The sequence below is a fragment of the Ixodes scapularis genome, unplaced genomic scaffold (assembly GCF_016920785.2).
Source record: "Ixodes scapularis isolate PalLabHiFi unplaced genomic scaffold, ASM1692078v2 PGA_scaffold2__306_contigs__length_199485367, whole genome shotgun sequence".
Lineage (NCBI taxonomy): Eukaryota > Metazoa > Arthropoda > Arachnida > Ixodida > Ixodidae > Ixodes > Ixodes scapularis.
In genome coordinates, this window is record NW_024609857.1 from 174,037,947 (window position 1) to 174,110,035 (window position 72,089).

The 72,089-nt window shown below is 44.7% G+C and overlaps 1 pseudogene; it reads right to left on the reverse strand.

Moving 5' to 3' along the window:
• Window positions 1-26,832: 26,832 nt before the first annotated feature.
• LOC120850232 lies at window positions 26,833-29,741 on the reverse strand (annotated as a pseudogene).
• Window positions 29,742-72,089: the final 42,348 nt, after the last annotated feature.

Consider the following 72,089-nt stretch of genomic DNA (forward strand, 5'->3'; position numbering starts at 1 on the left):
CGACGGCTTGACTCTGTTGCCAGCATTTTTGCTGCAGTACTTTATGGTGTGCTCATTGTTATTGAATATATTTTAGGCAACAATATCAGGAAAGCTATTTTGTTCTTGGACTCCCAGTGTGCTATCGTTTCTCTGTGTTCCCTCAATCATTCTAAGAATCGGCTCTTGCAACAAGTACGGGTAGAGTTAAATCTGGCCTTCCAAATGGGATACATTATCAGGCTGTGCTGGGTACCAAGCCATGTGGGAATTTCAGGTAATGAGAAGGCGGATAGTCTAACAGCCTCTGTTAAGGACGCTCTGGAAACCCCGGTTCGGCTGCACCAAGAAGATTTTAAACGAGCTCTCGAACAATCAATCTATTATTCCTGGCAGCTAGACTGGGACAAATAAATAAATAATAAGCTACATGTCGTCAAACCACGTTAGCAACTATGGGAGAGTTCGCACCATAGAGACCGTCGCCATGAAGTTTTAATGTGTCGTTCGAGAATTGGACATTCACGTGTGAGCCATCGACATCTTCTTTGTGGTGATGACACCCCAGTCTCTCAGCATTGCGGTGAATTGCTAACTATACTGCATATTCTATGGCACTGCAAATTCTTTTAGCAAGAACATCAAAAAAGTTTCCCTTCACTTTCCAGATATCTTCCATTTGATCCAGCCTTCTCGGTGGGAGATGAACCTTTAGTTCCTTTTGGTCAGATTTTGGGTTTTCTTTAAAAAAAAACTGGCTCTCTGCACCAGGTATAGATCTTCTGCATAGTAATTCCTACATTTTACTATAGATTCTTTATTTATTTTTTTGTCGCAGCATGGTCTATGTTGCTTTTTGCGCCATTAAACATCTAATAATCAATCAATTATGCTCCGCGATATGCTACAGCCCTCTAATACTTCAACTACGTGATAGTGCAACCCGTTGACGCCTCCAAGCGGCAAACTCATAACTAAGGCACCCTTGGCCCTGCATGACATGATGACATGAAGGCCACGCAGCCTCTCCTGATATGCATCACACTCTTCAATGGTTAGTTTTGAAGCGCTTTCAAAACTTCATAACTGTCGACAATTAGAATGAGGCGTATAGCCATCCGCTTAAAATACAAGCATGGAATTATCAATAACATGTTTACCTGATAATATTAAATTTGTTTGTTTCCTTATATTTTAGATTTTGATTCGGCGTCTCTTTAAAGCTTTCGGCGATCGGCCGCTGATTGTAACTGAGTGTTTAAATAATCGTCTTTGATTGTATACTGCCCTTCGATTTTCTCTTTATTTGGCTTGCGTTTAGTTTGATGCTTCGACATGGTATGTTAGACGTAATATCGGAGACAACGTTACTAGGCCGGCAAGCTGTTTGTGATTTGACGTTTCTTACAAAATTGTTACATCGACTTATATAAAAAATAAAGGTATGATTATATAAAGAATTGGGCAGGTCTGGTCACATAATTATATGCGATTCATATCCGGCCCTTATATCTATATCTGGCCATATATGCTTATATGTGCAAATTCCTTATATGCTGATATCTGGATTACTTTAAATAATACCATATCTGGACCTGCCGAAGATGTATGCATCAATTCCAATATATGGCAATCCTAAATGGAATGCTACCTGCAGTTTTCTAGCTATCTCCAAAACATAACCTTTACCGATCTAAAAATTGCAGTATGATGTATATTTTGTAAAGAATGGTGTATAAAACTATCTACCCAGATAACACATTTCACTAAGTAGGCAATCTTTCATCTGGTTACTCGAACCAAAAACCTAACAGAATACACCAAAACTTCGTTCGTGTTTCTATACACTGTTTTATGTGAAGTCCAGACGCAGCCTAGGCTACGAGCTGGGGCTCGTCACGCCATTACATGTGCTCTATCATTGCATAGCCAATCATAAAAAAAAGCTTGGAGTCGTGCTTTTGAGGCTGCTTGATTGGTTCCTTTACCTGGTAGAGTTGGCTGCATGTGAACTCAACTTGAAACAAAGTATAGGCGCCAAGTCGTGAATTATCGCACTCATTCCACAAACTTTCCAATTCTCTTTTGTCTTTTGAACACGCTTAAAGCTCCACTAACGAGGAGTAACGTGAGTTACTTTTTATCGGTAATGGTAGCGTCCTTTATTTCGCAAGTAACGAGTAACGCATCTTGTGACTTGTTTGGGGGGTCAACGCCTACAACACTGGTGTTGAGTCCCCTCTCTGGTAGATCCAGGCCGTTTTGTCACGGGCTTCCTTGCCAGACTCGTCGTTGAAGTTCTTTGCATTTCCAAAGATTCCCCTTGTGCCGTTCTTTGTTCAAAGTTCCCCAGTTGCTTCTCGCCGACCTCCTATTTCTCTGTAGAGGCTCTATCGTTGGCTTTTTTCGAACAACTCCCTTTTCTTTTGTGGATCGATTTATCGTATCACTGTCCCTCCCAAGTTGGGATCTCCGGTCTCCGTAAGTTGTCGTTCAAGCTCCCCAACACATTATTTTGGCCCGTGCGTCACGCACAAGCACTCACAAACAGGCACAACTGTTCGTCAGAAAGAATGTAAAACTACGAGCTCACCACTGTTCCCCCGACTCGATGAAATTACCACATAAAATCAAAAGCAAAAAAATTAACGCATAGTTCAAAAAAAAAAAGAAATTACAAGCAAGTTCACTCTTTGGAGGTGGATGACAAACGAAGTTGTTTAGCAGACGACACAGGCGGTGGTGCTTGCTGCCCACCGCCATCGCTGACATTCTCTTTGCCGTTCCAGCCTTTGCTCTTCGTGGGCGCGTTGCTCTTCGGGAGTCCGGACTATACACGGCCTCCCATTACGACGAGATTATTTAAGTAAAAATGGTGAACGGCAACCTCTCTTTCTGTTTTGTTATATACATTCGCGTGGACGATTATCGCCGCTCCGAGGAGCCGGAGGAAACCAGACACGCGCGCCGGAACCGCCACCCTACGGAAAGTAGACGCGCGTGACGAGACCACCACGCCGGAAGAGAGGAAGGAAGAACTAGGCACGCCAGCGCTTGAAACGACGAGAAAGAGTGGGCTGTGCGATTTTTCTTTGACGTACACGAAAACTATGACTTCCGATCGATTTCAGCATTGTTTTAGCAGCAATTCCCTATGGCTAGTAGCATCAAACGAAGTGTCCAGCGTTGATGCGTCTGGATTGAAGCACCGTTCACTCACGCTCACGGAAAGCCTTCTCTGAGACGTCTCCACCTCTTGCGCCTCTCTGCTCTTGTTAACACAGGCAGTGTTGGTTCCTGCTTTGATAATCTAAAAAATCCACGAAACCCTATAGCCATAGACTGCGCGACGGGACCGCCACCCCGGGAGAGCAGAAGGAACTAGGCACACAAGCGCTTGGAACAACGACAACTACTGGCGTACACGAAAAATCCATGGAACCCTAGCCATAAACAACTTCGCTGTAAAAGTTCAGTCAGGAGCAGAAAGGCAACAGTAAACACGTTATTTAACATGTTACAGGGCGCGCGTTGTTTTTAACTGCAATTTCTTTTCTATTCTAAAGTTTTCTAATGCTTAACTTTTTATTGAAGGGAGCCTAAATCCAGACTCAACGAGTTCTACGAGATGACATCGGCGCTCCTGGAGAAGTCAACACATATTCAATACCTTGCGGCAACGTTTCATACTATAAAAAATATTTAATTACTTATGATTGAAATACCTACACCGTCTCAACAGGCATACAAGGACATACACACAAAAAGACACTCTATATAACAATAAGATGACAAAATAATAATAGATAATATTCAATGACTTTAATGTACAAATACTTCAGCAATGCAGATAAAAATCAGCGCCTATGTATAGACTTGAAAAAAAAATAGCTCTCGCAATTATAATTTTACTATTTCACTGGGCATTCTATTTAACTCTTTATTAGACCGCAAAGAAGAGGAACCCTTGAACAAATCAATAATTTATTTGAACGGATGATTCTTTTATATCTGCTTTGTAATACATATGTAGGCTAAAGACAAAACCGGGAAATACCGGCTTAAGGATGGCCGGTGTTCCACCGATCATCGACTGTCCGGAAACATGAAGGTGACGAGGAACTTTAGTTCCTCGTCACCTTCATGAACTTTAGTTCCTCGTCACCTTTGTGAAAGAAGAGGTTGTTTTGGCCGATTCGAATGGGGAAGCCAAAAAACACCGAAGGCCGCGTTAATATCAGACCCCCCGTCTGATAATAACGCGGCCTTCGGTGTTTTTTGGCTGCGTTTTTCAGCAACATCTTGCGGGCAGCCCAGCCGCTGCGCCTACCATATGCCAACGCATTAGATGGGGGATGGTAGTACGTTGAATGGGATAACGATTTTTCTAAGATTATAACATCTCTTTTGCACCACCTTCGTCATTTATTATTACAAGCTCGGAGATCGTGAGTTTTTTGTAAACACGCTTCTGGGAATTATACTTGAGGTTAGCCTTTGTTTTCGCTTTATACATGAAAATTAAAACACTCGAAGAAGTTTAAAAATATTTAAACAAAAATAAGGTAATAGCAAGTAGTGCGACAGTGAACTTTTGAAACGCGTATATGATAACGAATGAAGCTGACGAGAGGACGAGCAGTGAACTGAAAATAAAGGTTTAAACGGCGAACTCGTGCCATACGAAATGAAGAACGGGCGTCGAGGCAGCAGAAAAGCGGGCGGCGATTTATGGACGTAACAGCAAGCGAGAGCGAGACTTACCCGAAAAGGACGCGGGCCGCTCCTATCTGGAATGTGTTGGCATCTGGAATGTTCGGCAAAGAAGCTTCGAGCGTTGCGGGCTCGGGGCAAGAATGAACAGGCACTTTTGAGATGAAGAAACAAAGTCGAAATGACGAAAGTTACGCCCCGAGTAAGAATAAACGGGAACATTCAAGAATTTCGTGACCGAGCGTTCTTTGCTCGGTCCTGAGCACGGCAATATGTCGAATTCAGAAACTTAAGATAACAAATTAATTGAGTGCCCTTCAGTTTATATGAGCATTAGGATGTGAATAAACAGTAGTTCATAATGAATGTTATAAAAAAGTTTTAGATATATTGATCTACGTGCTTAACGCAGCACGTTGTTTTATAAGGCGCGTAGGGTGATTTCAGATGAGATCGACAAAAGGGTGACTGGTCGACATTTCTAAATGAACTGGTGATTTTATATGCCATTGTGTGTCTGGTACAAACGAAAACAAACTTAGTTCTCACCAGAACAAAATTTGGGGACAAAAAAATTGTAAGGCATGAAAAGGTGGACAGTTGCAATAACGCACACTGATGGAGGGGGCACGTTTAAAAATGAATAACAAAAAGGATAAACTTAAAAAGAATTTTAATACTTTTCAAAAACAAACTATGGATAAAGCTGACTTGTAATATAAAGTAATAATATTTATTAATATTTTTTTCTAAAATTTGCCAAACATGTTTCCTCGAACGAGAAATAGCAAAATTTTGAGGCTTGTATCTCATAAAATGAGTTAATCATTGTCATACAATTTGCAGGTGGTATTCTACCTATATATTTCTATTTCATAAAAAAAAAAATAAGGTGTCGGAGTGATAAGATTTTCGGGATATATTTAGGAAAACATGGGAAGAAATCACACAATTAAAAAGTCCGATGCAAATGAAAGAAAATACCTTCGATTTTTTTTTTAAATTTGTGGACCTTGTGATATTCTATTTTAGCATTCATTTCTATTAAAACATGTTGCATTGTGTTACTGAGAAAGAAGAAACAACTTTCCAAAGTAGGGTCCTTATTCAAAGCATACACCTAGTAGCGCCCTATACGACAAGGGACTTTGAGTTCCAGTTTCAGGAAACTGACAGACATCTTTCATAAATTTTTATTCATTGACAACTAGAACTAGAGCAATCGGTCATACAGTAAATGTGATGAGAAACTATATACAAAATTTTACATACAGCGCACAAAGAGGCATCATATTAGAGGCTAGTGATTCGATAAAAGATTATGCAGTGTGAAGTTTTACTTTCCGGTATAATTTATATTTCAAATAAAAGAAACAATTTTACTTACGCACACACAACTAAAAATAGAACACTAAAGTTCTTTAGGTTAGCTATGTATTCCCGGGGACAAACCATTCCAGGTGAGGGGTGCCACCACGCCGGGGTGTAAGAGCTTCGATACTGCCGGTGAACGAATGGATCGTGGCAAGGCGAGATATTTTATCTTGCGGGAATATAACGTTTTGTGATTCTCATATGGTGATTAGATAAAGATTATAAGCTATCGCCAGAAAAAATAGTAGGTTAAATACCCCGCGAAGAAAACTGTTATAAATAAGAGGTCCCTGCATCTACAATGAGCAGTCCTTGGGGCATCAAATTTGGCACTTTACACTAAGGCTTTGCTCGATGTACCCGTTTAATAAAGTTTCTTCTAACCAGATCCGACTGCCCGTGGTACATCCATGTCACAGGTTCCTTCTGTTGATGACTTTCACAGCCGCCATGCGCGCCAAGACTGAATGCCAGGAAAGACGCGCACCGTCAGCCACTCTTCTTTTTTTTTGTATACGGTGCTGAACAAGCTCAGTTTCGTCCAGATACGCAGGATGCACCCAGTTTCTCAAATGGAAAGCTCATCAGTGTCCTGGCCGTCTGAATGGCGTTTATTGAGCGCTCTCTCAGGTTGTTCAGCGCGGCCTGGTGCTTCACGAGTCCGCCAACTTCATCGCATGCATTTTCCCATGTCCAGATGCAGAAAATAACCACTGGGTTTGTGGGCAATCATTCTGTGCAAACTGGTGAAGCTGGTAGTGATTCTTAAAATGACTAGCGGCCCAGTCACTGAGGTACGTCACGTGCGAGTATACCCCAACGTTGTCTTCAACCCACTCTTTCACCTGTTCTAGAACGGGAACTCAGAGTCACTTCTTGTATAAGGCACTGCTAAGTGTAGGCTCTGAAAAAGGACCCTACTTTGGGGAGTTGTTTCTTCTTTCTCAATAAAATAATGCAACATGTTTTAATAGAAATTAATGCCGAAATAGAATATAACAGGGTACCCGAATTAAAAAAAAAATCGAAGGTGGTGTTTTTTTATTCGCATTGGAATTTATCGTTGTTTGATTGTTTCCTTTGTTTGCCTAAATGTATCGCGACTATCGTATCACTCAGATAACTTATTGTTTTTAAATAATAGCCGTATATAATTAGAATACTTTCTACAAATTATATCATAATATTTAAATTATTTTATTAGATACAGGCCTCCTAAATTTTCCATTTGTCGCTCGAGCAGGCATGTTTTGGCAATTTAAAAAAAAAATAAATAAAATTTAAATAAATATGATTACGTTACATTAGAAGCAGGCTGTACCAATAATTTGCGTTTAAGAAGTATTAAATATTTCCTAATGTTTTCGTTTTAGTTATTTACTCTCAAAGTGCCCTCTCCATGAGTGCGTGTTAATGCAACTGTCCACCTCTTCATGCATTACGATTTTTTCTGTCCCCAAATATTTTTTTCTGTTTAAAAAATATTTAGGACTAGTTTATACTAGACACTCGGCAATAGCATATAAAAGCGCCAGTTAATTTAAAAATGTCGACCAGCCACCCTTTGGTTGATCTTATCTGATAGCATCCTCGATCATCCGCACCGGTGCGCACCGGTGCACTGAGGTGCGCCCCGTCGTCTTCGAACAAGTGCACCGGTGCGCACCGGACGTCCTCGAGCAACGAAGCGCACCTTTTCGGTGCAGCTTTCCGTTGCCCCAACGCGCACCGAGAAAATCGACGGTGCGCCGGGGTGCAGTCCCATCAGGCACTGCGGCCAGGAGCGGGAATCGAGGAGATGGCGGGAATAGCAGACGAGCAGTCTATCGAGGTAGCGAATTTGTGAAAATGAACACGCCTCGCATCTGCATTCGATGAATTCCTCAATTTTTTTGAGAGCGAGACGACGAGCTTCTTATCATCGCCGCGGTTACCGGCGATTGCTGCGGTGGCAACGAGCGCCCGAAAGGTGTGAACTTCGTGTTAAGCGTTGCGAGGTGTTTCGATGACACCGAGGTACGGCCATTCTGTGGTGGTTCTCTTTCTCGAACCGACAATGATGGGCAGCATTTACCTGTGGAATTGTCACCTGCTTCGTGACCCCATCGACAATCACGTCCACGATGTTCATTCGTGTGGGACCGCCAAATCCGCGAGTAAAAAAAACAAGAAATTGACAGCAGACGAGCACCGCGCGCGGACCTACGCAAGAAAAAACGAACAAAATGCGAGGTGACACATGGTGGAGCTCGCCGCGGTGCACCGCCGCGGCGCAGTTTGTCTTCGATCTTGCACCGACTTCGTGCTGCACGACCGAGGAGCGCTGTGCACTGTCCAGGTTTCAGGGCGATTTCGGTGCAAGTTGATCGAAGATGCTATGAAAGAACCCAATACGGTTGTTCCTATAAAATACATAAATTAGCCCAATAAACCCGTTGTTTGCCACGCAAATCTCCCACTAACCAAATAGTAATTTTCTTGGTAGCTCTTACGTTTTCCTGATGTACTGATGAAACTTGTACTCTTAAGCCTAATAGGCATGCAATTACGTGGATCAACTGCATTCACCAGGATAAGAAATTCTCCTTCCACGTTGAAGTACCCCCCAGTGTATGCTCATAGAGAGTCTTACGTGGCCTTAACAAAGCGCACCCGCTGGAATGTCCGTGCGTTTCTGAGCAGTAATACTACTCTTAAAGGGGCACTGACACCCCAAAGGTTGTATTCTTTTTTATTGTGTAAAACGATGCAGGTTGTAGTCATAGACACGCAAAAAAAAACCGCATCGCGAAAAAAAATTTCCCTGCGCGCGCGCGCGCCTTTTTATTTTTGGCGTTTATATTTCCCGCGCTAACCTCCTTGCTTCTTTTGATCGGTGACGTCAAAAATCAGGAAATTTAGAAGCTTTGTAGGCGACATTTCTATAACATTTAATAACGGCAATCGTAAAACATGTTTTTTAACGCAATGACGAACGCACTACGGCCTTTCTTTTTGAAATACCAAAAATCAGATTTCGGTGTGATGTCGCTTCCTGAATTTTTGTTCTCCCTCGGAAACCTTGGCGGCGCTCGAGCAGAGGCTTATCGCCGAGTCGGGGAAGACCGGTTTTTCCCCGCGTCGGCTCCCTTGTATCCCGCCTGCTCATCTCCTCCTCTCTTCGGGTCGCGGTAGCAACGGCGCTTCGCTTCACAGCGTGGTGCGGAGGTCCGAAAGAAAGTCGAGTCGCAGGAGACCGCAAAATTTGACTCACTGCGCTGGCGCGGATCGCGCGGGAACTTCAAATTCGGCATTTGGAAATTGTTTTTTTTAATTCACAAATACTGAATTCCCAAGTTTCGAATTTTGAGGGTAATGTCCCGGCATCATTTTCAATCGTTTCGGATAATAAAATAAATTACGATTTTGATGTGTCAGTGCCCCTTTAAGTCAAGTGCAGTTTTAAAAGTTAATTACGTTTCTTCCAGGGGAGGTTACTATGTTGCCAGGCCTGCGGAAGGACTCCGGTTGATTTCCCTGAACACTAACTTCTGCTACCAATTCAATTTGTAAGCACTACTTTATATTCTAGTTTAAGACCTAGTCTCAAATCCTCACCTATAAATAAAGCGACCGCGCGAGAACAAACACGTAGATGTCAAGTTTCTAACACCAGTTTTACCTGAAGGAGTGAAGCCGAAGCTACAAGTGCAGGCTTCCTGCTACGTTTTCTAGTAATGCGTGCATGCATGTGCGTGCCTGGCAGGCAAGTTAAAATCCTGGTTGTAGCTTTAGATACGTTGACGAGCGCTACGGAAGAAAAGAAAACACAAGAAAAATCCGAGACAGAGTAAACAAGCAGTTCGACAAATCTTAACAGAATTGTATCAAATATGTGCATTGGCCACATATTCAATAAATAAACCGTAAATGCGCATCGCGGCGCAAAACAATGTTAATATGTGGCGAGCGATTGTCAACGTGACCTTCGTTTGCTTCAAAATGTAGGATACATGTACGCGGCAAAGAAGCGCTATCAAGTTTGTTCGCCTAACGTTTTTAGTAAGTACATATATCAGTGTGGTATAATATTTCGTATTACGTCTATGCAACCTTTCATATGAGGATGGATGATAGTGCTATCTTAATTATTCTTAGAGGGAGCACGAAAGCGCGTGGCATCAAGTACTACCTTAGCACTCATACTGCGCATGCGTCGAAAGTATGCCCTAATCGCGCACATAGCGTCATCAGAGAGCTTGCGCGTCGTCTGCTACGCGCAATCGTCTCTTTCACACGTTGCCTGCTTCACGCAAAATCTCGCGCGGAACTTGTGGTATGAAACTGCGTGTAGATTAAGTTATGAGCACAACGTGAAACAATGAGGATCTTATTGTTTTTGATAGCGCTCAACAGTAGTGAATAAATTTAACTAGCTCTTATAGTTAATTGAAATGATGCAAGATCTGTAAGTGTTTTTGTAGAATCTGGTGTGCTTCAGAAAGGCACACATTTCCTCGAACTTGCACTGTTGTCAGAACGATTGCAGCACGTCGTCATGGCCAGAGTTCCGAAGCGGGCAGATCGAAAACCATTGAGCTTGCCCAGACATTTCACTGGCAGCGGGTCATGGGAGCTTCCGCAAATAGCCCCGTGAAGACGGTTAACCGCTTCTCTCGTGCTTTTCTGTATGAAGGTCGGGTTCACGATGCGCCTCGAGGGTGTCCACCAAGAGCGACGACCTAGGACGAAGATCGTTTCAGTGACGTAACTGCCGTCGAGGACCCCTTCTTTTCGGCCAGAGAAACTTGAGAGCACCTTGGATTGAGCCTCTCAGACACGACAGTTCGACGCAAGTTGACTGCCGTTCTGCATAGGGCTATGCCAGCGCAGAATACCTCACTCACAGCTTGAAACAAAAAGGCGAGGCTTCCTTTCGCGATAAGGCACGCGTCATGGACAGCATACGACTGGGGCAGGGTTGCCCTTCTCGAATGAGTTCACGTTTTCCAAGAGGTACGATCACTCCTTGTGTTTGCAGAGAGTTCGCGTTGTACGGTAAGTCTAGCTTTAATACACTGGTCTTCTAAATATTCTAAATAATTTAAATTGTGAAATGTTTCGCCATTTGTTGGCGATCTCGCTACACACTGGGAATTTTGTGTGCTTCAATTTCGTTCAATAACAGGCAATTTTCTTAGCGGTATGTTTGGTTTTATGTTTGTTTCGTATTTTTTCTTAATGCACGCTAATTACATTGCTGTTTCTTTTATACTCCTGGCTCACCTGTATGGTAGAGATCTTCAACCTTTGATTCCAAATTTCTTAGTTTTGTGCTCTGCTGGATGTCTATTGAGGCAGTGCACATGCACAGCTATAGTCGATATGCTCCTGCAAGAACAATCCTGCTTACATGCAGCGCTTCTCCGGGAGCGAAAGACATCCGTCACTGTTTGGGGGGGCCACCTTCAGGCACGGCCTTGAGCCTCTGCACCGCATCGCCAAGAGGCTGACTTCGACCCGATACTGCGACGTGGTGGACACTGTGCTCTTACCCCATTTGCATAGTGGTCGTTTCCTGAAAAGAGAGGTCCTCTTTCAGCAAGACCTCGCTCTTATCCACACGATTATCGTCTTGAAGGACTACTTGCACCAGTCAAGCATAGAGGACTTGCCCTGGGTTTGCAAAGGTGCAGACCTCAGTATTGCTGAGAACCTGTTGGGCGGAACAAAAACGGCTATGGTGCGGATGCCAATTTATTCGGCAACAGCAAACCACATGTCTGTCGCAGTTCAAGCAGACTGGGAACGCCTCATAGCAGACAAATCTTTTGTGTCTGCTCTGTACGACTCTTGGCCGTCGAAGATGACAGCTTTCATTAACGTAAACGGAAAAATAACTCGTTATTGAGTCTGCTTGTAATGAATTGTTCGTTTATTTTTGAAACTGCGCAAACGGGACGTCCATCTGTTTTAATATAATTGTGCTTTATTAGTAATATTTTCAATAATTTTATTTGGCACTCGTTGTGGAACCTCTTCATCATCTCATTCGAGTGCATAAAGCTCTTACTTCGCCCTTGGGGCTTTTACGTCTGCTCCACACAACACACAACGCTCATTCAAGTTTGTGGCCATGCCAAAAGCGATGGCCACAAATTAAAGAAGTTAAGACAACATTATTGGTGAAGACGCGCCTGCCGACACTGCAGCTTGTCGCGGCTTGAGCTGGCACTAAGCTGCACGGGAGGCAGCATCGGCAAAGCTGGCGCTGATGGGGACTCAAAAATAAATCAAAACGCCACATTGCTTAGTTGTTTAAGCAAATAGAAAAACTAGACAAAGAGCAGCAGAGGTGCACACTGATGAAGCATTCATTTAACAGTTCACCGCCCCTTTGAAATGCCAAACAATTCGCTAGCTGCGTTATAGAGCCGGCAGCCCACGCCGCGCGTAGCGGACGACGCACGTAGCAGACGACGCGCTAGAGGAACGATGACTCGATTCGCGCAGTGAAAATATTTTATCTTCGCATGGGGGAAGCGCATGGGCTGCAGTTGCGTACCAGGCCGTTAGGGAGCTCCGATAGTGGTTGATGCAACGCCCTCCCGCGTTTCCTCTAAATGTGATCCTATAGTATAAAATAAAAGTGCTTGAACCTATAGAAATTACCAGGAAATTAATATTTGATTGGGATGAGTAATTCAGGATTACGTTTTACTGAGTGCATATTGTTTAGTTGGTCTAAAGAAGACTTGTGTACGACAGTAAAGAATCAAAAGTCCGCATTTAGGTACAACATTTTCGAATTTAAAGGATAATAGTATTATCGCATACTTACTCCCTAAATTACTCCCTAAAACCGCGTATATTATAGTTCTCGACTACTTTAACAAAATGTGAAATAAATCAATATTTTGTACACTCATATTATTTCTAAATTTAATTTAAATTGAACTTTTAATCCTTGCGCCAACAGATGGTTTTACTTTTATTAACTACAAAAATGTAAAATTCCTGTGTTTTCAATCAATTTCTCTATAAGTTTACTATTACTTTACAATTATAAATCTCTAGACCTTGATCTGTTCGAATGTCTTTTGGGTATTCTTATTGAAATAAATGGCTCGTTATGGCTTGAGCTATTTGTTTGCCTCACTTATTTTACCGGTGTGTGCATATTTAGCTAATATATCAGTACCGGTTAAAATAAATTTTGTCTTGAATATATATTACTTTCAACAAAATTAGTTTGCCATTGATCATCTATTCTATACACAATAATTCCACGTTTTATTAATTTGTTTCTAAACGGTATGAATTGCGTACATACGTCTTGTTTCTCGGTCAACTTTTTAATCTTTTGTACAGCCCTATTGACTGTCTTGAATATCCTTTATTCCTGAAGGTCCTCCATTAGGATCATATTAAAAATTTTCTAAGTATTTCCAAATTGGGCATTTATTGGTACCACATATTTGCCATTTACCTTGACCCATTGGTCAATCCACTTTCTGAATAGACGCATTAGATGAAGTTCTAAGCCCGTCTAAAGTATCATAATAATAATATAATCTTTTGAATATGTATACTTACTTTTCAAGTCATGATTTTGTCCTTTTATATAGTAAGAAAAAACTATCTAGATGATTTAATAATGATTTATTACCATTATGTTCTCAGTGTGATAAAAAAGACTTGTATAATATCAAATTGTGTTTTATTTTCAAGATTATTTTAAATATAGCGAATGTAACAATTAAGATATAAAATAGTTTTACTTTCAATATCTAATGACATAAGCAAATAAATGGAAAGCTGGGCTGGTTGGTACATTGTGCGGAAAGAAAAGCGCCAAAAAGTAGGACAGAGTAAAGAAGACAACAAAGGGTGCACTCGCGGTTTTTCATTTAGAAAAACACAGTTTTAAATACCCTTTGAAACACATCCGTCACCCTCTGAGACCTTTTCGGAGCAGGCTTGAGAGACCTAAAAAAAACTCCTCCCAAGTTGGTGGAGGTGCGGGGTAAATGGAGTAACGCGGTGGGGTTCGGATGATCATCACGGCAGCCAACGCCACACCGCCAACAGATCCCTCAGGACAGCATGCGGCTTTCGCTTCTCAGCCACCCACTGAAGGTCAGATAGGGCCCCTGTCTTCAACTCCTGGGCCCATCTGGCATCCCTCGTTGCGGCAACGGGACCCGCAAGTTTTTACCGGCCTTGGCGAGAAAGACATTGACGAATGGCTCGACATCTACAACGGAGTCAGCATTTACAATCGATGGGACAGTTCGATGGAGCTAGCCAACATAATTTTATATTTTACCAACGTAGCAAAAGCATGGTTCCTAAACCACGAACACGAGAGGCAATCGTGGGAGACTTTCACAGCTCGTGCAAGAAAACCAGCAAATCGGACGTGCTATTTGGGAGCGACGACTGAATAGGCGCATACAACCGGGCGAAACCTTCACGTCATACATAGAAGACATCCTGACTCCCTGCCGAAGAGTAAGCGACCAGATGACTGAAGGTGAACGAGTTCGTCATCTCCTTGAAGGCATCTCAGAAGAAGCCTTCGGGCTGTTTTTGACGCAGCCTCCTGTGGATATTATATATGTTATAGACGGCTGCAAAACCTTTAAGAAACTCGCCAACAGCGCGTTATCTACGCTGGGTATTCACCAATGCCTCGGGGGCAAATGCTTCAAGAACCGCTACTATGTGCTCGAACACAAGACAGCATGCGTTCTCTCATCCGCGAAATTTTCCATTACAAATTGAGGCGATTCCTTGCTAAGCCTCCGCCCTCCCTATCGAGACAAGCTCAGCTGCAAGACATGATCCGTGAAGAATTACGGCAGGCTGTCAGTCTTACTTCATTTCCACAACCTCTGCAACCGGAAGTGTCGCTTTCTTATGCACAAGTGCTACCAAGATTAGTTGAAGCGCGACCCTTCCGGCTGAGACTACAGTTCCTTTTTCAGTGGCATCACTCGTGGATTCTCACTTCCGCTATCCTTAACGAAGTTCTTGGAGAGGATATAACAGTCGACCAACATGTTTCTACTGTGGAGTAACAGGACATATTGCCCGCTTCTGCCGCAGGCGTCGGAGCGACGAAGGAAGAAAATGGTACCAGAGAACTCGCTACACGTACGATGACAAAAGATTGTCGCTGCTCACAGTATCATTCACATCCTTAATTGCTCTATAAACAATGCAGTCATCTGCAAACAATCTTGTATTTGATCGAGTTTCATGGACGATATTATTAATATATACCAAAAAGAGCAGAGGACGCAAGACGAAACCCGGGGGTACACCAGAAGTGATACGTACATATTCGGATTTTTCACCATTTAGTACCACACATTGCTTTCGATCACTCAGGCAGTCCTTGAGCTCAGCTAATATATTATTTTCAATTGATAGGGGCCAAGATTGTAAAATAAAAATTCGTGGTTCACAAGATAAAAGGCTTTTCTAAAGTAACGTTTGGAGGTGGGCTAGTCGGTGACGCATTGTAAACATAGAAATAAAACAGCGCAAACGAACACAAGGACAAGTAGAAGAAGGGACACAGACACAGCGCTGACTCACGACTTACTTTCTTTCTCATCTTTTTAAAACATATCAACATAAGAAAACAAGAAATGAAAAATAAAAGAAGAAGAATCCAGAATGTAGGACATCCTCTCTGTCATATGCCATCTGAGGAATTTTTACACAAACTATACATTATATACCATCAAAAAAAAAAAGCCAAAAACCTTAGCGCGAGCCCTAATGCTCTGTGCGTACCTGTCTTGCACGCGGACTCTTGGTATGTCGGAACCCTTTTCTGGCTGCATGTAGGCACGCGCCTGTGGTTATAGGATCGTTCCCATGGAAGCAGAAAGAAAGTATTAAAGAAACGTGCCCAAACTCCGAAGAAACTCGAACTCTTCACTGTATAACGTCACTGACTCTGAACTGACGCATAGATCGGGACCGTGTTGTCGAATGTAAAACGCTTCCTAAATTTCCCTTGCCATTTTTTTGTGAATGTTTAGCCAAAATTTCAATGTCACTTAACCGAGGGGAACAACCACACCTATAACAATAAATGCCTAGGTGACCCGAAGGTGAAGACCTCAAAGACAGGTAATGCTCCCGAGCTTGAACATTAATAAATCTGCCCGTCTGCCCAATATACACTTTACCACATGAAAAGGGTATTTTATAAACGACCCCCACAGCACAAGCTACATATTTGATGCGATGGTTTATTCCACACCCTACCCGCTGAAGTCCTGCTCTCTCAATGGACGAGCACAAACGGGATAGCTTGGAAGGTGCTGAAAAGACTATGCGAACTCCGTATTTAACAGCCACTTTTTTGATCCTGTGGGAAAAACTGTGCAAATATGGTATTACCACCGGTCGAGAGGCAGGCTTTTGTCTAACATTGTCAAGTATGTTAAGGGGATTCCTGAATAATTTTAAAAATGACTCCGCTACCCCCACTATGACAAGTTTCGGGAAACCCGCTTTTGTTAACCTATCTACTTGACACAGAAAGCTGTTGAAACTTCTGTGAACACAGGATTTCAATAAAGAAGCTCTCAAACATGATTTTGCAATAGCTCTTTTTACAACTTTTGAGTGCGTAGATTCATAGCTAAGGAGGGACTTTTTTGTTCTAGGCTCATAAGCTCAGCACAGGTTACTCGTTTCAAGACGAATGTTGAGGTACAAAAATTGCAAAGCTTTTTTAGTTGGAACCTCATTCGGAAACCGCAGACCTCCAGAGAACTCCCGAAAGGTGTCTAATAACTCTGAGACCAAGTCAGCACTTCGTGAGCCCTGCTTAGGTTTAAACACCACCAGGTAATCGTCAACATACCTGAAGACTTTCAAAAAACGATCGTCTAACCTTTCTGAAATAGCACAATCACAACCTGCTAGGTAGATGTCACTCAATATGGGAGCAACACTAGACCCAATGCTGATCCCGGATTTTTGCAGAAACGTGTTGCCCTCAAAAGCAATAAAAGTAGACTTTAAGTAAAAGCGGAGAAGATCCAAAAGTTTTTCCACAGCAATACCAGTCGAATTCTGGAAGGCAACAGAACCGTTTAAGTCTATGCAAAGTTGAACCGCTTCAATGAGACCTCCATGAGGAATAGAGTTGAAAAGGTCTTCCACGTATATTGAAACCAGATCACAAGTTCCAGGGTTGTCATTGCTTAGATAACCTACCAATTCTTCAGAGTTTCGAATTAAAAAAGGATCAGTTAACTTCAAAGAAGACAGGTGATTCTGGAGATACTTCGAGACATGCAGCTGCCATGACTCTCTCTGTGTAACAATCGCCCTGAACGGCATAGTGTCCTTATGGGTCTTCACAGAGAAGAAAACCTCCAGATTGAGACCACGAGCCGCCTGGACAGACTTCCTGAGCCTTTCTAAACCAAGCTGCTTACAAAGTTGCTCAGCACGCGTCTTCACCTTGCCCAGTACCACATCTGAAACAGGTTTGAAATTTTTTGACACGGCTTGTGTAGACTTTTCCTTAAATATATGTTCTGGCACAACTACAAATCCTCCCTCCTTATCTGAAACCAGCGGCTTTAACTTACAATGTTTGAAAAAAGAAACAACAGGGCCGAAATGAAATCGATGTACAGATTTCCTGGTGTCCCTACGTAAGCTTTCTACACAGTCTAGGATACACATGTCTTTTTTCTCAGCAACAGTCTTCTCAGCTATCCGTCTCACAAGGGAGAGCATTTCCGGGGGCTTCACGACGAGCTCAGTAGCATACTTTGGGCCCTTGTTCAATATGTTTGTGATAGAAGCAGGTGCAGTTGCATCACCTAAAAACACAACGCTATTCTCTGCACGAGGCGGGTCTTTGTGTTTCTTAGGGAACGTGGAACGTAGATGCAGCCATAAGAGCTCAGTGATACGTGAAGACTCCAATTGACACGCACGTAGTTTTCTCCTGGCGCTGTGTTCGTTAGTACATGTGTTTTAACACCACACTTTTAAGCAGTCATGCAGAAGTCTGACTTGCCTCCAATGTTCCGAGCGGAGAATCTCGCATATGCGCTTGGCATGTCCAGATGACGGAGACGTCAATCCAAAAAGGCTTAATGCCTCAGGGGGGTAATTCCCTTTCTTTGCAGCGTACCCATATTGCCTTGCTTTGCACGTAGAAACAGCGATGGCATTGATATAGAAGATGTCTTGATGTGGAAGATTGGAGGAACACATAAAAGGGCCCGATGTAAAAGTAAGGAACTGCAGCAATGTTTGGAGGTTGGCTAGTCGGTGATGCATTGTAAACATAGAAATAAAACAGCGCAAACGAACACAAGGACAAGTAGAAGAAGGGACACAGGCACAGCGCTAACTCACCACTTACTTTCTTTCTCATTTTTTTAAAACATATCAACATAAGAAAACAGAAATGAAAAATAAAAGAAGAATCCAGCATGTAGGACATCCTCTCTGTCATATTCCATCTGAGGAATTTTTTACACAAACTACCAGTACAAAAAGAACCAAATTAAAAAAAGCCGAAAACCACAGCGCGAGCCCTAATGCTCTGTGCGTATGTGGGGGTCGATTATAAAATACCCTTTTCATGTGGTAAACTGTATATTGGGCAGACGGGCAGATGTATTAATGTCAGAGCTCGGGAGCATTACCTGTCTTTGAGGTCTTCACCTTCGGGTCACCTAGCCATTCACGGTGATAGGTGTGGTTGTTCCCCTCGGTGAAGTGACATTGAAATCTTGGCTAAACATTCACAAAAAATGGCAAGGGAAATCCATGAAGCGTTTTACATTCGACAACACGGTCCCGATCTATGCGTCAGTTCAGAGTCAGTGACGTTATACAGTGAAGATTTCGAGTTTGTTCGGAGTTTGGGCACGTTTCTTTAATACTTTCTTTCTGCTTCCATGGGAGTGATCCTATAACCACAGGGGCGTGCCTACATGCAGCCAGAAAAGGGTTCCGACATACCAAGTGTCCGCGTGCAAGACAGGTACGCACAGAGCATTAGGGCTCGCGCTGTGGTTTTTGGCTTTTTTTAATTTTTTTTTGTAATGGTATATAATCTATAGTTTGTGTAAGAAATTCCTCAGATGGCATATGACAGAGAGGACGTCCTACATGCTGGATTCTTCTTCTTTTATTTTTCATTTCTTGTTTTCTTATGTTGATATGTTTTAAAAAGATGAGAAAGAAAGTAAGTCGTGAGTCAGCGCTGTGTCTGTGTCCCTTCTTCTACTTGTCCTTGTGTTCGTTTGCGCTGTTTTATTTCTATGTTTACAATGCATCACCGACTAGCCCACCTCCAAACATTACTGCAGTTCCTTTCTTTTACATCGGGCCCTTTTATGTGTTCCTTCAATCTTCCACATCAAGACATCTTCTATGTCAATGCCATCGCTGTTTCTATGTGCAAAGCAAGGCAATTTGGGTACACTGCAAAGAAAGGCAATTACCCCCCTGAGGTATTAAGCCTTTTTGGATTGACGTCTCCGTCATCTGGACATGCCAAGCGCGTATGCAAGATTCTCCGCTCGGAACATTGGAGGCAAGTCAGACTTCTGCATGACTGCTTAAAAGTGTGGTGTTATAACACGTGTACTAACGAACACAGCGCCAGGAGAAAACTACGTGCGTGTCAATTGGAGTCCTCACGTACCACTGAGTTCTTATGGCTGCATCTACGTTCCACGTTCCCTAAGAAACAAAAAGACCCGCCTCGTGCAGGGAATAGCGTTGGGTTTTTAGGTGATGCAACTGCACCTGCTTCTATCACAAACATATTGAACAAGGGCCCAAAGTATGCTACTGAGCTCGTCGTGAAGCCCCCGGAAATGCTCTCCCTTGTGAGACGGATAGCTGAGAAGACTGTTGCTGAGAAAAAAGACATGTGTATCCTAGACTGTGTAGAAAGCTTACGTAGGGACTTCAGGAAATCTGTACATCGATTTCATTTCGGCCCTGTTGTTTCTTTTTTCAAACACTGTAAGTTAAAGCTGCTGGTTTCAGATAAGGAGTGAGGATTTGTAGTTGTGCCAGAACATATATTTAAGGAAAAGTCTACACAAGCAGTGTCAAAAAATTTCAAACCTGTTCCAGATGTGGTACTGGGCAAGGTGAAGACGCGTGCTGAGCAACTTTGTAAGCAGCTTGGTTTAGAAAGGCTCAGGAAGTCTGTCCAGGCGGCTCGTGGCCTCAATCTGGAGGTTTTCTTCTCTGTGAAGACCCATAAGGACACTATGCCGTTCAGGGCGATTGTTGCACAGAGAGAGTCATGGCAGCTGCATGTCTCGAAGTATCTCCAGAATCACCTATCTTCTTTGAAGTTAACTGATCCTTTTTTAATTCGAAACTCTGAAGAATTGGTAGATTATCTAAGCAATGACAACCCTGAAACTTGTGATCTGGTTTCAATTGACGTGGAAGACCTTTTCTACTCTATTCCCCATGGAGGTCTCATTGAAGCGGTTCAACTTTGCATTGACTTAAACGGTTCTGTTGCCTTCCAGAATTCGACTGGTATTGCTGTGGAAAAGTTTTTGGATCTTCGCCGCTTTTACTTGAAGTCTACTTTTATTTCTTTTGAGGGCAACACGTTTCTGCGAAAATCCGGGATCTGCATTGGGTCTAGTGTTGCTCCCATATTGAGTGACATCTACCCAGCAGGTTGTGATTGTGCTATTTCAGAAAGGTTAGATGATCGTTTTTTGAAAGTCTTCAGGTATGTTGACGATTACCTGGTGGTGTTTAAACCTACGCAGGGCTCGCGAAGTGCTGACTTGGTCTCAGAGTTATTAGACACCTTTCGGGAGTGCTCTGGAGGCCTGCGGTTTACGAATGAGGTTCCAACTAAAAAAGCTTTGCAATTTTTGGACCTCAACATTCATCTTGAAACGAGTCACCTGTGCTGGGCTTATGAGCCTAGAACAAAAAAGTCCCTCCTTAGCTATGAATCTACGCACTCAAAAGTTGTAAAAAGAGCTATTGCAAAATCATGTTTGAGAGCTTCTTTATTGAAATCCTGTGTTCACAGAAGTTTCAACAGCTTTCTGTGTCAAGTAGATAGGTTTATAAAAGCGGGTTTCCCGAAACTTGTCATAGTGGGGGTAGCGGAGTTACTTTTTAAATTATTCAGGAATCCCCTTAACATACTTGACAATGTTAGACAAAAGCCTGCCTCTCGACCGGTGGTAATACAATATTTGCACAGTTTTTCCCACAGGATCAAAAAAGTGGCTGTTAAATACGGAGTTCCCATTGTCTTTTCAGCACCTTCCAAGCTATACCATTTGTGTGCGTCCATTGAGAGAGCAGGACTTCAGCGTGTAGGGTGTGGAATAAACCATCGCATCAAATATGTAGCTTGTGCTGGGGGGGTCGTTCATAAAATACCCTTTTCATGTGGTAAAGTGTATATTGGGCAGACGGGCAGATGTATTAATGTTCGAGCTCGGGAGCATTACCTGTCTTTGAGGTCTTCACCTTCGGGTCACCTAGCCATTCATTGTGATAGGTGTGGTTGTTCCCCTCGGTTAAGTGACATTGAAATTTTGGCTAAACATTCACAAAAAATGGCAAGGGAAATTCATGAAGCGTTTTACATTCGACAACACGGTCCCGATCTATGCGTCAGTTCAGAGTCAGTGACGTTATACAGTGAAGAGTTCGAGTTTCTTCGGAGTTTGGGAACGTTTCTTTAATACTTTCTTCCTGCTTCCATGGGAGTGATCCTATAACCACAGGCGCGTGCCTACATGCAGCCAGAAAAGGGCAGAGCTGGCCAAATTACTCATATTTTGTAATTAAATTACATTACTAATTACTTTGCTGAAAATTGCTGAAATGTAATTAAATTACATTACAAATTACCACAGCCAGAAAGTAATTAATTACCATTACAAATTACTTTTAAAAGTAATGACATTACTTTCGCATTACTTTTGTATACTTTTAAACATAAAGGAGCTATTGATAACTTACTTTTACAGATAACTTTATTTACATTATTTACACAGTTCATGGCACACAGCTAGAACTCTCTGTTGCATGTTTACCGATGGACAGATGAACGCACGCGACTGATCCGTTTCCCACCCCAACCCGGACAACTATTTTTGGAAGTGACTGAGGACCCTACGCGGATTACCTCTGGGTGGGGGGAGAACAATTGTCAATGTTCGCAAAATCGCGTCGAGGCCGTTCCACCAGGGGCCTTAGTTCGACCTCCTTCCCCTCCTTCGTTTCCCGAGAATGTCAAGCAGAAAAGCTCGAATGGCAGGCACTTACCAGCCCTATTTCTCACAGTGGAAGATAACACAGAGAGGGTACGCAGCATGCATCAGAAAAAGTAAGCGGAAACTTTCAAGAGGGGCCAGAAAACGTCGAATGCAAAACCGCAAAACATAGGTAGAGAATCGCGCTGAGCGGGTTTTCACAGTTCAAGAGAGTGACAGAAAATGTCTAGCTGATAGCGGGCGTGAGAGTCGCACCAGCCGCATTGGCACCAGCAACATAGTGGCGGCCGAAGAGCGTTTTTTTGGAAAGGTGTAGAGGAAAAAGAAAAAGTAAAATAAAAAGAAAAGCGCTCTTGTGTATTGTGGACATAAAAATATGCCTGGTGCGAAAAAGTAATTAGGTAATTTAATTACAATTACCGTCGCTCGAGTAATTCATTACATTACTAAATTACCTGCTACAAAAAGTAATGAATTACATTACTAATTACTGAACCAAGTAATTAAATTACTGTAATTTCATTACAGTAATTACATTACTGCCAGCTCTGGAAAAGGGTTCCGACATACCAAGAGTCCGCGTGCAACACAGGTACGCACAGAGCATTAGGGCTCGCGCTGTGGTTTTTGGCTTTTTTTTAAATTTTTTTTTTGTAATGGTATATAATGTATAGTTTGTGTAAAAAATTCCTCAGATGGCATATGACAGAGAGGATGTCCTACATGCTGGATTCTTCTTCTTTTATTTTTCATTTCTTGTTTTCTTATGTTGATATGTTTTAAAAAGATGAGAAAGAAAGTAAGTCGTGAGTCAGCGCTGTGTCTGTGTCCCTTCTGCTACTTGTCCTTGTGTTCGTTTGCGCTGTTTTATTTCTAGGCTTTTCTAAAATCTAGAAGCAAACAGTCAACATCGTTCCCATTATCAATAGCTCAAGCAAAAGCTGAAAAGCGTCAACGAGTACGGTGCAGCAGGATGCCCCAGAACGAAATCCGTGCTGGTCTTCTATAAGAAAATTGTTTGTTTAAGTGAGAAATAAAGTTACTAAAAATCACATATTCTATAATATTGCAGCATATGCGCGTTAAAAAGATCAGCCTGTGATTTTCCACGCCGTTTTTCGATCCTGATTTATGCACTGACACCACATTTGTTACCTTCCAATCAGATGGAATATTTTCTTTGTCTCTTAAGGATTTGTTAAAGAGCACACCAAAATAGTCTGCCAGTTCCGCAGAACAGTTCTTTAATATAAACGGTGAAATATTATCTGGCCCGGTTGACTTTTGTACATCAAGTTCTTATAATAATAAGGCCATCCCGTTATACGTAATCTCGATGGGTGACATTGCATGTTCCATGTCTGTTTGCACAGTGGGTAACAACTTGAGCTGGTAGTCTCAGAAAAAAAAACAGATTCAAAGTACTTATTTAGACGCATAGCATTGTCCGTTTGAGCTATGATAGTTTGTCCATCTATTAGTAACGGGGGGAAAGGACGTATCATCCTTCTTGTTAGGTTTGACGAATTTCCAGAATTATTTAGGGTCCTTATTTAGTTTTGAATCCAACTCTTCGTAATACCTGGCCTTGGCATCTTGTACTGTTGTTTTAAAAAGAGTACTGCTCTTTTCTAACTTCGCCTTGTTGGACGCTCTCCCGTGATTTCTATACTGAAGGTATGTTCTTCGTTTCCTTTTAATCATCCGCCTCGCCTCTTTTGTCACCCAAGGCATGTTTTGTTTTTCTTGAAAATTGAGCCCCAGATGGGACGTGTTTGTCGACGAGGGCGTGAACATTTGATTTGAAGATTTTCCAAAGGTAATCAATGCTTATATCATCTGCCAGCTCTAAGAAATCCGCAAAAGAAACACGCCAATTTATCTTTTATATTGTCATAATTTTCCTTATCATAATAGAACACCTTCCACCTTGGTATTTTGCTTTCGGTAACCATGAATGAACCGATGTCGCTGTCAATAATATGGTCCGAAATGCCAGGAATCACAAAAACAATATCAATGGCACCAGGCAGGTTACACAGTAATAAAATATGTTTGGAAATCACGTCCCCTCCGTAATGTACTGCTTTATTTCGAACATTTCTACAATAGCATTAAATTTTACATGAAGCGAGTTTCCCTAGCCGACGGCTTTGCCGTCCTTTCAAACCAAATCAGGGAGGTTAAAGGGACCATGAAATGATTTTAAAATCGAATTTCATCCACCGCACGTAGTAAAAGGTGTGAAAAGAAACACAAAAACACAAAAATAGGGAGCCAAAAAAAATTATTTGTTATAGACCTTTTAAAAGAAAACTGGACTCTTTTGCGCCTTATTTCCTTCGCCTTTTCACAACGATGCATCCGCGGAAACGGAGCACGTCAGCGGAATCCACGTCGCCTATTGGGTAAGAGCCTACCTCACCAGCACCGCGATCGTAAACAATAAATAGCCGGCGAATGTTTCCTAAAAGTTTTGTTAAATAATATTCAGATCCACATTTTGTAGCATAATTAGAGATGTGTGGCTAAAATTGCCAAATTTGATAATGCTGAGATTCAAGCGTCATCTATCGTCTGAGGAACGAAGCAACTACTGCGCGTGCGCAGTAGGGCAGGGCCGACTTCAGTTACTTAAGTCGCGGCGACCGACGAACATTTATTTCCTTTGATTTCCTTCCTCTCAAAACTCTGACTGACTGAACGCTTATTTTTCTACGTGTTCTTCTCGCGCGTGCCGACTTCAAGCAGCAAGAAAAAAAGTACTTAAAATAGACCACGACGAACAAGAACGCTGGATCCACAAACACCCGAGATAAGCGACAATGGCCACGAATCTACCGACTCCAAGCGAGCTGCTCAGAATATAGGCCTAGCAGGCACTCCGACTCTGCGCAGCTTTCCTTTGTCGCAAGACCGTCTGCCTACGACCGGCTGGCGTGCTGAATGGAATATGCCCGCGCTACCCTTGTGGACCCTTCCCGTATCATAGTTTGATCGCTGACCTCAATTCTAGATTAAGAGGTGAGGTCAATCTCTTCCCCTTGTTTTCCGAGGCAGTGTTGACGAACACTCGTCAATTCTATCTCCTTGTTTTGTGTGATATAGAGCTGAAATAAACGCCGTATGGATTACTTTCGTAACACGGTATGTACACTTTGTTATTGGTATGCCATTTTATTCTGACAGACTGCACGTCACTGTCGAGCTGTAACAGTTCATGGGAGGTATACGTGCAATGCCGGTCCAACCTCTCTTTGCCGAGTTTCGCGTCAGTATCGAGTTGCAATCATAAAAGATCGGTCCCGAAGCGCTTACCAACAGCGCGAATACAGCACTTCCATCAAACGCGCGCGTCCGCTCCGAATGTGAACAGGTATTTACGTGGCTCTTGCTGACACTCGTAGTTCAAACGTATCTTTCTTAACGTCGGCTCGCTCCTGCATCTCCGAGGCCGCTAAAAACGCCCCGGCAATTTGTTTCCATCTACGTCGCTTTGCAAACGACTGACACGGTCCGCCTTTTACCAACAATGACAGTTGGGTTGACTTCTGGAGTCTTCACCGGAAGACTCGCTGCACTTCCCAACAGGCATACCGGCGTATGGGACTAGTCCCATGTTGTCGCTGTAGCGCAACATATCTCATTGAATTTCGCTCAGCTGCGATGCGGCGATGAGAGGCGCCGATTCAGAAAATACGTCGGTGACATCAGCGCAGTAAAACCTACCGGCGCACCCCAACTCGTCGCCGCTGACGCTCCCATTCTCCTACTGCCGAGAGAACTTCCGGTTCCGGAAACAGCGTACGTCACGGCTTGTTTACGGTCAGTTGGAGAGAAAGAAAAAGTCGATAATTTATTAATTTTTTGTGTAGAAGTTAATAAAGCGAGTCGAAAACGGATGCCTGTTCGGCATTCAGTGAACATCGGCGGTTTAATGTAAAAGTTATCTGGAAAAAGTAAAAAGGTCATTTCATGATCCCTTTAAAATCCCCTCCTAAAAAAACATACTCCCGGGAGGTAGCGAGGATAATATCGGTTAGTTCTTTGAAAATTCGCTATCCCCACCTGGGGGACGATAAACGATACCCACTGAAATATGTTTTCTATTAAGACATATCTTACACTACACTGTGTTTATACTAACATTTTTTATTTGAACCGGTGTCCTTTGTTTATTTTTATCAACAAGAATAAAGAATCCTCCGCCATGTAGGTTTCTATCTTTTTTATATATTCTATAATTAATTGCAAACACTTCGTCCGAACGTATAGTACCATCCAACCAAGACTGGGTGCCTAATACAATCGCGGGCTTAACAGTTTAAAGTAGGCCCGTAAATTCCTCAACCTTATTTTTAATACTTCGGCAGTGGATGACCACAACTGTCCCCATGTGTAAATTTTTCGTGTTATTTATCTTGGTTTTAAGCCTTCCATGAGAACCGAGGTATCCAGATCGCATACGCGGTTTTAGGGAGTAATTCGGTGCATTAATCTTTTTTTAATCCAGATGCCAGATGAAATGCTAAGGGAAGTTCAGCAAGGTCCAGTGATTGTTACGTGTCGACCTCACGGACGCCTTCAGTCTCATGGTCATACATAAAACATGTCATTCATGTGCAGTCTGTCCATTTTCAGCTTGAAGCGACAGTTTTGGGTTTTCGCAAATTCGATTAGCTTTTTTTTTGCTAACTGGACACGTGTAAAAAAGATCTTCGCCTACAGCGATCCTAGTATCTTTAAGCTTGTAACCAGAAGACAGTATTAGATCTTTCGGCTTGAAAAAACAAAACTTGCCTACAATGGGTCTTCTCTTATTTTTCTTGTACTCTATCAATTTTAACCGGATCAAGAATGATGTTCATTTTTTTTCGGCGCAAAGCTTGGCGATAAGGGTTTCTTATTCCGTCCATCTTTCCTTATGTTTATCTGGTAGACCAAAAAATAACAAGTTCAATCTTCGAGAGTGGCGGCTTTTGGCATCATTGCACCGCGTTTTTAGAATAGTAAGCTCCACGTGCTCTACCTCCAATTTGTAATCGTTTTGTGCTGTTTGCGAATCCGACCACGCTGCAGCAAGTTCCTTTTCGAGCGTGCACACACGTTTTGTTGATTCCAACAAATTTTTCTTTATATCTGTTCGCTTTTCAAAAATTTCCCTTACTTTTTGTTTCGGTTCATTATGCGCGGTACGCAATTGCTCAGCAGTAGTATGAAGGGCGGTTTGTGACGCATTTTGTTTCATATTAGTCAGACCGGGATTCTCTTCGACATCACCACAAGGCATTAACAGGTCTATAAAACGCTTTAAGGCTGCTTTTGGGCACTGCAACACTACTAAAAATAATCTGTATAGCGATAAAAAAATCTATCGCGAAAAACATCGGCACATTAGGCGACGTCATGGTAGCAGTGCCACCGTGCCAACTGTCTCGGTGCAGCGGTGTCGCTCCTTTTGTAGGGCGCAGCAGGGTTGATGTTGATTCCCCTGGTACTTCGCTGCAACGTAGATTGTAGAAGGGCAGAGGGACCGACGCCGCGTCTTCTTTGCCGAAAGCTGCGTCAGCGAGCGCCGTTCCATTCTCCCCCTGGGGATCGTTAATTTTCCTGCATAACGCGGAGAGCGTATTAGGGGCTGAAAGGACGACCGGAACGACGTAACGTTACGTTACTTTTTTTCAAGTTATGACAGACCGCGTGAATGTAAGGGGTATCGGCAGGTCTTATCTTTAGGCGTTCATTAACATTTTTTAGTTCTTTTGAAGGCCCTCTGCAGCTTCAACAAATCGATTTCAACGAAAAACCTGCCCTCACGAGCCAATCGATTTGCGAAAGGAAGCTCCTTTCCATTTCATCAGGGAAGTATTTTTTTTTTCTTCCAAATCAGCTCCGAGGTACAAAGAGGCAATTCCTATTTTTTCTGTCTTCGAGTGAATGGAATTAAAAGGGAGCACACCTTTCTTGGAGCTGGGTTTAAAATCATAGCTTGCGTGGTCATCCAATAATTTTAGTTTTAAATCCAAAAACTGTAACAAGCCCCCCGAGGATTTCCCATGAATGCATTTTAAAAAAAAAACAAAAAAAAAAACAACATGAGAGCGGGGCGCAGACATACCGATCACTTCAGCCGCCTTTTTGTTTGAAAGCTCATTCCCTAGGTGGGGGATGACAAAGCAATATAGATGTGCCTGTATACTTTAAAAAACGCTTTCGCCCCCAAGCTTCTCAAGAATAGTTTGGTCTGAATGTGCTACAAAGATGTCGCACAGGACAGGGGCCACTCGCGAATAAATGAATATCCCCTGTTTTTGCAAAAAAACCTCTCCATCAAAGGAGACATACCTGTGGTCAAAATAAATATTTAAAAGTTCAATGAAACGCTCCACACTCATCACGCAAGAGCTAAAAAAGGCGAGTTCGCCGCTGCTATCAATACAATTTCTAACAGTGTTAAAAAGGACAAAATGCGGAATAGAATCAAATAGGTCTTCAACGTAAACTGAAAAGGCATTGCACTTCCTTCTACTCCCCTCTGTAAAAAATGCAATCACTTCCTTTGAATTCCGAACGAAAAAATTATCCTGCAGTTTCAGAATCGATAGCTGGGTTCGGAGAATGGAAGACATTTAGATCACCCACGTGTCTCTTTCCGTAACAATTGCTCTAAAAGGCACCTCCATTTTTTGCCTTTTCGCCGTGAAGTGTATGTTTAGAGAAAGTTTTTCACTGGCAGTCACCTTTCTCACCAAAACAAGGAGGAATAGTTCACCGTACAATGCCTTCGCCTTCACCTTCACCTTGTTCAGGGATCCTGGTGTCACCTGCTTGAAGTTTTTTTAAGGACGGCTTGCTTGGCTTTTTCCGCGTACAGCTCCTGAGGAAGGACAACAAAGCCCTCCTCCTTGTCGATTCCAAGCAGCTTGATATTGTTGGTTCTGAAGTGTTCAACAATGAACGTCAACTTTGGAATTTTCGCGCGTTGACCAGCCGTTTGGCAGAGCGCATCCGCTCTATAGGCGATGCACCAATCCCTGTCTTAAAGCAGCGCCTTGCCAGCCAAATGACTCACCAGGGATAGCTATTCCGGTGGTGGCAGTCTAGGTTCCACAGCGAACTTGGGCCTATTGTCCAGCGTTACCTTGAAGCTGCCCGGCAGAGAGGCTCCGCCGAGGAATGTAACTCCCCTTTGCTTCTTCTTACTGGTCTGTCGTCTTCTTTGCAGCCAGGAAAGTTGTCGCTAGCACAGGAAGTCAGTCACATCCTTGGCATTCCGAAGGGGGGAAGCACAGCTTTTCTCAACATCTGCTCTGTCTTGACGCCATTTGTGCAACAACACTTGGAGGCAATCCCAAAACCTTTCCACTTGTTTTGATGTCTCGAATCTGATGAGCTTGCACTTTCTTTAGGCATGGCCAGGAGATGGCGGACAGTCATCAGAGAGCGCCAGCACTTCGGGTGGCAAGTATGCTGTGCCAATGGCATACACGTACACTCTTGCAAGACAGCAGAAAGAGGCCATTAAGTTAACAAGAGTAAGGGTAGACTGGAGATAGTTAAGGGAACATAAAAAGGAAACCCGGTGCAAAAGTAATGAATAGCAATAAAATGGTGAGTTGGGCTAGTGTGGAGATTGTAGAGAAAGAAAAGCTCCAAAAACTGGTACAGAGTAAAGAAAGCAACAACACAAGACAAACTCGCAACTGAGCTTTTATTTAGAAAAACACTCTCCTAAATACACATTGAAACACTCCGTCTTTTTCCACGAGCCCACTTTTAACTACAAATAAACACTCTTTATCTGTCTAGGTCAAGGTAGGTTCTCTGAGACACTTATCTGCACCCTTTGTTTTCATAACTTAGGCTTCAAGGATTTCCCTGGTAGTGTTTTTGCTGTGACGCCCCAGAGAGCAATGCTATTGAACACTGGCCTACACACACAGCCAAAGCTGTCCTGGCTGCCCACAAAACAACAAACCAGTAGGAAGAACCAAGGGGGAGTTACATTCCTCGGCCCAATTGTTCTCTGTGGAACCTAGACTGCCACCACCGGAAAAGCTATCCCTGGTCAGACGTTAGCCTGAAAAGGTGCTGCGTCAAGGCAGGGATCGGTGCGTCGCTGATGGAGATGTGCTCTGCCAAACGGCTGGTCAACGCGCGAACATTTCGAAGTTGACATTCATAGTTGAACACTTCATAATCAACTATCTCAAGCTGCTTGCAACCGACAAGGATTTTGGTGCTTTCCTTTCAGTATAATGAATTATAAAGCATGTCTTTATTACTTGTTTTCAGATACTTTTTTTTTCTGCAGGGGATAAACGAAGGTTGTGAAATAATCCGAAATATTCGCTCTTTGAATCCCTAAATAACAAACACAATGAGTTTCAAGAACAAAAACAGTGTTATCTTTTTTTTTAGGTGTCTCATTCTTTGTATAACATACTTTTGCAAAGATACCATTAAATATCTGTTTATTATTTAACATATCACAATAACATAAATAGAATTTAGTGGTGCACTTATTAGCTTTTAAACATTTTCACCATTATAAACTTTAGGAATTACTCTAACACCTCTATCAATATTTACAAGAACCTTTCAATTAATGTTCTTTACAACTTCGTGCCTCCCCATCGGTTTCTGCTCATGTTAATGTCCACTTTACAATTAAGTACACACCATTTTCCTGAATCTTGCAATTTTTAATTTTTTTACTCGATTTTATATTAAATAGATTGTCGCTTCTTAATTTTCCAGTTTGAATATAATATTAAAACAATATATAGAATTTTAGGACTCGACCCTGGCTCATTTAGTACTCTAGATTCTTCATTCAGAAACGAAGTCTTAAGTGTCCTTTGTTGTATTTCTGAAAAATGTTTCGGATAGATAATTTGCATTTAATGAGATAAAAAAATTACAATTCTGCATTCATCCTTTTACCATCAAGTAAATATACATTTATTTTCTACCAAGCCTATACATCATATCCATTATATGTTTCGTGACTGCTGCAGTATGTACGTTATTAAGACATGTTTGAATCTTTTCAATCGATTTTTATGTGTATTTGTCACACAAAAAATACTGAATTAAGACTTTCAAATATATGTTTTGTTCAAACTGTTCCGGTATCTGCATCTATATTTTCAAACACTGCTTCTAAGAATGCACTGTGTCTATCACTGAATATTAGCTTTGGTTAATTTAATATTACACTTAATTGCAGAACACGTTTGAAAGTTTGCTTATTCACTTTTAGTTTCAATATCGAAATTTTAAGAACACGTTATTTTCTTTTGCATAATTTTTATTGTATATTTAAACGATATGAGTATATTTTGGTTTCTAAAAAAATATATGAAATATTTGGCATGTTCAGCACTATCATAATCAGAAGTTCTATTGATTGGTGAAGCTTCCCCATTTATATGACACGATCTGATGGTTCGTTAATTGCTTCGTTATTTATGCTATAGTTAAGTTCCTCCTGAAGTTTTTGAAATCGTCCACGTTAGCTCATCAAACACAACTTTGTAATTTTACTTCTCTGGGATAATTAACAGTTTCTCATTATTTACCTTTCGATATCGTTATATTGAAAATTAATGCTTAACATATTTTATTAATTGTAAAGAAACTTATCAAAACTCTACATTTTACCGGGTCCTCTACAATGTTAGAAAGGTTTGTAAATTTATATCTGTTACTAAACTCGATTATAATTTGAACCTGCTGTAATGTTTATAGCAGTCAGAGACTAATTTTTGAGCGAATTTATTTTAAATTGTTTTAATTTCGAAGTTTTGTATGGTCTAATGCCAAAAGTCGAACCTTGCTGCAAATTAAAAAAAAAAAGCATCAGAGGAGGTAGCTCATTTTTCAACCGTTAGATTAAGTCCAAGATTTAAGTTAAGAATATTTTTATCATTTACAGTTAGTCCTACCCAACTAAATATGCTCTATTAACAAATTGAACAATATCTTCACTTTATAGATCTGTTTTATCCCTCTAAATAATTTTAAATCTAGATTAAAATACTCTTTTAAAAAAATCCTAAACCTTAATTTTTATTCTAACATAAACGTTTCACTTCGTAAGTTAAAAGCAGCGCACAAAAAAAAGAAAGACAAAAGGAGAAGCACACATGATGGGCCCTGACCAATGACCTGAACAATTATTGAGAAAAAAAATGGCTCAAGCAAGATATAACCATAAGATCAAACAACACCACACAACGATGACGTGCAGCTCAGCAGGCATCAATAAAAGCTTTATGTTTTATTTAGAAAAATTGAAGGCTGACTTGCGCAGTGCCTCCCGCCTGCTTTTTCTATTGTATCTGTCTCCAGCACCTATCTTTCCAATTTTGCACACCTCGTGCTAATGATTAAAGTATCTACGAAAATGGGGTGGCACTGGCAGTCTCTAGAGTGTGTCTACAACTGGTCTTTGGTATTGGTTCGTAAAGAAAGGGCATGCTTATGCGTTTTTCATTAATACATCTTCCAGATTTTCGGATATAAATTTGCTCACATGACCACGGGAGTTTGTATCGACGCACACCGCACAGTCTACAAATTGTTTATATGTTCGACAGTGCATGAAAGCCAGTTATTGTTCTCCTGATTTATCTCGTTGATGCGCGGGTATAGTTGTGCTAACCTGCATGGCACCGAGAACACCAGTGGCATATTGAAACGGTTTCCACCCTTTTTAGATTGTGTGATATTTTATGCGGTTGCATGAGCGGTGTTGAATCGCGCATACACCCACATGAACTAGCAGCATTAGTCCGAAATGTGTCTTGAAAAGCCGAGACAGAGGAGAGGGACAGGGGCACAAGGCACGTTAGAAGGACGGACTGCTCGGTGAGGTGCACAAACAAGAAAGCTTCTAAGCCCACGCGAACAATGTCATGTAACAAAGTTTCTTTTTTCCATTTAAATAATCTTGGATTACTGCAGCGGAAAGGACGGAGGTTTCGTGGTGCTCCCAGGAAACATGCGAGATGGAAAACTTCGTCATCGTGTGCAAGTAGTAGTTCTCTAGACGCACTACTTGCCACCCGCAGAAGATCGCCAATCGAAGCTGGCGAGTGTCGTACTTTAGCCAAGGTGTCCAGCCGTCGTTTGTCCATGAAGATTTTTTTGGTAGAGTTCACTTTCTTGAAGCACGATGGTTGCCAGGGTTCGTGAGAAGACACGCAAAACTGTACTCTCTCATCCTTCCATATGCTGGATGAGTGCGCGCAGCTCAAAATCATCTCGCTAAAGAACCTCCATTTCGGTCACGGTGAATGCGCAGAAAAAACACTCGTCGTCATAGTCGCCCGTGCTGGCGGGAGCGGAGTCGACATTTGCCCAGACGGACGGTTGGCGTCGCTGTGCTTGCCGAGAGACTGGCAGACCACGATCATATCGAATTCCTGGAGCCGTAAACTTCATCGGACGAAAAGGCCTGATGGGTCCTTCAGGATGCCCGGCCAGCAGGGCCAGCAGAATTAGTGGGAGTCTGTGATGACTGGAAACGGGCTACTGTATAAGTACAAGCGGAGTTTCTTGACGGCTTCTCGTTCGTTGAGTAATTTATTTCTGTCTTCGACAGCGGCCGACCGGCGTAGGCGAATAATCGTTCCGTACTCTCTTGTCGTCGAGCCAGTACCGCTGGCGCCGGTGTGGATTTACGTATTCGCGGACTGGTCGAAGCGGCCGAGGATCGGCGGCGACTGTAGCCTTTACTTGAGTTTGTTTAATGTCTGCTGCTGATATTCTCATCTTCTAAGCTTTAAGGCGTACTTCATGAAATGCGTGAGCGGCGCTGAATATTTCGTAAAATCTTCCATGAAGGCTTAAAGGTAAGCATGCAACCCAAAAAACCTCATACGGTTTTCTTTCTTGACGGTTCTTGAAATTCGGCTATGGCCGCCATTTTTGCGGGGTCAGGGCGGTCACCTTCGTTGCTCACTGCATGATCGAGAAACCTCAGTTCGCCATATTAAGACCGACAATTTGCCGGTTTTATAATCACTCCTGATGTCCTGATTGCGTGTAAAACGGTTCGAAGTCGTTTCAAGTTTTTATTGAAATCAGTTGAAAACACCACGACCTTGTCGAGTTAGGCGTGGAAGCTTTTGTATTTTAGGCCTGCTTGCATCGTGGGCTAGAATGGCGATAGTGCTGTACAAACTCCGAAGGGCATCAGTTTGAGCTCATACAGTCCATCGAGAGTGAAGAATGCCGTCTTCTTGCGGTCTCCTTGATCATCTTGGATTTGCCAGTAATCGCACTTCAAGTCCATCGACGAAAAATACCGGGTTCGGTGCGGTCGGCCCAGCGTGTCGTCAATGTGGCAGAGTGGGTAGACGTCTTCCTTCCTTACGGTGTTCAGTTACTAATACTCCATTCAAAACCTCGAGGTTCCGCTATGGTGCCTGGAAGGGGAAGTGTGGCGGCCGGGAGCGAAGGGCTGCACATATTTGCGATGAAAATAATAGAGGGCACTGCGCGCAACAGGCGAGTTAGCGCTGGCGTCCGGAGCATAGAAATGGAGCGCTGCGCGATATTTTCCCCTTGTTACGAATACTGTAAAAAAGTTGATACGCAAATAAAAGAAAACTAGACGTTTTCTTCGAGAGCTGAATCTACTGACACCTTGTTACGCAATAGAAAGGAAAGAAAAAACTATTTTCGATTTACACTTAGAACCAATGCGCTGGAGCATGTGAACGTCTACCCTGTCGCACACATGCTCTGTGCTGGAAAGATTGGAATTTTTTTTTTTTTTTTTTTTGCTTTATAACTTTATGAATTGTGGACACTTCATATGCTTAAGAGTGCAACAGAAGAAAAATGTGACGAACAAGGCATAGAATGTAGAACTCACTTTTATTCACTCTTACAGATATTGCTCTAAGAATACAAGCCAAAGGAAGAAACTACTTGCTTCTGAAGCCGCCTTTGATTTGACAGTCTCTTTTTTTCTCGGAAGAGTGCATGGACACGCGTTAGTAAGCGCGCCGAGTCTTTTATTTCAACAAGTCAGCAAAAAATGTCCAGGAAATTTGCGCATACAGACAAATGTTTGATCGCCGTTTGATCCGGAGATGCTACACACTGAACTACAGGTTTTCCCGCTCATCTTAATCCAAGCGACGTCCAATTTAATCACAGTACCATTCAATTTAATCCAGTCTCCATACAATTTAATCCTTGCGCTACCCACTCTAATCCCGGGGTCAGTCTATTTAACCCACAATATATAGAATATGCACTACTTCCCTTCAGGGGTCGTGTTTTGCTTACACGTTTGGTAACTTAGAATAATTGTTTATACACTTAGATTTTTGGGTTACAACTGATCATTTGATCACTACTGTGACTACTTGGTGTTACTACTCCCCCTTTTGACGAGGCGTAATTCATATGTTTATTACTCTTTTTGTAACCTGGAGTTATTATGGCGCACTCGAATTTATTTTAGCTGAATGGACGTTTTGTTCAAATTTTTTTTATTACTCGACTATCATTGATACAATTGAGATTATATAAGTACAATTGCAATTTATTATTACTCTTTTGATTACTTCATGCTATTATTGCTCCAACTGATATACAATATACTCAGTTGACATTGATATTCATCTTTTGATTACTTCGAGTTATTTTGACCCATTGGCCAAAAATTCGAATTAAACGCCCATCGCAATGACTCTTCATTACTTTAAGCTCATATTCAAGAAATGCAATTTTTATGTGATGAATATTGACATTATGATTACTCTTAATTACTCTGAGTTACTCTCAATTCAATTGACTTTAATTGGGCCTAAGTGACATTTGGTTACTCCTGTTTACTTTGTGTAATTATAGCGCCAATTTATCGGTTGGGAGCTTACTCAGTCAGTATTATTAGTCTTTTGATTACTTCGAGTTTCTTTTGATCCAGGGGACCCTAATTTGGCCTCATTGACATTGCGATGACTGTTATAATTTTTGGGGGATTATAGTTAATATATTATTTATTATTCGCTCAATTCAGATTGCAATTACTTGTTTTATTACTTTGAGCTTCTATTGACCAAATGGACTTTAATTCGGCCTAGTTGACATTTTGGTTACTCGTTTGATTACTTCGTGTTATTATACCTCCAAATTATCTATAATGAGCTCAGTTGATATTATTATTACTCTTTTGATTTCTTTGAGTTACTTTTAACCCAGTGGACTTAAATTAGACCGAAATGAAATTAGGACGACTCTTGAATACTTTGAGCGTATATTAATACACTTATTTATTATGAGCCTAATGTATATTATGATTACTCACAGCCAAAGCAGCAGAACTTCTAGCAGCCTCAGAAGAGCGCCGGCGCCAGCGAACCACCATATCACCCGAGATCGCTGACTCTTTTGCAGACTGCAGCGGTGATGGCGAAGATTATCAATGCAACTCGCGCCCCTCTCTGACATGGCGCACATACGGCGACCGTCACGCTTCCCTTTTAGCCACCATAGTTCTGCCTTTCTTCTTGACTAGCACAATCGGGAAATCCCACGGACTCGTTGAAGGCTGCATGATGTCGTTCAGCATTTCCGGCACTTTCTTTACGATGACGTTCATCTTATTTAAAGGCACTGGCTAAGGCGGCTGGTGAACTGGCGGTGCGGCAGCATCGGTAACAATGCATTCCTTCGCGGGCCGTGTTTGGCCCACCTTCGACGACGTGGCGAAACAGTCGCTGTACTCGGCGACAAAGTCAGTCAGCTGGTGACGTTGAGGAGCTGGAAACCTCGGTTTGATGTCGAGCTTGAAGGACAGAGTGCACTTGTGCGGCGATGGCGATACACCTTCAGAGATGGCTGTGAACGCGGCTGTATCCCGGAGTCCCCCTACCAAGCCCACAGCAGTACCTTTCGTAAGGTGCAGTGCCTCCAGACGGCAGTTTGCTCCGAGCACCATAGCTCGCACGTCTTGAAGTTCCGCCCTCTCGCGACGCCGGCTCCTCGCCCTAGAAGGAGCTCAACGCTGACCTCAAACGTAGCTTGAGGTCAGCGTTAAGATTGAAAGATTGTCTAGTTGGAACATCGTTGGACGGAAGCGCCGAAAAAACATGGACGAAGAAGTAAACAACGACGTGGCGTACTCACAGCAGAAGGTTTATTGCAAGAAAGCATACTATTAATTCCGCCTATTTGGCTGCTGGCAAAGAAAGATAAACTCTTTCTGTCAGGTGATGGCGCACTGGCACATACGCACTCTCTTTGCTGCTTAATGCAAACTACAACAAACATTTCTCGGACGCTTTTTGTCTGCGTAACCCCAGTAATGTTTTTTATTAAAATTTTGGGTCGCATAGGCACGTTTCGCAGTGCCCTTCTAGATCGCCTGACAGGGACTGTCTTAATGGCTTTACATGTTTGCCGTAGGTGTCTGCCACAACAACACTCAACCGCGGTGGCGAGCTCGTATGGTCGGAGAGGATCAAGACTGCGGCTGAAGTGGTTTCGGGATCTTGCGCTGTTAAGAGAGTTTTCCGGAACGTGAACTTATTTCTCCCAGGCTAACGACGGTGCCGTGTTCAGTCAGGAACCCCATTTCGAGTTGACGTTCTCCGCACAGTCATTGAGGACAACAATTTACCGACTTCATGAAGCACAATTAGTTGTGAGCGGTGACATGCTCGAGAGCACAACTAGTTGGTTCAACCTGTTACCGACACGCCAAGGCTTCTGTTTCAACAAGATGACAACATAGTTCACTGAGCAACATCTCAACATGAGTCTCGATGCGAGCCGTGCACCTCCCCGCTAGCGTGATCAGGTGTCCCCCGGCGGTTCGAATTGTGAAGCAACCTGAGGGGACATCACTTTTTGAAAGCGTCGAGAGAGCTTCCCAGTCAGAGCGGAATAGTCCGCTCCGGGATCGATGAGCGCCGTCGCGTCGTGTGCGTCAATGAGCTCATTGAGATTATTTGACACCTTCACCGTTGCGCTGCTGATGCGTCTTGTTGGTAGAGTGAGAGCTCTTCGACGTAGGTGAAGGATATTTTTGTCGTTCGTCTTCGGCAATATCACTTTCCGGTGTTTGCGCACTTCGTTTACCCAGAGGGGCAGGGGAGATATGATTTTCCGGCGGAAAAGCGAGGAGGTGACGCAGGGCATCGCGGTGAAGGCGAGCTAGCTCTTCTGGGCGAAGCGGACGCAGTAGACGTTGGACGGTGAAGATATTCGCCGATATCTCTTGGGCGATCACCTCGCTGATATCTCGTGTGCGCGGGTCGTTCGGACGGAGACCGCAAAGAACAAGTGACCGTTAAGGGCATCAGCGATAAATAGGGTCTGCTTCTGAGCAGTGGTAGCATAACTGATGTCGGTCAGTCGTTTTCCAGACCTCAATCCTCCTTTGCGCCCAGTGTTCTTGGCGGATGTACTCGGGTCGTTCTTCTGGCGCCAAGCGTACTGGGGTACAGGCTGTCGCTTTGACACGGCGCCGGGTACTGGCGGGCAACTGGTGGTGCTCGTCAGGTGGTCATGTCGGCGTAGGTCAACGTCGGTTCCTCCGGGCGGCATTGACGGGACCTCCAGGCTGCAAGGCCCGCGGAACCTCGTCGCGTGCAATCTCCGGGAGTGAAAGGGAGGTAGGAAGCTCACCAGCGAGGAGCTACTTTCAGAATTCCTTTAGGACGATGTCGCGGATGATATTGCGTACATCACACAGACTGGAACCAATGTAACAGCTTGACTGCTTTCTATCCCAGTGGTAATTCATTAAAATCGCTCATAGTAGAAGGTTCTTGCAGTTTTTATATGTAATTAGCTGGGGATATGTTTCAAAAGAATCGTGCTCTTCGAATCCCTAGAAGCTACTCCAGATTGGTATTTCTCCCCTTCTTTATAACGCTTGCACCAGGGTGCATTAGGCACAAAAGGAACTCTCTTATTGTATGGACAGTAACATAACATAGACCATTTCCTAAATTACCCAAGTGCAAAGAAGTGTGCGCGTGCTAGCGTTTGCAAAAAGTTTTTCAGAGCAAAAAAAGAAAAGGAAATACTTTGCACGCACATTTTTCCACGCCTTAGTTAGGTTATTTGCGTATTTTAAATAATTTATGCAGATAAGGAACACGCGCACGTGTACTCGCATTACCAGTATTCTGCTCGATATGGGTAGGTGTGCAAAAGGCATACACCATTCCAGTATATACGAATCCTCAACCCTACGTCCCACCTCCTCATCTCATACCACGCGCATATTCGTCGCTTCGCAAAGCGAGCCAATTACGCGCCACAGGCACGGACACTGAAAATGGAACCGTCCAGGAGCCCTTTTTTAAATCTTCTCATTGAACAGAGTGACCAACATTCTGGAACTTAATTTGGCCCTTTTCGAAGTTCGGGCTGGTATCTGGTTGCTAAGACCCTTGAACTGTTCTCAAGGTTAACTGCAGTAAATTTTAATATCAAGTCTGATTCAGCGAAACAGCACAGGCTCGGAGGACGACGACGAAGCGCTCGTTCTAACGGACGTGTTTTTCTTAGCTCCGCCGACATATATTTATAACTCCGAGTTTAAAAGGCACTCGCGCCCCGGAAAAGGGCTCCATGGATCAAGGGCAACCCCCCGCCACCCTCCGACCGTCGATTTTGGATCCGGGAGGGACCAGGTTGGTGAATATGGAACCCGAGACTATGGACACCTCGCTAAACCTAATGTCTGGAATGCGAGGCACGGAAACTCAGGCTGCTGTTACAGGGACAACCGCGACCACGGCAGGCCCATCGACGGAAGGCCTTCAAATTGTACTGGACCTGAACACCCTCGGCAAATTGAACGAATTTGGAGTTGCGAGGGAAGATATCGGAAGGCTCTTTGTAAGCTTCTTGTCCTACCTCGCTACCACACAGCAAGGAAAAGGCGCGCAACCAGCCGCAGCAGAAAAGGTGAGCTCATGCCTTGGACAAGAATATCCCACGATTGCTCAAGCAGCACAATTGACAAAGCCCCGCTAAAGAGCCAGAATGCTAAACCTAACGGGACAGAAGCCACCCTTTTGGCGGAAAATATCGAGGACAACTCCTGGACATTAGTCCAGAACAGGCGCCGCCGTAAACGCTCGCTGACGTCAATCGAAGAACCCGAAAAGAAAGCCGCTGCTATGTCCATCGATAAGAGGCCAGAGAGTAAAACTACCAGGGCCATTGTCCTTAAGCCGGTATGTAAGGAGGCAGTAAATGGCTTCAGAGCCAGGGACATCAGGCAGGCTGCGGAAACGGCAGGAATCGAAAGCCAAGAGGATTTCAAAATCCAGTATCAGACAAAGACCAACACTATTACGGTCACTACGCAAGAAGAAGGCACGGCAGAAAAGCTGCTACGGCTTAAGGCAATAGAGAAAAACGGCAAGCAGTATACAGTTTGCCCCTACAGAGCAATGGAGAAGAACCAGATCCGCGGTGTCATATACCCCCCGGGAGACAACAGCGAAGAGACACCAGAGACGCTGCTGGCAGACATGAAATGCGACAAGGCAAGGATTATCGCTGCCCGACTTATGGGTAAAGGCACAAGTGCGGTGTTAGTTACCTTCGAAGGTAACAAACTGCCCAAGAAGGTCGTCTTCTGCCAAGCAATCTTGAGCGTGAAAGAATACCGCCCGCGCCCGATCGTGTGCTTTAGCTGCCACGAGCTCGGGCATAAGGCGGATGTCTGCCCTCGCAAGGAACGAAGGTGCGGTCAGTGCGGGAACGTGCACGACGAAGGAATGGACGAGTGCGACCGAGAACCAAAATGTCGTAACTGCGATGGCCCACATCCGGCCACCAGTGACGACTGTCCAAAAAGAAGAATTCCCGACAAAAAGATGACACCCGAACCTCCGGCGCAAAATAAGGGGAGTTACGCTGCAGCTGCCAAGTCCATCACGGAGCGACCCAAGGCATCGGGGAAAAACGATCAAGACGAGCTTCCCACATGGATACCGGAATGGGCGAAACCTACCCAGCGACAACAGCCAAGCCAGCAGGCATCAGACTTCGACGCCGAGAAAGAGATGAATAAACTCAAGAACGACGTACACATCGGCTTCAAGATGATCTTCGAGGCCATCGGAGAGATCAAGAAGGAGCTGGCGTTGCTGCGACATCGGAAGTAACTCCCATAGCAGTACAGGACAGGCCACCACAAAACAGACCCGCATTGTCCAATGGAGTTGCTGCACATTTTCGACCAAAAGTGCAGAGCTGAGGTTGAGATTCGAGAGACAGCCGCCGCCGGATGTACTCCTTCCTCAAGAAACACGAACCCCGAACCTAACGTTCCCCTGCTATAGTTTCTACACGAAGCCGACCATAGTAACTACGCCAAGGCCGAGCGAAAGGAACCCAGAGACGAAGAAAGGCTGGGCAGCAGTAGCAGTCCTGCGGCACATACCACATGCTCAGCTCGATACGGCGTCACTTTGCACTGGCAACAGAGAAGTGGTAGCCGTAAGGCTCTGTCACAAACGGAAGAGGATGACTTTAGCCTCCGTCTATATAAGACCAGGAACGGCCACGGAAGATGACAAGGAAGCAACGGCATGGATAGGCGAACTTGTCGGTCTAGCCGAAGGGGATCTGATTGTCATAGCCGGGGACTTCAACGCTCGACACAAAGATGGGGGGTACTCCAACAGCACGAGAAAAGGCCGTCAAATTAAACGCGCAATGAAAGCTGCGGGCCTTACACTTCGCAACGAGCCGGGAACTAAGACAAGGATTGGAATGCGCAGTAGGCAAAAGGACTCCACCCCGGACCTCTCCTGGGCCACTGCAAGCCTAGTGCTCGACTGGTCAACGTGGAGAGACAACCTTGACAGCGACCACATTCCGGTAGAAATGAAAATCCATCACGGACAACGCAACAGAGGCAAAGAACAAAGACCAGTAGTCAAATGGGATCGTTTTAGGGAACTGCTTGAGACAGAGGACAGCCGAGACATCGAGGAGTGCATTCGGACGTCTCTGAGCGAAGCGAAGACGAAAGTTCTAGTAAAGCCTGGAGCCCCAACACCGGACAAACACCTACTAAGCCTCTGGGCCAGCCGTCTACAAGCACTGCAGCGGTACCGAAAGAACAGGACGCTGCATCTAAAAATCAAGCTCAAACGAGCAGCAGCGAAAGCGAGGCAGTACTCTAAGCAGCTCGGTCGCGAGAGGTGGAGGACCCATTGCGGGTCCTTCAACGCACGAAACGGGCTGGGAAGAGCTTGGAGAACTTACAAGGGACTGAACGGAGCAAAGCGCAAGACAAGAAACGCTGCGCAGAACCTGGCCCTCAAGCTCAATATCAGCGAGTCAGAGATGGCGAACAGGGCTGGAGAATTGTTCTTTCCCCAAGAAGATAGCGCAAACCAGAGACCGGTTGCAATGAACATTCGCACGTCAGAAGAGGAAGGAATGGAAGACCCACTAAATGTGGGAGAACTAATTTCAGGCAATCTACACGGCGAAGACCGGTAGTGCTCCTGGCCCGGACGGGGTGACGTACCAAGCTCTCAGAAACCTACTGGAATAATCGAAGCAGAAACTTCTCGACAAGTACAACACAGCATGGAAAGAGGGTATTCTACCGAGAGCCTGGAAACTCTCGTGGGTCACGCCAATACCCAAGCCCGGCGAACTGCTTGATCGCATTGAAAATATGAGACCTGTACCTCTAACATCTAATATCTGTAAGACGATGGAGAAAATCGTGCTCAGAAGGATACAATGGTATTTGGAAAAACACGAACGCCTGGATCCCCGGCAAACGGGCTTTCGCGAAGCAATGGGGACACAAGATAGCCTCAGGTTGAGGAGGTGCTGGCTGAAAAAGACAAACAAGACCCACGGCTCGTGGTCGCCCTGGACATACGCAAGGCGTTTGAATTAGTGCCGCACTGGGCAGTCGTCCGGGAGGCAAAAGCATGCGGCATCCGTGGAAGAGCTCTGAACTTTATAGTTCAGAGCTCTGCGCGACAGGAAGAGACTTCCTGTCGCGCAGGAAGTCCTTCCTGCGCGACAGGAGGTTCCAGGTGAAGATCGGAGGGATCATGGGCCCAGAAACGCCGATTAAAAGAGGAGTGCCCCAGGGGGCAGTTTTATCGCCGACCATTTTCAATATGGTAATGGCGGGTCTCCCAGCTCGGCTTCGAGTCATCGAAGGGTTGGGATTCTCCATATATGCAGATGATGTGACGCTCTGGACCCGAGGGGGATCCCTGGGGGAACAAGAGAGCACGATGCAGCGGGGCATAGATGAAGTAGCCACCTACCTGGCAGAGGTGGGGATGGAAGCGTCATCAGAGAAAACGCAATATATGATGGTCGCTCGCCCTAGGGAACACAGGAAAGGAATAGCAGGCTCAGTACGGCTAGAACTCAATGGACAAGAAATCGGCAAAAAGCCACATATCAGAATCCTTGGAGTCACCTTCGAGCAGACGGCAAGAAGCACGAGATGGATCCCGGAGATGGAAAAGGCGTGGGCTCAGAGTCTCAAGCTCATAAAGAAAACAACAAGTAAGTCCTGGGGAGCAGATGAAAAGGCTCTGCGTATCCTCACAGAGGCCCTTCTCACGTCACGAGCAAAGTACAGTTGCAACTGGCTGAATCTCAACGAGACGCAATGGAAGAAACTCGAGAGACTTAACAACCAATCGAGGCGAGTAGTCACGGGCCTTCCCAAATACACGCCACTCGAAATGCTAGAAAAGGAAGCACAAACGAACAACATAAAAGACAGGGCCGAAACCCAAGCAATCGCTCAGTTCCAAAGGCTAGAGCGCACTAAACATGGACGTAGATTCCTGCAAGACCTAGGATACGAGACAAGCAACAAGCCGCCATTGGAAGAGGCGCTACCTCCGTGGCAGGACGAGGTGATAGCGAATCATCGGCCTCTGCCTCAAGTTTTGAACCAAGGGAAGAGGGCTAGAGCCGCTAAGATGCACGCGGCATGGTGCGAAACACATGCGCCAAACGAAGAAGTACGGTACACCGACGCCGCAAAGAACGGTGACAAAGTGACATCTGCCTGGCACGACGCAGAGATAGGCAGGACACAAACCAAATTACTGCCGCCGGGCACGACGGTGAGGGAGGCCGAATTGAGGGCGATATTGGCGGCGGCCCAGGATATCGCAGGAAAGAGCGCGACGGCACCTCACGCCAGAATTTTTACAGACTCGCAAGCGGCGATTAACGCAACACGCAGCAGCAGACCAAAGGGCCGAACAATAAAAAAGATTAAGAAAGTGGCGACGGAGCTTCGCATACGTGGCACCGACCTGCACATCATATGGCTTCCCGGGCACAGCGAAATCCCCGGGAATGAGAAGGCACACAGGGCCGCAGCGGAAGAAATAGTTCACGGCTCCGCGACTGGCCCGACCTCTCATTCTGAAACGAATAACACGGTAGACCCGGAGGAACAGGCTGAACTTGCCAGGCAGGCGAGGAAGGCCTACCTCAGAGGGTTGCTGCCGTCACAAGAAGACAACATACCAACGAGCTATACCAGATGGGAAGCTGTCCGAGTCCGACGGATCAGGACCGGAACAGCATTCACGCCGGCCAAACAAGCGAGCTTCGGGCTCGTCGACATCGAGGGCTCCAGATGCAAGGCCTGCGCTGGGAACAACACAGCCACACTACGCCACCTCCTCTGGGACTGTGCAGGCCTGGAACGGCTGAGGAAGAAAGCGATCCATTCTCTTCGGGAAGAGGACAGACCGGCGACGCTTGAGGAGTGGTCCTGACCCCAGGAAACACCGCAGCACAGAAAAGCAATCCTCCATTTCCTGATGAGCTACATCAGGGAGACGGGGACCCATCATCACATTTAATTTTTTTTTTTCACATCATTCATTTTCTTTTTCCCCTAAAACCCCATGCCCCTCCTTCCTGTCTCAGGCCATTCCACCAAGACAGCCGAACCACTCATCTCATCAATAAACATAATTGAACAACAACAAGAACACAGGCTCCCTGGCTTCCGCTGTGCTTTGGTTGCGCGTGCTTGCGCGTTCACAGTTGTGTTAGCAAGGGCGGGGAGCTCGCGCTGAAGGCGGAGCTTCTAGTCTCAGCTTAAAGGGCGGTTCTCACATACAGCGAAGTGTTATTGCAGCGCTTTTCGCGGGCCATCAGCTACTTGTCACCTGCCATGAGCACCAGTTTCGACCGTGCAACACGTGGCCGGTGAACGCTCCCGTCAGCACGCGCTTAGCGCAATTCGTGTGTTGAGAGCCACTCACTCACCAAAGCACCTAATCGGCCTAAACGCGCTGCTTTGGATCGACTGCGTGAGTGCGCTTGTAACCGCGCTACTTGCCCAACTAGAGAACGACAAGCAGCAGTGAAATACGGGAATAATAGACAGTTTTATGATTCTCTTCAGACATATGATTTTGGAAAAAAAAAACGGCGGTCATCGCAAAGAGCTTTGCATGAGTCAACGGACCGGAGGCGGAGGGGCCGGAGAACTTCAAGCGAAGGCGGCGGTGGCGCCTTCTACTAGCATCCACAGAAAGAGTAACCTCTCCGGCCCAGCACCTGGACTCACTCCTCCTCTTGAGTTCACTGTATCAGCGGCGCAAGTCGGGTCGAAAACCGGTCGGAAAACCCTCTCCCCATGCGGAATTGCCACCGGGGCTCTCGCCGGGACGGGGGAAAAACGGCGTTGTGAAACTGAATGAGGCCTTAAGCGGGTTTCGCATGCAGCGATTCCGCGGCCGAAATCGCTGCCGCCACCGGCACGGCAGCACGGATCGCGAGGTTTCATTTCACATGAGCGTTTTGTGCCGTTGCGTGCCGTTGCTTGCAGCAAGCAGATGTGCACAGTCGGCTATAGCGACTTCTAACAACAATTCGAATGCCTTAGTTTGCAGTTTTCCCTTTAATTTCCCCTCAAAAAACAAAAACAAAAAAAAAAAACTTTCAACACCAAATAAACGTTGGTCTTATTTGTTTATGTTTTTCTTAAACTCTGTGTTCCGGGAGGTTGAAACCTCTTATCATCATCTGGAGCGTCACGGGCAGTGCTTTCCTCGGATGTAAAGGCTCCGACTGGCATGGCCGACCCGAACCTCCTGGACTCGAACCTCCCGTATTAGTGCGGTGGTTTCAGAGCGGTATTGTCGTTCACATTCACGACCTCAGTCACCTCTTCCCAGAGTTTCTATTTGGTACTTTTTTTCCTCAATTTTTTGAGCTGCGCGTCCCAACGAGCCGAACGCTTCGACACTTCACTGATAAGCAGTTCATTGAACTGGGTGCGATACATTTTGCCTTACTTGGTGTGACGATCTGTGTTGGAAAAGACGCGTCAATGTCGCTCAGTTCCTCTTCTTCTTGTTTTTCTCAGTAGCGCTCGTACAAGCCCCTTCGCATTAGCGTCTCTTGCGCTCACTACAGTTGGTACTCGGGCAAGGAAAGTGAAAAAGGCCCGCGTAATTCATTGAGAAAACGAACTCCGAGGAAGGGGACAGCAATCCCCCTCCTCCATAATCTCCTGAATAGTTCCGACGCGATTGCTGACGCAAAGAAGCTCGACCGGCCGGAAAAGAGAAACCGCAAACTAGTCGCTTGCGTACTTTCTCTGCTTGTCGTCTGCTTCAAGAACGTGAAAACGCCGATGTCCTATGCGCCAGCTTTCCCGCAGTGTTTCTTCTCCTGTCACTTGAGTTCCCGCCGCGCTGTGAGTGGCCAGCGCGACTTTAAGGCCAAAATCGCAGCATGTGTAACCCGTTTTAGGCTCCCGTTTCCGGCTTGAGCGGTGTTACCGTCGCCGTCGGCGTAACCGCGTGTTGCATTATGGGACGTTTCCCAGAATGACGGCATGACCGTTACTGTTGTGACGGTTACTAGGGTTAATCTGACGAGGGTCACGAGGGTTTCCCTCACGTGGGTCACGAGGGTAACCTCACGACGTTACCCTCGTGACGCCACACGTGACGTCACGTGCGCGTCACTTTACAAAACACGTGAATATGACGTCACGTGACGTCACACGCATCCTAACATTGCCCATATTCCCGCTAAGTCTAGCGGGGAAATTTTTCCGCCAAATTTCGTGGAACAATATTCCCGTTATATTTGCTCTCGTGCAGCCACGTGTGACGACAAGTGGGACGTCCCACGCCACGTCAGATGTGACGTCACGAAGGCAATTTTTCGCGGCAAGCTTAGCACAAAATTTCCCAGCTAAATTTAGCGGGGAAGGAGGAGGGGTATACCCTCCCCTCCTCCTCCTGAGGAGCTGCGCTCTAAGTCGGCGTTGCTGTAAATTGTAAATGTCTAATTTTTTTCAACGGATTGGTAAAGCTTCGCAAAACACGGTGTCTTAAATTCAGGCCCAAGTTTTGGGTTTTAAGTACAAGTTTAGGATGACAAAGCTGTGCAAGTTAACGCAAACGCACTTAGATATTAATAAAAAAACAATAAGTATTTAAAGCCAGTTTTCTGCAAATGTAAATGTAATATTTCAAACAAAAATGGAAAGATAATTCAAACAACAAATACAATTTGTTGTTTATATTATAAGCATGGCACACTTTGAGAAGAAATGAATTAGCGCTTTAATTTGGGGCCAGAAGACATAGTTGTTCCATAAATCTCGCCGCAAAATTTCAGCTGGCTCTTCATAAATTCCACGGATCCCGGAGGTCAGTTGTCCTGGCTCATCGACCAACTACTGGAGGCCGAGGAAGCAGGAGACAAGGTTGGCACTTAAACAACTTTACTTTCTATCTTCTTTTTATTGCGGTAGTGGAAATTGACTGGCATGTGCAGACAATCCCACTTGGGCGTGGGTAGAGAGGGAAACGCTGCTTCGAACCTGAGCACGAGAACGCATTTTTCCCATCGCGTCGTCTGCATCCAGCTGGCGAGCAAAAACGGTTGAAAATCGGGGAAAAAATGGGAAACAACCCTGTAAACAATGGGATAGGGATGTCCCTTCCGGCGAAAAGTAAATGGGATTGCGATAACTCTATACTGATTAGGATTCACACTGATCGAGACCTATTTCTGCCAGAAGCGAAAACTCTAATTTCTAAAACAAAATAAAAATAAAATAGAAACGCGCTCAGGAATTATTAACCAACAACCACGCGAATTTTGTTCAAAAACAGCGAATCCGCACAAAGTGTTTGCCTGCTGCGCCTCGACAAGATTTTTACGTGATGGCGATTTTATGAATAACAAAATGCTATCACTCATAATTGGCAACGCGAAAAAAGGCGCATGAATGATTAAAAACACTATAATATAATATTTTTTTTTAGCTGAGACCAGTACCATCAGGGCTGCGTGTTGTGCTGACACAAAAGGCGCAGCGGTCTGAGGTAGTGCTGCAAGTGGACGCCATTTCTACAAAACAAAGACCCGTTAGATGATTATTTATTAAAATAAAAATTGTCAGAAACTTTACTTTTAAAGTCTTATAATGCATAAAATGCAAAATCGGAAATTTGCGAAGGAACTGGTGTGTTACAAAACGCACATTTTCCCGCTTAATTTGGTGGGGAAAGTAGATTGCTGTTCGGGTCACAAAACCTGCATTTCGCCAATAATATAGCAGGTAACTAAATTGGTGCGTAGGTAACTTGACGTCAATTTCACGCGAAATTTAGTGGGGAAACTGAGTTGGCATATAAGTAACGTGTCGTCCATTTCGATAAGGTGTGTATGTCACATGGCGTCACGCGACCGATGTTTCCCCGCTCAAATTGGCGGAGAGAGCCCGGATCGACGGACCGTACGGAAGAACGAAGTTTAGGGATGCGGAGTAGCTTTAGAAAGCATTTCATGGATTAAAAAAAACAGAGAACAATATTCTAAACCTGGAGTAGCTATCTACAACATTAACTACATTCCAGCGGTAGCAGAGAGCGAGAGCTAGATGCTCGGCCCAACGGAACTGCCCAAACGTTGAGAACACGGAGGTTGGAACAATAGGAGGCGAAAAACCGTCCAATGCCGGCCAAAGAAGAAAATTTCCTGTGAGGCAGGAAGTTTCTTTGATAGGTTAAAATCCCTAGCCATGTGAGATTCAATGGTTCCTTTTTCTGTGCGTATTACTGTTTTCTATATTTCCTACACGCTTGCAGCTGCCCATTGTAGGAACCCAAGGACCGTTCAACCAGCACATTGCAGCATTTTTCCTTGGGTGACACCATCATAGTTGATGCCAATAAAATATTACTATTTGGGGTCGGTGGGAACATCCCCAAGGGTGGCCAAAACAGCTGTTGGCGTCAAATCAGATGTCCTTTCTGTCCAATACCATACATTGGTTTGTTCGCTTTTGGCCGTCCTTGAGGTCGTGTCCCTCAAAACCGGAAGTCACCCCCGGCTTCAACAATGGCGGTGTCATTTCTTCTGCAGAAGCTTACTACCTCCTTGGTTGAGAACGACCGATCTTTCGCGTGGTTGTGGGATGGGGCGCATGCGCTTTCACTATTTGACTCCGCCGAATCCCTTGAAATGCATATAGATGGCACTGCAGTCAATCAAAATGGCACCGCCCTGAGAGCTTTAGTTGAATGGTCTAGAGGAGCGGCTTCAAAATGGTTGGTCTCCGTGCTAGAATTCGTTTTTATCTGCAGCAGTCGTAATCTCTAATCTAAAGACTTTTTTTTTTTTTTTGACGTGGCGCTTCATTTTCAAAATTCAGTGACTTTCGCGAAGGTGACCTTGTCTGTGAACATCTACCCAGCGCTGTTTATCTATACACTTTGTCGTACACAATTAGGTACCGGGGCTTCGAGTGATAAATGGGAAGTCCAAGTGTAACACTTTGACGGCAGCCGTCACGTTGTACTCAATTTTTACCTACTGAACAAGAGACCTCACAAAATATGTAAAGTAACCTGTAAAATCGCAGCGGCCAGAGCTTCTTGATGCGAGTTGGTTCAGAGCGTGGTTGATATTCAACTGCTTTCCTACAAGGCCTTACACGCCTTTTTGCGCAAGATTGCTCTAGGTATTATCACGCGTAAGACAGCATGAGTTGTATTGCCGTAGCGGCGCTTGTAGTCCCAGACGTGTTCGAGTATTGATAGAACTTGAATAAAAATTTTGGTGGTGGTTGCTATATTCAATTTTTATGCATTTGAATGGTATGAATGTGTTTTCTGGATACACCATAGGTTGTATCTGGACGCTTCAATTGGTCAAGTTTTTTTCATTAGCTCGAAGTTCTAAATGCAGACGAGAAATTGATTTGCATGTGCATTCGCTTTATTATATACGCAGGGCGCGGCAAGCCGTGTTTATTAAAAGTCATTGACAGTTTACTATTCATAGTTTATTAAAACATACATTTTATTCGTTATGTTTTACTGAACGTCGATTTAGACAAGATCAGTTAAAGATATCTGTGCGCAGGTTCACCTCATTGGGCACATTCCTCCGGGGTTGCCAGACTGCATCGAGACATGGAGCGCCATGTTTCACAAAATAATTGAGAGGTAAGAAAACATTCGTTCTCACAGCAGTTTCCGCGCTGAGTGGAAAAATCTAATGAGCTTGATGAGCATCGTTGGGTTAATACTCAATACGAAAAACGCCAAATATAAACAGAGGACAAAGGCCGGCATGTACAAGCTTGGACATGTCTGACTCTTTCCTATGTTTGTGTTTTGCTTTCTTCGTATTGAGGAGAACCTGGCCGAGGACATTTACCCAGAATTATTTTTATTTATTTATTTATCTTTTGGGGCGCCCTTACCCAGCCCGTCGGCCTACAAACGTTTTTATCTACTGTCAGGCATATGCAAATTAAGGTAAATATAAAAACACATCGATACATGCGCAATTGGTGTAACACAAATTATTTTGCGAAGAATGAAAGTGGTGTGCGGGAAAAATCAATCCAAGACAACATCTCATATGAATATGGAACATAAGAGAAAGTACGATTTGTGACATTTAAAAATAATAAAGGCAAACGAGACAACTCGAACATATGCTGCACTAAAATATTTCAAATCTATAAACAAAGTAATTCACTGAAAAAAGTTTGAGTAGTAATCACACACTAATCGTTTCACGCAAAACAAAAATATCTATCATACACGAGTTTACTACTTTTGACCTATTAAAACGGTATTGAATAGCTCAAGGGTTCGCATGCTTGGTGGCTTGGAGTAACCGAATACACAATAGACGCAAGAGTCACATTTGGTAGAGCGATAATAACAGACGAAGCAGGGCAGTCATCAGAACCGTGAAGGCATACATGTAGATGTATTGAAGCATTGACTGCTTTAATATCAAATGACATATCATTCGTCTCTCAGAGAGACACTAAACTTGTTAATATTTACCAGCCGTTGATGGTAAATATGGAATATTGAATCAATATTGAAAATGCTGAACTTGATATATACAGTCACATTAAAGTGTTCAGGAACCATGTGAAAGTGCTTGTTGCCGAACTGTAAATATTGTGTGTTTATTGCTTTGTGTTTGGAAGCTGCAATTCTATTTTTCTTTTTCTGTTCATATTTGTATATTTGTGCACCAAAGATGAGACCTGCATGGTTGTTTTCGGGCACGCGAAAAAACTAAATAAATAAATGAATTCTTAAAATAAAATTAGCCTTCAAAAATAGCAGTCACAAAGCACGCGAAAAAATTTATTCTGAAAACAAATTAAGTTTACATGTTTGTGTTTTGTATACAGTCACATACAGTTCTCCGAAGATTCAACTTTGACAAGATTACCGATCTATACAGAAAACGGTTAAGAGCTGAGCATGTTGGTACGTATTTGCAAATAGGTCAGCTTGAACTTAAAAGTTAAACTTAAACACGCAGAAAGAAAGGACAGGAGAAGGCTGTTTGTCCTCTCCTGTCCTTCTTTCGTGCTCAGTATCAATCTAGAGTTCTAGCTGATCTATTTAAAATTACACAGAAATAAACAGCGGAGAAACAACTCCTAAAATGGCGAGCTCTTCGGATGACCGTGCCCGTTCGAGGATGACCTCTTCGGATGACCGCGGAGAACATTCGACGTCCGAATGTTCTCCGCGTCATACATTCTACGCGACTATTCCAGAAGCTCAGGGGCTTCACGTAGCGAGCCAGAGTCAGTTTTCGCCCTAGCGTTCGACTCTTCTCTTTCGCCGACCTCGACGCCCGCGACGCTCTGCCGTTATCTTTTGTTTTCCTTTTTAATTTTGGGCACAAGTTCGCCCCCATTAAACGCTTCAGTTTCCCCAGTTATTCTTTGTTTCCTCAGCGGTTTATTCGAGAGAATATCAAACATATCGCAGTTGAGCGTTAGTAAGCAATATTGAGGTGTTCACTTTAGCGCCATTTTCAATTTCAACTCAGACAGTAAAAAAAAAAAAAAGAAAAAAAAAGGAAACAAGTTTTGAGAGTTCAAATAAAAAGCAATTAAAGCCATCATCAACATTTGTTATGTACAGTGCTAATCACACTTGTTTATAACGCCCGAGCGTGCGGCTTTCTCCAGGGAGCTCCAGACTGGTGGCATTCGCGGAAACTAAGCTAGTCGCGTGGCGCAACATGGAACGGCCCGCTCGAGGGGTGTCCTGCCCACTCTATCAGCTTGATAAGCGATAAAAGTAAAGTGCTTTGTGATATATTTTTGTTTTTTGATGACGACATCGTTGATACGCCTTCGTGCTTTAGTGTGTTTATTGTTCGAGCAATGTTGTTTGTAAAAAGCGTGCGAGCAGCCTTCCACGTTCGCCGCCAGCTGAGAGAGTGGGCTGGACGACACCCCTCGAGCGGGCCGTTCCATGTTGCGCCTCGTGACTAGCTTAGTTTCCGCGAATGCCACCAGTCTAGAGCTCCCTGGAGAAAGCCGCACGCTCGGGCGTTATAGACAAGTGTGATTACCACTGTACGTTTTTGATGCGAAGTGAGCCACCGGTGGGTTACATAATGAGGCTCTAGGACACCCCGATAAATTTAAACAAACCCGCGTAATCCAGTAACTGGTAGGCCACTCGCGCCATCGCTTGGTGGCCCGAGAAAGCAGTTGTAGCTGGTGAACCACCGGTGAATGACGGCGCACTCAAAAGAAATTACTGATGAACAAAACGACCGGTGGGGCAAAATGCATAGGTGTCGATGCTATTAAGAAAAAAATCGTCCGCAGTGAACGCGTTGAGTAGCTTTCTCTATACTTCCTCCCCGAAGAAGCCGCGACTTTCGAGTTACGCGTGGCTCGTAAAACATTTCCTGTCAATATGCTTAAAAACCATTCGTATTATAAACGGTTGCCGCAATATTTGGAGTGCTCACAAAATATAATTTTTAGGTTCCGGTAAAAATTATCAAGTCATAAATCAAGACTTCTTCTACACGGAACAAGTAAACAAGTCCTTGTGCAAGGCCGGCAATGATTTAGATGCTATTCACACCTTATGGTCTAGTCTCTTCTTGAATGATTGCCACCGATTGCCATGGATTGTTTCCTAAATGACTCAGCAGATTTCTTAGCCGGAGGCAATTATGCTTTCGCCGTTTATTATTTTTTGTTTTTTTAAGAACCAAAAAAATTAATAAATCCAGCGCCACTTTATCCGCGACTTAATCAATTTAGCGAAGAAATCTACTTTGTGTTTATGTTATTTTTTGAGGAATCATTTTGTTTCGGTCATGCAAAAAAAATTCAAGCACAGCGTTATGATGAAATTGTAACTGGAAAAATACGTGTTATTCCCTCGAATCTACCACATAGAACATCGATATATTTAACGGGCCCAGCGCTCGGAGCTAGTTTTAGTATATTGAGGGATCAATATTGAGGGGGCACTAAACATGCAAAAAAAATGAATACTAGCGCCACATGTTTGTTGTCCAACACAAGTGTTGGACAACACGTGTTTTCTGAGCGCCTACCTTGACCAAGCTGCTCAACTTCATCCTTCGAACTCCTCTGTAATGCACCCCTCAGATTCTCCGAGACAGTAACCGGCCAGTTCTACGGGCACACCCACTACGACGAGTTCAGCGTATTCTACAAGTCGGAGGAGCGCACTAAGCCCTTCGCTGTAGCGTACATCGGACCCAGCGCCACCACGTACGCCTATCTGAACCCGGCGTACCGGATATATAACCTGGACCCGGACACAAAGGTGAGCGCCCTCGTTTGCACAAGCCTTCGAGGATCCCCGAATCATACTGCATACTGACCGCCTTTGAAGGTTGCTTCAATGGGTAGCGCCATCTCACACGAACGTCTCGCAACTCTGAGAAGGTGTGTGACTACAATCATTGAACCGGGTCTCGAGTTCGAACTTGCGCGTTCCCTGCCGAACTGTAACAAAACATTCGTGCCCAATCGTTTGGAGCGACCTTCGCGAAGTTTCCGTTTTTTGCCACCGGCCGCGCTGGCTAGCAGCCGATCGTTGCCTTTTATTTACCTTCCTGGCGCTATAGAAAGAAGACTTTTCATATTATCCGGAGAGAACGACGAGGATCCGATTGTAAAGCAGTTAAAGGGATACTCACAAAAATTATTTTTCTCCTAATCACAGTAATGCTTCACTTTATTGATCTGGGTCCCGCTTGTTAATCTATGTAGCTCGTTATAGAATATCCGCAATAAACACTAGCTTTTTTTTTTTTTTTTTTTTTTGTGAGCAAGATTATATTGTACAAGTTCTTTTATAAAAATAATAATGAAACGTACGGAAAATGTGTTACATATTTCCTGCGAAAGCATTCGTACAGGCAGTGCATTTCTACAAGCAGTGCGTCACGTCTTCCTATCGCACAGGACGCTCCGTCCGTGACATCCGGCTTCCCCGCAGCACAGGCGCGGCGAACCCCGCCGGCTCCACTCCTTCCGTGACGATACATCCGCGGTGCAGTGCTTTTCTTTGTGTTGTATTTTTGAGGCGCATCCGCCTTGACCTTGAGCACCCCACCGACCTCCGTGACAAAGCATCTGCCTTGCTGCGCTTTCGGGAATTGAACTGCAGTTTCGCTGCTACACACGGTTACAGATAGCACCGGCTTCGGGACTGTGAGAACAATGTTTATATTTAAATATTTTGTTTCTTTGTGTTGCTATTTAAATTCTTTTTATCATTTTTATTTTATTAAATTCAAAGTACGCATGCGTGGTTTATTATTCATGTACAAAACTCGTCAGACTGGTTGGAGAATATTTCGTAAACTGTAAATTAAAAAAAAAAATGACACGTTTACAAATCTCTGTAATGCGAAATTGGAGCGCAACTCTTGAAGAGGAGCAGGGAAGGGTACGGAGGGGAGGGTATGCCCCTCCTCCTCCGTGCCCTCTCCTCCTCCTCCCCTCATTCTTTCCTCATCTTCTACCTCCATCTTCCACTCTCCCCCGTCCTCAAATGCAGTTTCCTTTTCCTCGCTAAATTTAGGGGGGGGGGGGGGGGAAATGACGTCACATGGCTTAGTGTCACGTCAACTATGAACAAGTTCAGTTTCTCCGTTAGATCCAGCAGGAGAATGGACGTCACGTACGCGACCTCAGCACCAACTCAATTCCACGCTAATAGCGGGGAATTGAGTTGGTGCTGTGTTTAAGTGATGTCAATTTCCTGCGAAATTTAGCAAGGTTAAGCAGATGCCGACGCCGACGCCGACGCCGCGAAACACGGAAAAGAACGCCTAAGAGCTCTGCTCTAAATAAAAGACTTGTTCGGACGAGATGAAGATAGGTGGCGGGGTGTAGCTGAGCTAGTTGGGTCATATTAACGGTTAAGACGAGCTGAACGGATATATATATATGAAATCAAGGCGAAGACTAAGTTTTCCTTGCATTTCTTTGTAAATCTCTATATACGAACAGCCGGCTTTACTCGCCAACATAAATGAGTGGTAACCCCGACGTTTTCTTAGCCGAACTGCATCCAGCTCCTTCCTCCAACTATTATGTTTCCTTAAAGAACAGGCCCAGCACGTAACTCGTCTTGCTACTTAACTGAGCAGAGCCGAACAGATTTTACCTACTCGGATTACTCCTCAAACTCCAGAACTTCACAACCTTTTAACAGTGGTTATTTCATTTCCCCATTCCTGTGATTGTCGAACGGCGCTTTTATGGCCTGTGTCCACTAGATGGAACGGCTTTTAATTGTTTTTTTTTCCTATTGATTTAGAGTTTTTTGTCTTGTTCGCTATTAATTTGTTAATTCTTGTTCACTATTAACCACACAGTAATTGGGCAATGCTAACTGGTAACTCTTGCACTAGGTGCCCCCTCCCTTTTATGCAATGCACTTCACAAAAATGCCTTTGAGGATGTACAAATATCTTGGCGAAAGACTAACGCTTAACCTTACATGAAAATCTCACATCGAGGCTATCGCTTCGGAAGATATTCAGACAATCGAATTCGTCGGACGTAGTTTAACAGATTCCAAAACTTATGTCCAAAATATGGCCTATGAAACCTAGCTAAGACCTAAACTAGAAAACGCTTCCACCATCTAGAGCCCACACTGACTCTGCTTAATTATTCATCTAGAGTGAGTTCAAAACCAAGCAGCCCGATACAGCCCGTCGTTCTTTGCAGAAGCAACTAATATTTATTTTGTAAAAAGTCAACTGAAACATCTCGCCCCTCAAATACGAAGGAAGCGATCTCGTCATCTCATTCTTCATAAGCTTTACTACCATTGCCCAGAATTAGTAGATACTGCTCTCCTCTCTGCCTCCAACAGAATATCACCCTGCCTAAACACGACGGGCTATCAAAAAAGTTTGGTAACTATCATAAAAACCTGCTAGGGCTTGAAAAAGACATTTTTGACATACTCCCTTCTTACACTAATGCACTTCTTGCATTCACCTAGACGGCTTTTTATACCTGGCAAAAAAAATATTTATACCTGCTCGCCCACCCACTGCCCTGTGGCAGTTTGCTGTGCCTTCAAGTAATTGAACCTTGTTTCTTTGAGACTTCTTCAAATTTCAAAATAGAAAGATAGCCCTGCAATTGTGTTGCTACGTGAAACAGTCTGCTTACCTCTAGAATCCTCCATGCATCTCTTTTCGAGTTGTGCCTCCAGATGTCTCAACTCCTCGCCACCCTAGGGTGCCTCGATGCCAGCGCCGCCTTGCAGAGTGGGGACAAGGGTGTAAGATAGACAAGTGGGGAAACGAGAGCCAAATGAGCGACCGGATTATGTCCCCATCGGTTTTCTCTTTTTCTGTGGCGCCATCTATGTGGAGCACCGCGAACTCTCACTCCGGGTGGGCGACCGCTGGCGACCGGCTAAACTGACGGAGGTGGTTTCTCGTGGATTTTCAATGGAGGACTGTCGTGCTCTCGGTTTATTTTGCACACTCTCCTATAGAGTTCCACGCATATCCGATTCCGACCTTTTTCCTCTCGCCGCAACGCCATCTATTGCAAATCGGGGGTACCTGCAAGCAGACGAGTACACAATCCGGTCACGGTACTTCGGCAGGCTTCTATGGGCCGTTTTTCCCACCTGTCTATCTTACACCCTGGTGGGGACATCCTTTGATCTGCGCCGCGCCGCCATTCTCAACTCGGCGCCATATTGGGTCAGGCGGAGACTGTGTGTACATTTAGGCGCACAGCAGAGCCGAGCTTGAAAACAATCTCTCTGCACTCTAAAAAAAAAGGGTGTAGTACTTACACCCAGTGGGGTGTATGTGACTTGTCCCATATACGACACCCCCATGGGTATATATGCGACACCCCAAAAAGGGGTTCATACATGCACCTCATTTTAAGGTGCACATGTGCACCTCATCGGGTGCATACGACACACCCCACCCCGGGGTGTAAATATATTCCGTTTCTCACTTACTGGGAATACTGATACACCCCATTTTTAGGTGTACATATATTCCGTTTCTCACTTGCTGGGAATACTGATACACCCCATTCTTAGGTGTACATATATTCCATTTCTCACTTACTGGGAATACTGATACACCCCATTCTTAGGTGCACAGATATTCCGTTTCTCACTTACTGGGAATGCAGTTACACCCCATTCTTAGGTGTACTTATATACCGTTTTCCACACCGTTCTCACTTACTGGGGACCGATAAACCCCACTCTTAGGTGTACATGTGCGAAGTCAACAAAACTAACACTAGAACATTTTCCATCAAATTGACAGGAAATGTCTTTGCAGCTCTCTTCCAAGCTTTTAACCGTCAAGCGACGGTGTTTTGTGTCATTTGCATGTCCCATTTGTCAACCCGAAAACAATTAAGCTGCCAATCCCACATTTTATGGTCATTTCATTATGTGGCCTGGCATCATTTTGACGTCCTAACTGTCAACCTGAAATACAATTGAGAGCTTTTGTGTCACTCCTGCGAATATAATATTGTCAGGATCATGCAATATTTTATAAAATAAGCTACGAAAATTGGTATCTGTTCCTACATATTTATTGCTCATAAACACTGGGTGAAACATATACTACAAAAATACACATTGAATGCATGCACCAGAAACGTCGCTTGTTTCCTTTCTTTTTGCATGTCTTTTAGTCTTGTGCCTTGGGTGTTGACCACCAAAAAGAGCCATGGAGTATTCCTGAAAAGCAAAACCCAGTTGTATACCATGATTAGATACATATAGGACACTGTCAAGGCCCCACACCTTACTTAATGAGCATTACCAAAAACCAGGAACTCAGCCAACTTCATAAATATTTTGCACACCATTGAAGAATTGTGGGGTGGAAAGTTTACCACTTTAGATACAGGTGCAAGGCTGGCAAACCGAAAACACAGATAAAAAGCATGTGTTTTCAATATACTTAAACAACTGATTTTGGCGGTTTTCAACAATGCCAGCCTGTTTCTTATTGCAACTGTGTTTATTTTTTACTAATAAAATGCACAATTAGCCGAAAAATGCCATAAGCAACCTTGTACTGTGGCGCCTAACCAGATAAACGAATGTCAACATCAGAGGTGTCCTAATGCAAGCTTCCTTTAACAAAATTCTGGTCCATCCAAAACAGTGCTCTCAAACACATTTGGGTGTAGAGGCCAGATAGCCCACCCCCAAAAGATCGAGGGCTTCTGTAAGGCATGGGGGTCAAGAAATTTGTTAAAGGGACCTTGCGCTCTCCACATTTTGTAACTTGCAATCTTGACAGTGACATTTTTAGCCGTGATTCATTTGTAGTAATCCCCTTATCCCTTTCCTGATGCAATCACAAGAATTAAATTGGTACGGACGCCAACATACTGGCATTTTGTAAGAGGACAAGAGAACAAGTACACTGTTGTTGCCGTTGCTTATTTCACTCAGGATATATTCAAGCTCAGCATGTCTCGAAAGAATGCCTTTTGCTTTTCTGAGAATTTCTGATAGCACCAGTCTGAGCGAATACTTGTATTTTAATGGTGATATTTTCTGAGGGCGAGAATCCAGAGCTCATGAATTTATCTTTGGTGGTTGCTTCTGACAAGCGAGAGTTCATGCAGTTGAAGTGCATCCTTGGGCAAAGAGCTCGTGGTTGCAGCCTGCCAGCGGAATTGTCGTGCAGGTGCGAAATACTAAAAAAAAGACGGGAAGGAAAAATAGAGACTAAACACCTGAAAAATAAAAACGAAACTACATTAACTATGTGGATATGTTATAAGAGCATAGCTACGTTTCCAGCGTAAATGAATAGACCGATCCCACCAAGTTTTCCACGCATGCGTGACGCCGCCATCACTGTAGTTCGTAAGAGGCAGACTCCAGTTCACGCGACAGCTCATGCTGCCTCGTGGTCTGCTCGCGCAAACCTCCAGCATGGTTGTCGCGCGTGTAGAAAGACTACAGCTCACACGATGCATATCGGCAGCGGTGGCGTACTCAAACTAGCTGGTGAGATCGGTCTATTAGCGACATATTATAATGCATGCCATTTGTAATGCTCGTTATGAGAACGGGAGGTTGCAGCTGGTTTCCTGTGGGCCGTGTTCAAGCAAGTCGAGAGCTGCGTCTTCAAGCACTGGGCAGATTAATTTTACCCAGTTATCTATTACCTGCCAGTGCATCATAATCTGTACAATGGTGATTATATTCTGAGTCACTACTTGCGCGCCGCACAGGCTAAGGCAATGCCCGAAGAGGGGAAAGGGCAAGCGCTAGAAAGGCGGGTGAGGAGAGTAACCTCCTCTCCTGTCTAACATTCGTAGTGCTTTCCCCCTGTCCCCCAGCCCTGCCCTCCCCTCCCATATGCCTTCCTAGTGCTCGCATTTCCTCTCTTCGCATGGCCGTTGCATTCACCTGCACTACACACAACTAGTGACACGGAGTATAATTGAAGGACGGTACACTCACAGATGTCAAAGCACTTGAAGAGTTCGCAACTTCGGTGCAATGCCACTGGTTGCACTTTTGTATCGCACTTCAGATGGGTTGATTTGCCCGAAGTACCTGGAAAATAATAAGAATGATAGAATAAATTAATGTGTCATAAACCAGGGCTGGACAGACACACTCCAAGAAAGTATTCGGGAATACTGAGATACATCTGCTTTAAGGCCAAAAATACAGATACCGAGATATATTGTCTTTTATGCAATGCTATATCCCCGAGACACTTCCGCGAAACTGGTGAAAAAGTATTCAGGAATACAGATACAATGTGTAGTTGTATCTGTATTGTAGAGGGTGTAGTTCGTGGGGAATATGTACGGTCAGTGGCGTTCCAACTTGTTTTCGAGTCAGGAAGGGGGGGGGGGGGGGGGTGGAGTGCTCTTAGTATCCCTTGGGCGCCGCCGGCCAGTCTTTAACCTGCCCTGTGGCGGCTGTTTTAGGGGGGTGGCAGGGGGCGGGGGACAACACAGGACAGGAGGAGGCAAAAGCGGGGGTATGCACACCGAGGCGCTTGCACTGTCGGCGAAGCCGCCGTACCGGTGGCTTTCTTGCACGGCATTTGGAGTCTGCTCCTCACGTGATCGGATATCGGCAAATAGCGGCGCGGTGGCACGTGGAAACCAGACGCGCAACTCTGGCTGGAGCCTATAATCTCAATGCTGCACTAGAGTACCAGTTCCTGTATATGCTCCCTGCGGGAGCCAGAGTTGCGCGTCTATTTTCTACGTGCCGCCGCGCCGCTATCTGACGAGATCCGACCACCTACCGTGCAAGAAAGTAACGTTGACCGCGCCCCGCCGTACGCACCCCTGCTTTTGAGCGCGCCGCGCGCCTCGTCGGTTCGAGAGTCAATGGTTCCAGTACCCTCTCCCTCTTCGAAGTGGCCGAGCAGGGAGGGAATATGGTTTCGTTGTGTCGACCTCGGGGGAGGAAGATTACGCACGATGGGGACAAAGGCGAGTTTGGGGAAGCAGTATGTAGGTCACAGCGCCTCAATGGTTGAACAGGATGTAGCTGACGTTTTGGGTGTGGAACGGGTGGGAGAGGCCTTGCGCGCGCGTTGTTTTCTCGACACTTAGCCTCGTGTCGAGGTGGCAGCACATATTCGCCAAGAGGTCCAAAAGTCGTGTGAGGAGCTGGATCAACGTGCCGTGCAGGAAAGACGGCGCTACGAAGATGAACGCGCAACTCTGACTCCCGTAGGGAACCTATAAAAGAACTCTAACTGCCTTGTCTTGCAGCGCCACCTTAGTTCCATCATCCCCACTGAAAATCGCATTGCATAACCATACGTGCGAGCGAAGCCGGTAACAAGCGCGAGCATGTTGCTCTGCAATCCAACGTTTCACCGACAGATCGTTTTATAGATACGCGATGATTCATCGCCAGAATGCTTCATCGACAGCACAAACTACCTTTTTTCTGTAAGGAGCTGCCTCTCACTGCTGCCACGAAGCGGATAGTACGTGTAGGATACACCCGCGACGAAATGTCCCTACAACGCTAAATCCGCGTAACGACTGTCGATGGAACGGTAGTGTCGACGAACGAGAGTTCATGAAACATCTGTCCACAAAAAGTGTTTTTTTTTGGCGAAACGATAGAGACCCGTTGCTCTGAATGACGCCAGCTCTACACGCAAGAATAATGTCTCGAAGCTGCGATGTCGTGCTCGTTTGTACACTCAGAGAACCGGGCACCGCCACCGCGCACACATGCCACAAATACAAAAGCGAAGAAACTCTGACATAAACAGGAAAAAAATGAAAGCACGTCCCCAGCTAGCAGGCCCCATGTCTCGCAAAACGCAGCATCCAACGAGTGCATTTAAATGGCAGACTTACCTTTATCGGGCGGGCACATCTTGGTTTGTGACTGCAGTGCAGCTACGTGCCAAGCATCGCTTCGTGAACACGATCCGCTTTGTCCAACCACCTTCTAAAAAAACATGCAATCCAATATAGCGCGAATGAACAAAGGCGATGTCACCCGCCAGCCGAAGCAAAAGTATGGCCGCCGAAGCACGCCGAGATGGAATGCAGGAGGTGAGGAGGTCAAGTCTCCTAGCAACACGAAGGCCAGATAACGCGCGAAACGCGATCGCTATCGTGATAGGTTGTCAGTCGGATGACGTGTAACCAGTGACTGCTAATCAGGACGCGCGCTCTACTCTATTACCGCGCGCATTTTGTTTGTTTTCTTGCGCTCTCCTGATAGCACTCCCTCTCCCCTTTTTCAAAAAGGAAAGGGGAGGGGAGGGGTGTAATGGTGCACCTGGCAACACCCTCGCCTCGCCCGCCGATTCCTTTGGGAGAGGAGGATTCGCGTGATGGGAGTGCGATTACGCTCGCCGGGTGTCTCCAGTCGAAGGGGGGTGTAAGGGTGCGCGATACACCCACATACACCCTTTTTTTCTGAGAGTGTGGTCTCGTCAGCAGTCGTGTCAGGCACTATAAGTGTGTTATGATGAAGACGGGATCGTCCATGCAGTAGCATTTAGTCCGTTGTGTGCCGCTGTGCGCGGTTCGTCGTAAAGAGGACTCCGGTGTTTTCGCGTACCCCTAGACAAGGCCCGAAGAAGAAAATGGAAATCCCAAGTCAAGCGGAATCTCTGGAGGGTTACTAGGGTTTCAAAGATCGGCGAGGTAACTTACAAAAGCACGTCCGATTTCTGCTCACACGTGCTGCATAAACTGCTGTTGCAAACCATTTTGTTCTTAGCCCGAGACTGAGGAAGGAAAAGAGGGAAGTTTCAAAGTAGAAGAAAAATGAATGGTTAACATCCACCAGCTCGCCTGCGCAATCACTACATTATTGTTGTTGCAACTTCGATCGATCGCTTTATGATAGAAGTTGCTGCGCTGCAAAATGAGTCTTCGCTTTACCTCACTCATAGGATTGAGCAATTATTCGGAGTTTTAAAAATCGTTCCTAGAAGACCCCGATGTGTTTTAATTGCAGTACCTATATCGCAACATCTTTTCTGTTGCTAAAGATATGCCACTGTACTTGTGCAATTAAATTAAGTTTATGGGTGCAGCTCTTCAGCCTGAGGGCTTCTCGCTTGTGCCCAATTTTATGATAACCTATCTTGCTTATTTCAGTACGTAAAGATGATGAAACGGTGTGATTAACGCGGAATGTTGCCACGTACGCGTACAACAGAATCGCGTATTTAAGTGATTGCGTGTCATCTTGGCCCATCAATCTCTACTTTAGATTTCAGACTGTGCTTAATTTGTTTCTGTGTGTAATTTCTTATGGAAAATGACGCGTGTTTTCAAACATTATTTATTCCAATAAATCACAGAACAAGTGCGCAGTCTAAAACATACCTCTGCAACAGATGTAAATGAACTGTAGAACATCTGCTTCACTGCAACAAAAAGCTATGGCAAAATCACTTAAATCTATAATATTTTGCCATTCACTGCTATTTTATGTCTCAAAGGGTATAATAGCGTTGCCGCTTAAAAAGCTGCATTCACTTTAAAAATAAGCACAATAAATATGACTTGAGAGGTGAAATCTCGTTCACTAGTATTTTTTTTTCTGTCTTATCTCGGTATTTATTTTTTTATTTGTCTTGGTAAAGAGGCTCTCTGCTATGCCGGTCTCGGTACAAAGACACTACACGTAGGGAAAGTTGCACGACACAAGCGCATCCTGGGCGAGAACTAGCCAAATCTGGGAGCGACCCGATATGGCAGTGCCAGCGGGGTTGTGTCAGGGATGGGCAGCTTTGTGAAAAAAATTTATCGCGATAATGTCTTTGAGAAACTTTCTAGTATCTCTATCTTAGTATCGAGATACATTTGAAAATTTATTTGTATCTCTGTAGTGAAATACATTGACCGTGTATCGCTTGTATTGCGAGGCTTTGCAGACTGATGGCGAATTCCGCTGGGCGCTGCAGCACACGATCCGAACGGGGTCGCCCCGCCTGCAAAGGAAGGAATCAACGTGGTCTACAAGCCGATGTCTACACTTTGGTTACTCATGCCCCGCCAAAAATATCGGCGTCTGAATGAAAAACCGCCGATATTTTTAAGATCCCTTGTGCAGATTGTCCAGACACTTACACAAGGGATCTTAAAAAAAATTTTAAGATCCCTTGTGCAGATTGTCCAGCCACTTACATCGGCGAGACAAAGAACTTTAATGAAAGAATACGCCAACACGGAAACGACATTCGCAAGCTCGACCACAACCACTGCTCGGGGATCGGCGGATGCCTTCCCGTCATTCAACTGCCCGGGAATCCCCTTTCCGCGGCCCCCACGGTCGTTTCGAAGACGTTTTGGCAATCGCGGCCCTAACACGTGTTCGTGGCGCTAACACCGCATGCCAGCTATGCTCCTTCACTTACACTCTTTTGCTGAACGCACTGCCTCCACCTTTGCGGAAAAGCAAAGAGTTTCTCAGATTAAGAAATTCTCGTAGTTGATGGAGAGAGAAAAAACAAAACACGAAACCGATACCACCAGGTTTGTCATAAGTCTCTCGTCCAGGAAATTCACTTCTTGCAAGACCAAGGTTTTATCTAAAGGCCACGTATTCAACATGACTACCACGAGACCTCCCCTGCCGAAAATGGTCGCAGCCCTGGAGGACGGCATCGCGCACCTGAATTGTATCGGTCATTAGTGGGTACGGCAAAAGGTGATCAGTATCTTATCAAACATCCCGCAGCATTAACGACCCAACCTCCCAAGAAAAGAAGAAAGTGTGCTCCGGGCGCTTCACGATGATAAAAAGATGGTGCTTCTTGCAGCCGATAAGGCCTATTCGACCGTTGTCCTCGACCGGGATGTCTACGACCAGAAGGTACAAGACCTGCTTGATACCTCTGCTTTTGAAAAGCTAAAAAAGGATCCGACACCGGCAATCCAGGCAACGCTGAACAAGATCCTAACTTAAATTAAAGAAAAAACATCCAGACTCGAGGAGCCTCTACCTTCACCTCCTTTGTAAGAATGGATCTGCGCCTGGTTTCTACGGCCTTCCCAAGATCCACAGCCTAGCCTTGCTCTTCGGCCCATTGTGGACTTTATAACCTCACCACTTCGATCCGTGTCAAACTATCTTCACCATACCCTCTCTCCACTCGTGGTAAAAACGACGACTTATATCAGCAGCTCCAGCGACTTTATGGAGCGCATCTCAAAATTGAAGGTGAGCGCTGAGGAAATCCCAGTCTCTTTCGACGTAATCTAACTTTTTACAAGTGTGCCGGTTACCCTGGCAGTTACAGCTGCCAGGAAGGCTTTCGAAAAAGACAAAGACCTGCACAACAGGACAGCCCTTAGTGTGGAGGAACTGAGCCACCTCCTTGAGTTCTGCCTTAGCAACACCTACTTTAGAGTGCAGAGAGAGTATTTTAAACAGGCCAGCGAAACCGCCATGGGCGCATCCGTCTCCGTTACAACAACTAACCTGTGGATGGAAGCCACTGAGGAAGAGGCCCTGTGGTCATTGGCCACTGCACCCAAAATATTTGTGCGTATGTAGACGACTGCTTCTGCATCCTTCGAAGATCTGAAGCGGACAGATTCCTCTCACACCTCAACTCCATCGACCCGGCTATCGATTTCCCAGCGGAACTTGGAAAAGACAATTCTTCCCTTTTTTCGACGTGCTGGTAAGAAGAGAAATGGAAGAGCTGAAGTTTTCAGTTTACAGGACACCCACGCATACTGGGCGTTATCTCCAGTTTAAGTCTAATCACCCAACCTGCCACAAAGCATCGGAGGTTAGGAGACTGCTTTGTAGGGCAAAGACTATATGCTCGTCTGAGGCTGACAGAACAAAGGAAGAAAATACCGTCTGTGCTGATCTAAACAAAAACGGATACACGAGCACCTTTATCCAATATGTTGCCCGTCGTCAAGCTTGAGATCTCAGACACCAGCAACAACAAGCATGTACGCAGCCACGCTCAACCTCGCGCATCTGCGTACCCTACATGAAAGGAACAAGCGAGGCACTTGCACGCGTACTAGCGAAGGAAGGAATCAACGTGGCCTACAAGCCGAAGTCTACACTTTGGTTACTCATACCCCGCCAAAAAGATCGGCGTCCGAATGAAAAAACGCAGGGCGTGGTTTTTAAGATCCCTTGTGCAGATTGTCCAGCCACTTACATAGGCGAGACAAAGAACTTTAATGAAAGAATATGCCAACACAGAAACGACATTCGCAAGCTCGACCACGAGCGCAGCGCAGTCGCTCAGCATTGCGAAGTCAAAGACCACCGGATTGATTTCGACAACACCAGCATGATCGACGTAGAGACTAGCAACCGACATAAGCTTTTCATCGAGTCCTGGCCGATTCAAACGACACTAGGCAACATAAATTGGTGCCTTGGTGCTTTACCAACAGTGCATGTGAGCGGGCTTCGACATATCCGTGGAAGAAGAAGATGAAGAAATGCGCCACATCCCTGAGATAAGAAAAAGAAGACCAAAATACGCTGCTCCTCACCGGCCATATTCGCCCCTGACAAAGAACCAACTTGGTTCGAAACGTACGGCTACTACATGTTTAGGAATTGGTTGGTTGCCATATTTTAATTAACCTATGTAGCAGCAGGGCAGAGCATAATACCATCGCGAACGTTCTACACCCAGCCCCCGAAGTTGCCAAACACAGATGTAATTGAGCCAATAACCTCAGTACATGTATGACATCTGCTGATGGGTACGTACTTGGGCTAGTTGGTGATTAATTGTAAGGACATGTGTAGACTCAGAGAGCATGCTCGTTCAGTAAGGTAGTTGCCATTGGCTAATCTAACGTTAGGCCGCAACCGGTGTCACCGTGCCCCGAAATTAAAAACGACAGTCATCTGGACCCGAAACGAGAACGCTATGACGAGGGAAATATTAGAGACGTTTGTATAACACAGCACGATGACGGCAGGTGTGTCAGTGCCCCCTCGATAAGCTGGTTTTTCTTTGAGGTGGTGTATTTGGAAATCAATAAGGTAAACATTAGTGTCATCGAATGGCAACTGAAAACCACATTGCTGAAGTCTCGCATAGTTTTGATATCACGGTGTATATCTTTTCTATTATTAAACTTCAGTAGCAAATATCCCTTTGCGATGTTCGTCGTATTTTAACATGTCCATCGTCTTCAGAGCTCTTATCATGTAAATAACTTCTGGTATTTTCGTTCATTTTGTTGCTGTTCTGTGTCACTTTAATATCGTCCGATACATTGCACCCCTTATGCAATGTGCTAACCTTGAAGATAAACGAAAACAAAACTGACCTGTTTGTCACCGCGCAGGCAGTGAGCAGCCACGAGACGTACTCAATGAACCTGACGGAGGCGAACGAGTCCGGAGAGCCGTCCTGGAGGCTGGAGTACCGCAGCGGCGACCTGGGCCTTTTGGGTGCCGACCCCGCCGAGTGGGACGCCCTGGTGCGCAGGATGGCCTGGGACGACGAGCTCTTCGACAGAGTGCAAGGGTGTGGCCTCCTGTTTTTTACCTTAATCTTTGGATCACTTTGAAACGTGCGCGCCGTCTAGCAGCTGCTGAGGTATTCAGCCGAACTCAAAACTAACAGCGCAAATAAGGAATCCACACAAACACACGTCACCAAAGGATACAAAAACAATCACATTTAGGGACACAATCAAAGCAGACAAAACACTCACATTTCTGTTGTGATTGTGTCCCTAAGTGTGATCGTTTCTGTGGCCTATGGCAACGTTCGCTTAAGTGAATTCCCATTTGCGTTCTTATTTTTGAAACATGAATAATCAACTCACCCAAGCCGCCTTTTGGCTTAGCCGAGCTCCTCATTGTCTCGGCACGCACTCTGAGCATGCGTTTGACACGAGGACTTTCGGTGCGAACTTGGATCAGCTCGTGTCAAGAACGACTGCTGCGTCAGCGATGCTCCAATCCAATCACATACTCGTCCCTAAGAAATGGCGACCGCCAATGTTGCCTAATAGGGATTCGCAAAGGACCTGGTCAACACAAAAAAAAGCTTGTCTGGGTAAAAATATTCAATCCGTTATTAGGATTCAATACTAAGATGCGTCAAACCTTTGCAGCAGTCTTCACTGGTGTAAAGTTTGAGGCAAGCTCACAACTACGCATGCAAGCGCTTGTTATCCCCCCCCCCCCCCCCCCCCCAATTTGATTTATCAACTTTTTCTAAAAAGCGACAAATATATTTAGACTAGTTTTGAGTATCGAGTATTGATGAAGCTTTGTATAGTGTTGAGTGGTTATGCTCGTTATTTTAATGCGAAAGCATTAACTGCCCCATGGGCCGAACCAACGTCATCAGCTTCTGGAGCTGCGCCAAACGTCATTTAAACTCCTCTGTCCCAATGAAGTGAAGCCTGTCGTCTGTAGCAGCGATCTGATGTATAGGCTCCTATTGGGTGGCGCGCGTCATTGTTTCAAAGAACGAGGCTCCCATTGGCTCTCGCGCGGCGTAGTTCCAAATAACACCAGTAGAGAAGCCTTCTCCATGGCGGCGCAGCGCACGCAGCGTCCCAATCGCCAGCAAGAGGGAGGGAGCGCTTCGCCGCAGAGCCCACTCGGGCAAAAACCGGAGAGGCTGCACGGCCGAGTTTGGCGCGTCGCGGCCACTTCAATAGAGCGCGCGCTAGGCCGTCGTCTGCTACCTCGACAGAAGCGAAACGTGGCCGTCCACGTCAGTATGCAGCAGACGAACTAAGGGAGCGGAAGAAGGAAATTCTCGGATTTGAATTCACAACTCAAGAAATGATTCGGTGTCCTCGAAATTTTACTTTCAAAATATGCGATCACCACTTTTTTTCTGAAACAAGTGTTGTCAAATTGCGATGTAAGAAATTACCTCTTGTTCTATTTGGTGATGATCATGTGAGTATAAAATTCAATTCTATTATAGCTAAAATGTAAAAAAATAAATATCTAAAAAAATAAAAAGAAGATTTAGAAGTGTTATATTTTGTGATTCGGAGTGCAGGTCTTTCAATACAAAAGACGGTAAATAATTATCTAGAAGTCGTTTTTACAAAACTATGCTTTTGAACCATCAGTTTGTACTTAAGAAAATATGCATTAAACTTTGCGGAATGTTCTCAATTTGTTCACTAACATGTATTTTATTATTTCATCATGTAATGCGAAGTTTCTGACTTAACCACTTCAAACTGAGGAATATCTGCTGCAAATATGGAGTGCCGAATTCGATGAATTGCAGTGAAAGTCTCCTACAAATCGCGTATATCCAACTTGCGTCCAATATATATAATTTCTTTGACAGAGGCAGTTGGAGTAGCCCTCAATAAAATATTGCGTTGACTGCAATATTGCACTAGGGAAGTCGAGAGCCGCAAATACCACATCTGGTAGTTGGGCGACCGAAATTTGAGATAAACCTATGCTTTGGAGATGAAAAATAAAACGAGGTATCCAAAATCAATTCTGTCGTAACCCACGGGCTTTTGAACGAAAGACACTAAAACTGTCCGCCGCAAAGAGCATCCGCTCCTTCGGTCGCACAACGAAAATAGAAACGCATTAAACATGGTGCGCTTTGCTCTGAATCAGCGCGCTGTGGACGATATACCAAACATTAACCTCTTTTATTTTAGAAAGCCTGTCGAATAGTGAAAGAAAGAGGCCACCGTAATGGAGGAATGAGATCAAGACAGAGGGCGCGCAGCAGGGGGAGGGGGAAGGGTCTTTTGAGCAGCGCCAAACAATGGCCAGGTGGTAAAATCCGCAATCACGGACGCGCTCCTTTTTGTTTTATTTATTGTTTAAGAAAGAAGAAAAGTTTCCCTTTGCGTCGACCCTCCATTATTCCGCTCCTCCCCTGTTCCTCCATGCGCCGGTAGCCTCTTTTTTCTTAATGCAAAAACATTCACTGTCCCAAGGAGCGAAAACGGCGGCGTCGGTAACCACAAAAAACGGCCCCTAAATTTCCATTTTCCCATTGGCTGAGCGAAACGGCGCCTAAAGTCCCATTGGCTGTGACGCGTCATATGAGATGCTTGGTCATAGAAGCCGGCGAGGCCGCTCGAGGTGAAAGCGGACGGGTCTCAGAAATAAATAAAACACAAAGAAAAACACAGCAGCACATATGCTTCGTCACGGAAGCCGTCGTCAAGCCAGCGGATATCGCCGCGCCTGCGCAGTGGGGAAGCGTGATATCACCGTCGGAGCGCCGTGTGCGATAGGAATACGTGGCGGGCTGTGGGTAGGAATGCGCTGCGTGTAGACGAAATCCACTATCTTTGACGAGTCTGGGATTACACGGCAGGACGGTCCTCGCGGCGCACCGCGGCACCCCCTGCCGGCGCTGCCGCCACTTCTGCTCCTGTCGGCGCGTGAGAATGCTTTCGCATTCAAAACTCGTAAGAAGTACTTAGGTGCCCTCAACATTTTTTTAGTTCGTTTTTGTCCATTGAGGTTTGTAGTTGTTTTGCGGAGAGGCCACTGCGCGTAGTTCTGGCTGTGGCTTAGGCGTCACCCCAGAATTGTCTCTCCGCAACTGTATCGGTAACCGTTCGGCGCTGCTCCTTGCCTTTTACCGGTTGCCGGGCGCTCAATGGCTTCGTCGTGGATTTGGCAGGTTTTCTAGAATAAAGTAGGCCGTGCCTACGCACAAGTATATCGCCCACAGCGCCATGTATTATACACAGTTAGGAACACGATCGGGTCCCCACCCTCTCAGTTGACGGGATAGTCTTGGTCAAACAGGTTTACTCAAAGATTTTGTTTTCTGCCTTTATAACTACTATTATATATATATGTATATATTTGCACGAGGACGACTTGGGACCAGTTGTTTTAGAGCGCTGTTCCTCACGAGGTAAAGCCAATTTGGTGATCGCGTTCGTATAATTTTATGGAGAATTTTGGAAAGTAACTCCACTGACGTTACTCACTACAGTTCAAAGCTGGTTCATCATTTTGCGTTCGAGTGCGTTAAAACCGACAGAAGCAGCCTTTAAGCCGGTTACGACCGCCATCCCTGCTGCTCGGCTGCCTGTCGTAAGTACTCGCAAGAGGCTTAAAAATAGGTTGTGTCAGACACGCTCGAGCCAGATTTTTTTATCCATTCTTAAGGCCCATTCACACACTTGCGTTTGAGTACAATCAACTCACACAAGACCGGCTTCTAAGCCTCTTGCGCCGGCTTAGAAGCCGGTCTTGTGCTGTGGAGAAATGCAGCGGCGTTAGCCGCCGCAAGAGGCTCAAAAACCGTTCTTGTCCCAGTCGGTCGTAGTCGGTTGCAAGTGTGTGAACGGGCCTTTACTTAAAAATAGTAACCTTGTAACATTTAGAAGCTGTTTCCACTAAAAGGTAACGCGTAAGTTAGAACTTGCCGAAAGCTTTATCTAGTTACCAATAAAGCGTAACTATACTTCGT